This window comes from Centruroides vittatus, unplaced genomic scaffold (genome assembly GCF_030686945.1).
Source record: "Centruroides vittatus isolate TY-2023 unplaced genomic scaffold, ASM3068694v2 contig_19, whole genome shotgun sequence".
Taxonomy (NCBI): domain Eukaryota; kingdom Metazoa; phylum Arthropoda; class Arachnida; order Scorpiones; family Buthidae; genus Centruroides; species Centruroides vittatus.
In genome coordinates this window covers 4,403,464-4,475,552 of record NW_027121169.1, presented here as the reverse complement: position 1 = coordinate 4,475,552, position 72,089 = coordinate 4,403,464, and the positions used below count along the sequence as shown (strand labels likewise).

Below are 72,089 nucleotides of genomic sequence, written 5' to 3'. Positions count from 1 at the left end.
CTTAACTGCGATTGGCTGGAGCTGTAGAAACAAATTAATTATACTTTATTTACCACAATTAATCTTATAAATATTTTATATAATTATTATACATTTTTTATCATAAATTTTGCAGAGTACCACTTTAATTACTTTAATTACTTCTTTACTTTATTTCTGACATAAAATCCTGTGCTATTTTATAGGCCTGTGCTATTTTATTTCAATATCTAAAAGGTTTTATAAACAGCTAAAAAATGTTTAATAAATTAGTGAATCTTGTTAACCACATGCTACATTAAAGATGAATTTTAGGATTGACTTAACACGATTCGCTTAATGAATTTAAATCCTCAGTGGCATCATCTCTTGGATTTAAGAGGATTAAATAAATATTTAAATTAATTATTATAATTTTTTGGGTATAAATAGTAATATTATTTTATTGTTTTTTAAAGAGAAAATTAATTTATAAATAATTTTATAACGGTGCATTTGCCTAGTTGCGCTTTAGTCGTTAAAACTTTTGAATTCAATTCAAATAAAGCGCCTTCTTAAAATGAAAAACTTAAGAAAACATGATGTCATTATGTATTTTAAATAAATTTTGTCAAATATAAATGTTTAATTTTTATTGAATTTATTATTTAATCTAATTTGGGTAAAATTTTTTTCTAGATTAATTTATGGTATAAGATCAAGCATAAATTAATTAACACGTGTTAAATGTAATTAGAAATGGTATAATTCACGTATTCTGAAGTTCTTAGGTGGTATATATGGCTCTCTAGTCGTAAAACTCCTCTTAAGAACTAATTGATTCGATATTATTTGAATATGAAATTCAAAATTAAGTATTGCAACGTGGTTGAAGTGACTTTATGCTCTTGTTTACAATTTTCTGGTGTACTTAATGGAAGAATTAATCTGGAAACACTCAACTGTAATCTTGTTGACGTTAACAAAATTAGATGAGTAATTAAAATGGATTGTCACGAATGTGTGAAACTTTAAAAGTAAATTTTAAAAAGGCGCAAATTTACTAACGAGAAAGTCCTTAAACGTTTAAAAATTTAAATAAATAAGTAAGCCATTCTCATTAAATGGATTATTCTAACATTGAGAAATCCAATAAATTTTCTTTTCTGGTGGAGATTGAACAATTATTTAAAATATTAATTTAATTTGAGAAAACTCAACATTTTTTAAATATTTTTTGTTAAAATAATTATTATTAAAAAGTTAAATTTTGTATTTGAAAATAATTCTTGAACCATTTCGCTTTTGCAATTTCGCAGTGTTCTTTATAATTCGATCCATTTTGCCCGAACACTTCGTGGATTCGTGCCACTCCTACGGACTGACTACGTGTTTTCTGAGTTTTTTCACTTTTAAATGTCTAAACAGGAGCCAGTTTCCCATAAAAGTCCTCCCGGAATGCATCAGCTTCTTGGCAGATCGCCTGTATGTTACACTGCGATATATTCTATTAAACCAAATCTGCAATAGGCATGAAAAAAGACCTATTGTGCCCACGGAAATAAAGTTAAAAATGAAATTTTAAAGTACCAAATAATCCTCATTAAATTTAATTTTTAAATATTCAATACAATATATTATTGTTTAAAGAATTTCGATATAGTTTAATTAATACTGCATTAGTTAAGATATACGTTGTAAACTAAATAGTTAACTAATTTATGAATTAAGATATTTTCATAAAATATTAAGAAGATAATGAACAAAAATGTTACTTTTTTGTTTCAAATGATATTAATTTACAAAAATGTTTCTACTCTTTTAGTTTTAATTCTCAATTTGGCATTATTTTAACAAAATCAGCAGCATTTTGCTTTATTATTATTCCACTTAAGCTTTACTTTTGCCTTCTGTAAGACTAACGTTAGCTAAGAAGGGTTTGTGAATCTCCTGGGGATCGCGATCGACCTCTTGAGTACTTCTATTCTAATCAAATTTAATCAATAGTTTACGAAATCAAATGAAAACGTTTTAATTGAGCTAATCATTGAAGTTGTGTTTCTCTATGTTTTCAAGAACAAAATTCAATTAATGCTTTATTAATGGAAGTTAACATTTGATTAAAAACAAACACGAATTTTTCAAATTTAAATAAGAATTCTCAAGCTAAGTGAATTATGTTTCATTATACTTTGTATAGAAAGAATGTGACAAAAATAAAAATAGTATATACACATTTAAAGATAAATATTCTAAATATCATTATTTTTCAGATATTTTTTATTGTATAATAAGAAAAAAAATACATATTACGTTTCGAACACATGGAGTAATATATATCTTTATTCATGACACAAAAATATATACTTCTACAAGGCCTTAGAAAGGTAAAATGGCGCAAGATTCAATCACAGATATGAGGATACACTCCTTTTCAAAATGCATAAAAGGTGTTAGCCTACCGCTCTGGGTGAACAATCTCTAGAATTCTTCATGGAGATCCGTTCTGGATATGTCGGATCCTATCCCTTATTAGTTGGCTTCGTTATACATCTGGCCAAATCCACGATGGGCGTAGAGAAAACGCCCTCTTAGTGCTCACAGAATTTCCTCAGAACTAAAATATTAATAAATTAGCAGATAGGCCCGACATTGCTCGGGCAAAAAGTAACAATAGCGAAGACTATAGTCAATCCGTTTTCACAGAATGCAAGAATTAAATCCCCCTGTTTCCAGACTAATTAGAGAATTTTTAGATGGTCTAAAAATATGTTCGATTTTCCGGAAAAAACGAAAAAAATTGCATCTGCGTCTGTAAATCTTGCACCTCGCTTTCTCTTAACACTTCCATTGTTGAAGTCTTAACCCTGTCCCTTTCCCCCGGGGGAAATTTCGAAAAATCCCTTCTTAGTGTAAGTTCTCACAACGTACCCTGTGTACCAAATTTCAACCTTCAACTACTAACCGTTTGGGCTCTGCGCTTATCATCATCAACCCGTCTCGATTATATATATATAAAGGGACGTGTTTGCGCCTATACAGTAGAGCATCGTTTATCCGAATTAATTGGGTTGTTCGAATAACTGATTTTCTCGGATAACCGATTATGTACGAAAAAATATATTAACCTATCCGATGTTGAAATTTTTCTCCGTTGCGTGTCGCTTCGTGTTGAATTTTCGTAGATTTTAAGCCTGACGAAAATTTTTATAATAATAATCTAGGCTATTGTATCGTTAAAAATTATTTCTTTATTTTGTACAAACAAAATAAATATATCGAAAAATATAAAAACAAAAGAATTATATTTTAGAAGTTAATCTAGTATCAAAAATGTTCGATTCGGCACGACACAGTCCGACTGGAAAGCTTTCGGTTAACGGACGTTTCGGTTGACTGGCTTTCGGATAAACGACGCTCTACTGTATTTCACTCTGCAGCCAAAACTACACATCGCACATGAATGGTGTTTGTGTGTGGTAGTAGCCCCAAGTCTCCCATCGTGTGGTTGCGTCCACCATACTATGGTGGTTGCGTCTCGATAGCTATAAGGGTGTGAGAGATATGGGGGTTGAAAGTGGTTGACTTCGAAAATGTGTGACGCTTCAATGAGAATATTCCAGTTTTTTCTAGAAAGTTCCAGAATCTAGAGGTAAAATTTGGTACACAGTTAGGGTACGTCATAAAAACGCACACTAAGAAGGGATTTTTCAAAATTCCCCCGCGGGGGGAAAGGGACAGCATTAAGTCTTAACCTGAAGAACGGCTTCTACTGTACTATTTTAGATGCGATTTTTTTGTTTGTAATTACGTTTAGTCTTCATTGAGTACTTAGAGGTATTAAATTGATAACATTTCAGACATTGTTATGAATATTTTTTATATATTTCGATTTTTTAACCAAATGTTTGAACCTTTTAAATCCGAATTTCTTTTTGCATATTGGTTCGATTATAGAACGAAGCAGGTACTTGCAGCCAGAAGTCAAATTAAAAACAGTTCGTTTGATTCTCAGCAATTCTCATCATTCTCAACGGTAGGTGTTAAATAACAATTACTGTGCTTGTTGAAATATTGAATGTAAATAGTGTTTGCTTGCAAAATCCGCGCGAGCAAAGCTGCCAGTAACAGATGAATAAAATTTATCAGTGTGCAAGTGTTACGGGTTAGGATCTCACTGCATATGTTATCTATGAGGGTTAGGGCCTCACATAGTATTTTCGTTTTAGTTATGCACTATATATGACACACGTATTTAAATATTTCATATTTTTATGAGGAATATTATGAAATTATTATTTCTTTTTGTTAAGGTGTTAGTATTCAACCCAATGCAATGTATTGCCTGCATTTAGCTAGATACGCCACTGATAAAGCAAATAAAACAAATAAAAGCAGTTTTTTTTACTACCTTTAAAACAAATTTTAATTTTTATATTATTTTAATACCACTTGTTTTTAAAACTTAATCTTACAGATTAAATTTTGAGAGTCTGCTGTGTACGGCCTGGAAAAATGGCTCTGGTAGCATCGTTTATTTACTTCGTTTGGAATAAACAAACATTTTCTCCAAATGAAACATCTGTAAATTTAAAAGTTTTGTAATAAATTTCCAACAACAAATTTAATTTTCTTACAAGAATTCATTAAATAACATTAAAATAAAATTCTTTTTTATTCTAATATTCAAAATTTCAATGTTTTTGAATTTATCCAATCAGACTCAACTATGCGTGACGTAATAACTCGCTATTGGAGAACGTTTTTTTTTTTTTAAATAGAAATAACGTTCAAACATTGTTTACGTTTTCCTGATTTCATATTTAAATTAATTTTTAAAGAATAATTTAAGTTACATTTATCTGAAAGCGAATTTGAATATTTTCAATGTTTTATTCAACAAAATTGATATTTTTTCTTGCATAAAACAATTCATAAGATAGGCGCCATTTTGTCAAGAGAAATACAGTAATTTGTTATTCGTTCATTCATATAACACATTTGCATAGAAAATAAATTACTTTAGAAAGTTATGGAGATTAAATTCTTTAGAATTTTTTTTATTTTTATCTACTGTACACAAGAATATAAATTATTTAAAAACATGTTTGAAGTATAGCTGTCAAGTATACAAAAGCAGAAAAAGCAGAGTAGAGAGTTAGATTGAAAGCAAATATTTATTAACATAATTTATGTAAATTTATTTTGTTTTACAATATATATTGCAATAAAAATATAGTTTAATATACATTAAACATATATTTATAATGTTTTCTATGCTATCTGCCGAGCAATTTGGAAATTAATTCATGTGCAGCTTGCAGCTAACTAAACTGAGGACAAAAAAAAAATTGTTTAGTTTTATTAAAACATATTTTTACAGTAAAAATCAATAATGTACATATATTTTTAAACGAGTTTTTCCATTAATGAAAGCCAAAATGATTTTAAAAACATTAGAATGAATATCTTTTACAAATGGAGTTAAAGAAAAGGAGGAGAGAGAAACATGAATAGATTTAATCACTCCATTTAAGTAATCTACGTTCTGATTTTTTAGAAAAAGATGCCAGTTTTTAAGAGGTAAAAAACAAGCAACTAAATTTTAGTTTAATTGTAACGAATATAATCCTATAAACTGAATATTAATATGAAGTGAAGTTGGATTTTTAAGACCTAAAAATCGATTTCTCATCTAGAGGTGTCAAAATTTATGAGCGAAACATTGTAAAGTCATTACTACAATTTATCTACTTGGAGGCAATTATTTTAAAATTCTAAAAATAAATGAAGAAGTGAAAATTTAACTAAAATATTGAATTTGTTTTTTTGAATTATGCAACAAAAGTTTATGAAATGTTCTAACACATTTCAAGTAGCCTAGCCAAACAGCAATCGAATGATAAAACTGCTGAACACTAGTCACGGGTTCGCGCCTCACTAACAAACTGGCCGCGTGGTGTTCTCTGTGTTTTCTTCGCTTGTCCAATATCTAATCACGAAAGTCTTTCGTGGAAGCACCCACGTCATTCTTGATAGTCACCTTTGAGTTGTATTACATTATCCACTCTATTTCAAGAGTTACGTGAAATTTTCTTGTAATTTTGTATATTTTTAGATTCAAAAAAAGGATAAACTTTTTCTAATATTTAATTTATTTAATTATACTCTATTTACAAAGCTCTAAGAGTAAAAAGATGAAGCGAACTCGACTCTTTCAAACAGGTACTTCACTATTACTTACAATGGGTTTCTTTTCCCCTCAATATACTAAAGTTTGGATATCGATCTCGAATGAATACCAACTTTTGAATTAACAATAAATAAATATTTAATTTTGTATCAAAAGATGAAAGATACGCGTACAGGTAGACAAATAAAATAGACAATTTTGTTGTCAAGCACAGATTTGTTGTACGTCAATTCCAGGTGGAAATGACGTTCCAGTTCTGTTAACTCTATCAAATATAGCAAAACTGCTGTCGAGTTAAGATATAAGTTGAGAAAATAGAAAGAAAAAATAAGAAAAAACACATCTCTCTGTCGCTTTCTGTTAGTAGATTCTTTTGGTTTGGTCGTGAGCGATAAAAATTGCCAGGGTTGAAAAACTCTTTCGAATGGTTACACAACGTTTCGATACGTATGACTTTTGAGAATTAATTACTCGATATTTGATGCCTTGGGTTTCTATTTTCATTACGTTAAATTAAATAAAAATGTGAAAAAGGTATTTCTAACTTGAGGTAAACATCTTTGTTTCTTAAATCAAAAGTCTAATAAATTTGTTGATATTTTAAGAAAAATTAGTAAAAGTCTCTCTGATTTCGGTAATGTTCTTTACTTCTTTACTTTTTCTATATTAAAAATGTCTCGGATATAACGATTTTATGCTAAATCAACTTTCTCAATATTACCGTTATACGTTATTCACATCGATCATTTATCTATTAGTTTGTTCTCTGTGAGAAAAATATTAAAAATTTTATATTTTATAAATTAAAAAATAAAAAAACTTCATAATTTTTAAATTCTACATTTAGAATGATCCTTTAATTTAAATGTTATTTTTTGAATTTTTTGTAACCAATCTGATTCCAGCTTGACGTAATACAGAAGAAAGTGACAATCTGCCTTTCGTGTAAGAAGTGTTCCCAATTTTAATTTTATTTAAAAAAAATAGCGTTATTGAGCTGAAAAATTACAAAACTTTATATTATTTTTATTTAAATTTAAAACCTTTAATTTGTTTTTTGAATTTTTAATCATATTCGTAGACCTTCGACATTATTTTGTACGAAATAAAAATAATAAATAACCTACAAAAAAGACACTTTCTAAAGCTCTTCGTAATATTTTAAAGAATTTTATTGAGTAAATCGCAGTTAAATATAAGAAAAAACTGAAATCATTCTCATGTAATTCAGATTTGTGTCGCATTGAGATGGAGAGGGATTTTTCTCAGTTCATAAATTCATACTAATGGCATAGAAGCATAAGATTTGAACTTATAATGTGTGTTTAGAATGGTTGCAGCATATTTCAACACATCACATTTTAATGCATTTTTTATTTTTTATCTGAATAAAATCCGGTGGACATTCAGTACATCAATATCTTGCAACCACAAAGGAATTCCTACTTTATGAGTCCTTTAAAACAGCGGAAATGAGTTTCCAGATTTAAAACAAACATGTTTTCTTTTAAATATAATATCTGAATTTATTTTATTGTATTTTAAATTATTTCGTTTGGGATGCATCCTCTTTATCCTCATTTACTATGCAATTAGAGATTTTAAACTGGTAAAAACGTTTTTATTTTTTATTTTTAAATTCACATAAGTATTTATTTACAATGTAATTCTTATGCTAATAGTTATATGAATATAAAAATGCAGCTTTATCTACACATTAAAAAAAAGTAATTTGGCCTATTTTTCAGTTCTTCGCCATATTCAAAACGATGAGCCTATCGCGTCGCGTCGCGTCGCTTCGCCCGTCCTAAAAACATCCTCATTTTGTTAAATTTGCAAACTAAGAATAAAACATTTTTAAAAACTGTAAAAAATAAAAAAATTAAACTATTTAAATTAATTAATACATTATTTATATAGTATTTTTAAAATATATAATGATATGACACGCCGTCGCGCGCCTCTTTAAATGGCTGTTGTTTCATTTTACATGGTGTAGATCATTTACTTTTTTACTTATTTAAAAACAAAATACTTTTAATCAAAAGCCTAACCGTCAGATATTTTATTAATAAAATAAAGTGTTAAATTTTTTCATAAATGGGCAAATAAATGAAAAAGTAAATAAATTGAGGCATCAAGCAATTGCAACTGAAAAAATTTCTTATACGTGTTATCCTATATAATAAAGAAAAACAAATGATATTTTCTATTTTCTTCCTGATTCTATTTTTGTTTACAGATAAAAAAAGAGAGAGAGAGAGATCAAAAGTAATCTTATATTTTCCTACTTACATCCCTTAGCATTAGCAATTGTTCTTTATTTTTCCGTTCAAAGGAAACTAATAAAATAGTAATTTCTAGAGAAAGTCTAGAACATTTTATATACTTTTTTATATATATAAGAAGTAAAATTACCATAAAATTATGTTATAGTAATTGAAATATATTTTCTTTTAACATGTTATAAATAATTGACAATGATGTTTCAATAGATGATAGTGATTAAAATTAAGCAACAGTAAATAAATAATACAGAAGAGATTAAGTACTGTAACTGGGATCGAAGTAGAATACGTTACTTAGCTACTACTCTACATTTACAACAGGAAGTATTTGTACTTTTATGAAATCCTTTAGGGATATACAATCCAATCAATTGTAGACGTCAAGGGACTCTTAACCCATTACCCTTCCAGTTTGGTTTCATGAAGTATTCACATGGAATCTTTTCTTTTACTCTCTTCGACACATCCACACCTTTCTATATCACTCTAGAACTGAATGTGTTCACAGTAACGTTCTCTCCTCACGGGGTTTACTTTGTAACGTTCTTCGAGTTAATGGCTGTCGAACAATTCAATACGTATTTATATAAAACATTTATTTTTTAACCTGTAATGCTATACTGAAAAACGAAAGTTCAATTTTTATACATTATAGATAAGTTTTCTATTAAAAAAAAGGTACAAAAGTAAAAATAAATCTAGAATGTCTGTAGCAGTGCTTCGTTCATATTTGTAATGGACACGTAGTAGCGCGTTTCATTTATTTAGTATTATTTCTTTGTATTTATAATACGACACGAAATATTACTGAATATTAGGCAACCAAAATTTAGTGAAGTTCAGCTTATGAAAATTAATTTCTAAATTAAGCCATTTTTAAACAGGAACTGACGTATATTAAGCTCAACACGTTAAAATGAGGTCACGAAAAGCGCCATTAATAGTCAGTGTTGATTGCGTAAATTAAACAAAAGATACAGGGAAAATATCGAAGAAATGTTTTTGTTGCGTTACATTTCAATGTTGACAACAGATTTATTGTGTTAACAATGTTTTAATTATTATACTAATAGTATTAATACCAGTTTTTTATGAAAGATATTTACATAGCAATCGATGCAGTGTCATCTATTGTGTTCTGCTAGCGCATAGAACTTTGGCTATATATAAACATAACAAACACATAATTTAAAATATACTAATCAGATGTCTATATTTAATTCTAGTCTAATACGTGTATTCGTCTCATGTTTGTGTGCGGTATATGCAAAATTTTCGTACTTGTGTCATACAATAGTCTACATCTCGTGCTTGTGTTCTAGCCTACTACAGTATTTATCTTTGTCTTGTTACTTATGTGTAGTGTATAATTCTGCGTTTGTTAACAAACCATTTAGTTAGTAACTCAGAACACCCTAAAACTCACGAAAATAATACTTTCTAGTGTATTAGAGAAAACGAATTTACAACAATTAACGAGGTAAGACGGACAGAAAGATTCCGATAACTCGTTGTAACGGACGTACCGTTTGAATTAGAACACAACAAAGGGGTGTCGATAAGACAGGGAACAAGGCGACAATAGTCTTTACGATAAGTTAACGTAATTAAGGCAGACAAATGCATTAAGATAATCAGTAAAACGGATATTACTGTAGATATCCGGTAATCATTTTTCCAATTTGAAAACACGCTTATCTAGGTAGATTTGTAGTGTTCGAGATAAAAGTTGAAACACATTTTAACATTCGGATAGTACTTAGTAATGAATAAAAAAAAAAGAAACGTGTGATGCACATGGCTTATTTTTCCGTTCAATTCTTAAATTTACAGGTTTAATAAATAGAAGAAGTCGATTTTCTTCATAAATTCTTTTTAAGTATCTTTTTAAATAATTAGAAGAAATAATAAAAAATACTTTAGCGTGTCTGTATTGGGATTTCTTCCCACAATTATAATTGATGCGACGCGACGCGACGCGCCACGCGCTTATTATTTATTGATTATTATTCAGCAGTATTTTAGTCATCACGACACAAAATAACGTTTACTGACAAACTTGCTTATTTACACATCTGATTTAGAGAAAACATACACAATAATGTATGTCATACAGGATTTATATGGATATGAGGAACAAATACAAATACATGCAAGTAGACAGAAGCTATACAAGCATACATGAACACAATATTCATACATAAGTAAACAAAAACTATACAATATGCATATATAAGTAAACAAAAACTACACAATATGCATACATAAGTAAACAAAAACTACACAAATATAGAAAAATAAACACAAAATGCATAAATATAGGTTATGTAGCATAAACTCATTCAACATACGTAAAACATACAAACAAATAAAACACATAAACACAAGCACAATATGAATCATCAAATACACGTAAGCGTAACACAAACACGGAGCAAAACGAACATATAAACACATACAGTACAAAATATATGAAGATATAAATTACAACACATAAATGAAGGATACAAATTACAAAACCCGAAAGTAACGCCATATTTTTTGTCGTTATCCTTTATTCTATATTCAAAGTAATATAATACGTAACAAAAATAAACACAGGATTTACCTTTAACATTAATACAAAAATATATTTAAAATATCGATTTACGTAACAAAGCAGAAAGAGTTTAGGAATGGTGTGACCTATTTTCTTAAAGCTTTACAAAGGACATTAATTAAAAGTCTACACCATAATTATAATTAAAACTCGATTTATTACAGACACAGCATAAGCAAATCTAAGTAAAACACAAATATATAATACATAAATACATATACGATTCATAAACATAAATCAACCCAAAACACATGACAGCACATAGCACAGGCAGCTTAGACAAAGAACACATAAACAGGTGCATCGTCACACGCAGTAGACTACAGACAATATAATGTACAGTATAAACACACAACAAACATATATAATACACACGTATTCACACAAACATACAAAAACTACATTTCGTAGTCAGGGCCGGATTTACCAATCCAGGGGCCCTGGGCACAAATTCGGTGGGACCCCCCTTTAAGAGTAGGCAAATTTGATGATTTAGAAAATTTACACAAAATACTGTACTTTCAACTAGATTTCAACTAGGAAGTTGTAAATTTCATTTAAAAAAGATTATTGTAAACATACATATATTTTACTGTGTAAAACTAATTATTTTAATTTAATTGAAAAATACCTATGTAAAATTTTTTCCCGAAATTTTTCGATGTTTCATAGGTTTTTTCTCGGGTTTGGTTTTCTTTACATGTGGCCCTCATGATTAGGCCACACTAGGCTGTCGCAGCAGTAGGAAAAAAAAAAATTATGTTTAAACATAGTTTTGTGGGGAGCCCTGGGCACTGGCCCCAAATGTCCTTATGTAAATCCGGCCCTGTTTGTAGTATTGTAATGGTGTCGAATTGGTCTTCCGGGTTTTTGGAAAATCTGCAGTTTTGAGATCCCAGAACCAAAAAAAAAGGCAGAGGGGGAAATACTGTGGATATGTATATATGTACTGTGTATGTGTTTCCTTATCTATTTCGTTTAATATCTCAAGATGGTGTAAAGATTAAGAAACGAAATTTGTCATGGTAACTTGCATATAAGGAACATTGATGCTATTAAATTTCGGTATTTAAAGGACGAGAGAGTAGGGAGATAGGGTGGTTACTTGCCATATCTCGAGAGAGTCGCATTTAATGATTTTATTCGTTATTAGCATTTACAATATATATATATATATATATATAACTAATTTCTACCCTCAAAATTAAGCTTTTTGGCAATTTACAATAATTAATAATATAAAATTTTTTAAATATCACAACAGATGGCGCCACACGCAAGTTTAAGTGTTTTTGCCGGGAAAGTTACACAACTATTTACTAGATTTATAGATTTTATTTTCGATTGTTTTTTTTTTATTGAGGTAAATTTAGTCTTAAAAATCAAATTTTATTTATGAAATTTTCCGAAATTTTGTGTATTTGAAGTTGAGAAAATTCGAGGAATTTATTCTAAAAAATGACATAAAACAAAGCTTAATATAACTTAAAGCGATATAACTTAGCGAGATTTATAACTAGTCAATTGAAGTTATTATCTAAAAAAGGCGATTAGTTAAGGCTATAAAATAGTCGAAGGCTGTTATTAGATATAAGTTTTATAACTTGTAAGAGGAGATTTTTTCGATGGAGGAGAATGTAAATTAAGGAAAATGACCTCGTTGCAAACCATAAATTTGATCGAAAATGAAAAGTTTAACCCTCAAAAAACCTAAAATTACATGTTACCTTATTAAACTTTCACATAAATCTTTGATTAAGTTACTTTTCTCTTGCAACAGTTTAACAGTAGCGTCACTACATACTTTAATTACTATACTCCATACACTAAACCATGTTACGTTATCATGCGATATTGACTTTATAAGACCCAATAACTGCATCCATATATTATTTACTAACTACTTAGTAACTCATGTTACGATAGATATTCGTACTGGGGATAATATATATATTTATATATAGATAGCGAAGGGATAATCAGAGATGTCAACTCTACTATATCCCCTAAGTGATGAGTAGAATATCCATAACTTATGGGTTACTCTACATATTTGTTACCAAAGTAATAAGTTACGATATCTTGGCATGTAAATATCTTAATGTTACGCTGCTATTTTCTTCTTTCCGGTATTATAATCAATCGTTACGTTACTTTACCATTTATTACAGTGAATTTTATTATGTTAGAGTGTTCCTTATAATAATATCCTTTCAATATGTATTACGTTACATTATAATAGTTATTACAATACACTTTGTATATGTTAGAGTCGGTAATTATACCTTTATCCATTCAAATAATAGGTAAGATCTTGAAGATAAATTCGTAATGCTTTTATTTCTTACCTGTAAATGGTAAGTTAAGTACAGTATCAAGATCCTAAACCCCATCTTTTTGGGCGTATTTTAGAGCGTTTTGGGCTCTAGATCATTGAAAATCGATCACTAAAGGAGTTTTTTTTAGCATAAATATAGCCAAAAATCAGAAGCTAAATGGAATAAATGACTTTCTACACCATAAAATTTCGCTCACACTTTCTTCTAGTAACGTTACAACAATCACCTTTAGTTACGAGACGTAACAAAGATTAGCAACGTTACATCCTATAGAAGATAATTTCACTTTTCCTATATTTATATAAATGAAATTTATGTCCTTAGGACCGATCCAATTCTATAAGAGGTACGGATAGGATCGAGTGTATCCGTCAAAAAATGGTCTCGTCCGCGTTACGTCAAGCCGTGACGTAAACGAAACGGTGGCACGTATCTATGACAAAAATGAACTATTCTTCTTGGCGTCACGGTTTAACCCAACAACCCTCCACCCCTGCGTGTTTCGGACGTATACACCCACCTCGTCACCTTGGATCAGCGGTCGAAGTCCTTGACAGATATTCTACGTCCCAATTCTGTCTCCATTCGACCCGATTAGCGACAAAGCGTGTCTGTCGGTCGACCCCAAATTCGGACCGTTGCCAGGACACCGAATGACGTCGAGATTCTTTGTAAGAGTCAACAAACCTCGAGTTGCAATTGGGTTTATCTGCACCCAACCGGATTTAATATATGTGAATCGATAAATGTGATAAATCTGCCAGAAATATAGAGGTTTACGGAGGTTTCCCCCTCTGTTAAAATAAGATATAATCCTATTTTTTAAATGATTATATTGCGTTAAGGAGTTTTTAATCTCATTAAAAGACGGAGAGAATCTTTGATGAGAGATTAGGATCCGGTTTTAAGGGTTGAAGGTCAGTCAGAGATCGCATTTAATTAAGGGGTGAAGGTGTGTCAAAGGCTCTAATTTGTTGAGTCGAACATTATCACCTGTTGCAAAAATAAAATCATTTTGTTGGAGGATTATTAGAAGTTAATTCCTACTTGAAGCAATGATTAAGTGAAAGATTATCCTCCGTTATAGGGAGAAAATCCTCTAATCAGGGATGTATCCCATTAAGATACACTGATATTCTACTATGAAAACACGTTTTCTTTCGAAATAATTGAGACCTTCTATTATTAGGAGGCCTTACTAAATCTGACTGTTAAGGGAAAGTTCACAAAGCAGCTCAGTATTAACAGAGGGATGCTTCAAGATGAATCTCTTTACTTTAGAGTAAGGGACTAAGATTCTATCGTTTTGAATAAAAGATGAATCCAGAAAAAGGTGTAAGTTGGATCCTTCCATTAGGGGAAAGCTTGTCTTATGCTAGAAGAAGACTTTAATTGTTTAGACACCTTTTTTCCCCGTAATTAGAAGGTAGAGGATTGGATCAGGGGATTATTCTCTGTTACGGAGGCAACTATCTAACCTACTAAACAAGGGGGTGGAAGGTATAACGTCGACAGAGAAACAACACAACGCAGTTATCGGCGTAAACAAGGTCGGATAGTACGTGTTGGGAACGGCGATAATGCAGGGGTACTGGCAGCTGCCATTGTCCTTGGCCAGCAACCGAACCATAATCGAGTCCGGTACACCGACACACTCGTCTTTACAATTGTCCTTGACCGTCCTCGGTCGTCCCACTGCTCTACATTCGCCTCCGTTTGACCCGGTTTTGCTCCCAAACTTCGAAGACGGACGACCGTTTGGCCTGAAAGTAACCTTGACGCATTTAACACCGATGTGACCTACTTAAGGTGCGCTTTTCCGACGGACAGACGGGCTGATGTCAATTTTGTCAACATTTTACGTCAACGGACAGCGTTACGAACGTATCGTCGATAACAGAAACTCCCCTACGTACATACATCGCCATTATTACTAATTTACTTTGCGAGTCTTTGAGGGGGGAAGCGTTTTGCGTATGCTTTCTGCTGGTTTTTATAGGTTTACAAGTGACTATATTTAGGTATTTTATGCGCGAATTTTCTAGTTTTACAGGCAGATTTATAGAATATATTTAGGAATTTTAAAGGCGAATGCATAAGACGTATTTAGATATTTTAGAAGTGAATGCAGAGGATATTTTACTTGAAAATTTTACAGTTTTAGAGATAAATATATAAGAAATATTTAGGAAATTTAGGAGTGAGCCAAACAGGTATTTTACATATAAATTTTGTAACTTTAGAGACAAAAAGAGAGACTATCTAGAGTATGTTCATGTAAAGTTTCTTTAGAGTTAAATATACTAAACATAAGCTTTAGAGATTTAGAATTTTAAAAAATTTTAATAGTACAAAAAAATAAATAATAAAAGATTTTATAATTCTAAAATTAATATAAATATTGAATTTTAAATATCCAACATTTAGAAGTATTAGAGATGGAGTTAAAATTTAAGTTTATATTTTAGAAGTGTCCTCTGTAAGTTGGAGAAATTTTAAGATATTAGGTAGTGTATCTTATAGCAAATCCTATTATTAGGAATGAAGGGTAAATAGAAAGACTGCTAGTAAAGTAGAATTTACTATTGTAAATCCTATTTAAGACATCACTTATCCTTTATTAAATATCTTAAGATACTTTTTATCTTAATGGATAATCTGATTCCAACTGTTAGATTAGAGAAAGAGGCTTAAAAAATAGAAGAAAAGGGAGGAAGCTGAGACATGTTGTTTGAATATGAGGTATTCTAAGGAAAAATAGTTGTAAGATTTTAGAAAACACTCACGAAAAAATTAACCATTATTTTTAAAATATCTTAAATTTACTATAAAGTTATTAAAATATAAAATACATCTCTGTATATAAAATTTCTTGAACTATAAATTGCATTTTGAATGATCTTTTTTACTCTTTGCAGTTAATTCCATGTAATATCTGTGAAAATATTAACCTCTTCATAAACTTGGATAATAAGTTCATTGTTAGCAAAAGATAAATATCCTGCAAGTCAAATGACTTGCAGGATATTTATTATTATATTCTACAATTTTCAAATTAGTGTGGATTGTAGTCTGAACGAAGCCTAAATTTATGTAAAAAAAAACTAAAAAGAGGAAAGTCCAGAATCTTTACTGTTTGCTAATATTAAAAATGAAAAATAATCTGATGTTTCTAGGATCGAAATGATAACAGCAATGAGTTTTATAGTCTGAAAACTCCCTCCCCTTAACTGATTTTTAATGATAATTATCCATTATAAAAGTTATGGGCTTGAGTCTTAACTGCTTTAGACAGTGTCAAAGATTCAGTACAAAATATAAATGGAAGATTTACATTTCTTATTCAAATATCAAACTGTATGCAAGTACTGGTACCTAAGAAACTAACATCCAATATATTTGTGTGTGAACTTTGAACATGCCAAATCTTCCAATTGCTATTACTGAATCTTCAATATCATCAATAGTAGTTAAGACATAGATCAGTGTGCAGTATTCAAGTCAGTTAATGTTTATGGATGACATTTGACTTAAACACATCAGACACAGTTAATATTTCTCATTATGCCATTCCTACCAGGGCTGTAGAGAGCAATCATGGGCTATGAAACCCCCTTTATACATTATACTCTCAGTTTATCATATTTCTTTTCTCTCTCTTTATTCACTTGAAATTATATAAATTTATTTTCTAGATCTCATAATTAAAATTTTATTACAGTGTCCAGTTCAGTCCTATAAAACCCTGGGTTCATGAGGTATCATCCAGTTTCCCTTTCCTCTTGCTCCTACTCTCTGAACCATTCCCATCCTTCTGTTTCTACTGTAAGCCTAGCAAAGAAGGCTCTTAGTGTCAGCCCAGCAGAAAAGTGTATTAAAAAGATGTAAACTAAAAAAAATGTTTTGTTTTTTAAATCAATTTTTATAAAAGGAATATTTAAAGATATGATTTTTTTTAAAAATAAAGCAAAATTACATTAAATTTTAATATCTGATTAATTTTAAAATAATAATAATAAATTAAACAGGATCAAAAATAAATTTTAAAATTAAAAAATTGTAAATGTATCTTGCATAATAAACGTAATTAAAAATATTCTTTCAGCAAATTCATTATTTTTAAAGTGTAACTTAATTACATTTACTACACTTCTTGATTAATTTTGATACAGTTTGCATTAAATATATGGGAATTAATTTAAAAATGAAGAAAATTCTTTTTTCTATCTCTTAAAATTATAATTATTATATTAAAAGTAATTACCTAATGTAATAATTGAGCATGAAAACACCGGATTTATCAACTGCAGAGATAATGAAATCGGTAAAGGTTTTTCTTGTAATTTTACAATAAACGGAGTTTAAAAGATGAAGATTTTTTAAAGTAATAATGCAGAAAAATTTTAAAATAATATTCTTAGGATATTTTAAAAATGAAAGTTTGTTTGTCTATACTTTTCAACAAAACTAAACTTATTTACACTATCAGTAAGCATTTAAACAATTTTTTCTTATTGTTAATTTCTCTCTGGTTCTTTCTGCAGATTACTTTGAATAGGGATAATTTAAATTGAACCATATACACAGTATTGATTCTTATAGTTTGCTCCATCATGTAAAAATGACAGTATATCCCAGTGAATGTACACAGAAAATAATTAACAGCACAATAAGAACAACTAAAAACCAAATAGACTGAACAGAATAATTTTTTAATTATGTATAAAATTCATGATTTATCAATATATCTAACTATTAAAATGAACAGATTAATTGATAAATTTTCTCTTAAGTGTTCTTAAAAATCTTAATCAAGCATTAAAAAATTTTTTATTTGAACATGAAAACAATATTTATATTTTTTTAAATTACAATAATAATTACATGTCTTTTTTCTTCTTGAAAATTTGAACCAGTTTTATACATAAAACTGGTTCAAATTTCATGTAAAATAAATAATAAACTAGTTTTCAAGCATTTCTGCTGTTAGTCAAAACTACAAAGATTTATTATTTATTTACTTTGCTATATAAAACTTTAATGATAGAAAATGGAGCTAAACACTCTAGCTTGTACCATCAAGCCATTTAGTAGACTGGCAGAACAATGTATTTAAAAAAATAGCTGCGAAAAATGAAATGTTTCCTCTCTTTTTTATAGTCTGCAGTCACAATTTTATATCAGTTGTAATAAAATAAAGTCCAGAGAAGGTAGAAAAATGCCATAAACTGCAGATTATGCAGTTTATGGCATTTTTATGCAGATGATATAATTATCTGCATAAAAGTTTATGGCATTTTTCTACCTTCTCTGAATAAATTATTCAATAAATAAAATACTGAAAAAATTTGATTTGATTTAATTTAGTGAATGATGAATACTTTTTATCACATATGCAGTTGTTGGCATATAAGCTACACCAGTACTTCCCAATCTGTGCACTGCAACAAACTTGTGTGTCATGAAATTGCCTCAGGTATGTTGTGAAAATGAAATGTTAGACATTTCTTAGAATTTCATTTATCTTTCTTCTTTTTACCGTCAGTCAACTGAAGGGAAAAGGTGGCGGCATTCACTAAAATAGCAACTGTTGTAAAATTTACAGCATCAGCATACCTCATAACAAAAGTTGCATGTGTCTATGCTTATGCTGGTGTACCAACTCTTATAAACATTGCAGCTTACCAGCTTAAAGACCAATACTAGCTCTTTACATATTGATTCCAATAGTCTTTTTACTTTTATAGTATATTTGTAAAATTGTGAGTTGTTGTCTTGGTAAGTTTAACTTCCTTATTATTAACATTTTTTTAAATCAACCATAATTTATTTGAAATTTTAGACATTTTATAAAATCAACTGTAAAAATTATGGTGTGTCACAGGAACCTTATTAAATTCAAAGTATGTCACTAATTCACATTGGGAAACACTGAGCTACACAGTTATTACTTCATTAAAACAAGGTACCACCTAGTAACTAGCCAAAATTTTTAACCTATTCTGATGAGAAACACTTAGCTAGAGTATTATATTCACACATTAGTTTATGATCTAAAAGTTGGTTGCTTGATTTGTTGACATGAAGCACTAATGCACTAAAGGTGCCAGCATCAATTTTTCTTGGTTACAAATAGGACTGACCTACACTGGTGTCTTCCAGTTAGTCAAATCTCAATACAGTAGAGAGTCGTTAATCCGAACCCCGATAATCCGAATGATTTTCAGTCGAACTGTGTCGTGCTGAATCGAATGCTTTTGATACTAGATTTACTTCTAAAGTATAATTTTCATGTTTTTATATTCTTCAATATATTTATTTTGTTTGTACAAAATAAAGAAATAATTTTTAATGATACAATAGCCTCGATTATTATTATAAAAATTTTCGTTAGGCTTAAAATCGACAAAAATTCAACACAAAGCGACACGCAACAGAGAAAAATTTGAACATTGGACAGGTTAATATATTTTTTCGTACATAATCGGTTATCCGAACAAATCACTAATCCGAACAACCCGTCCCCAATTGATTCGGATTAACGACTCTCTACTGTATATCATCACTTATAAAGTGACAATACAAACTCCATAATTCCCAATATACATAAAATATACTTTTCAGTACCTGTGAATTACTAAATGTATGATTTTGCATTGCAAATGGCATTGTTAATCTAAGCATACAATTACATGATATTGTAATGTATCAAACTCAAACTTGTGTGTAGACTTCATTCCTATATACATATATATAATTCTAATAGTTTGAGATATTTTAATTTAGTACCATAATGTGCTGATTTAGCATAAATTCAGAGCAGGTGAAACATTAGATTACCTGCCTACAAAGGCAGGTAATCTAGTGCTTTCCTATCAGTGCCCTCTTGTCTTCTAAGCAACTTACACTCTTCAACTTGATATGATTATTGCATTTATTCTTATGTTACATAGCTGTTATAATGTTGAATATGCCTTTTCCAAATGGACTTAGCATCATCCAAAAGTATTCTTTAACTAATGCCTAATTTTGCTGTCACTCAGTCTAGAAAAAACAGAGAAAATAGATGTTTTGTGAAGACCAAAATTGAATGCATGTTTTCCAGCAGATTCTTCAGAAACAAATGATTCAATTGTATTTTCTTGAAGGAAGAGTTCAGCTCAAGTATCTTGTGGGGATCTTCAAAGAGTAACATCAATGCCCTTCTATTTACAATAAAAGTATGTGCTGCAAACCATGTACCACAGTCCCTCATGAAAACATTTATTATTATTTTACACAATATTTTGTTACTTTATAAAATAGACAATTTGTCTTTTAGATATACATTTTTTCCATTTTTATTAATTATTTTTTAAAAAAATATCAGGAATAATATTTAATTTTATTGCTTCTAAGTATCCAGCTTTATTTTTGTATGATTCAGTTTACAAAATATACAAAAATATAGAGCAAATTTTTAAAAACATTACAGAAATTATGTAATAAAAATATTTCTAAATTTAAACATTATAATTTTTTACATTAAATTAATAAGTTTATTCATTCATTTGAAATAATACAAACACCATTTTTCTAACATTAAAATATCAATTATTTTTTTATAACAAAATAAAATTCTGTAATGTACATGATGATATTAATTTAATTTATTGCTACTTCAAAAAATTTCTAAAAATTCTATATAATATTATATAGAACATTTTATATAATATATAAATTGTAGTTAGTTTTACAAATAAATAAACTTACAATAAAAGTTATATTTTTCTAAAATTTTATAATTTTACACATTTACAATCAATTAAAATCAAACTGAATCAGTGAAATTTGTCTGTCCTTGTGCTTTTCACTAAAGCCTTTGCTGATCTTCTTAATTTCTTGCGTTCTTCTAGATGCTCTTTATTTCTTTCCTCTCTTTTTACTTGTTTATCACTCTGAAATGAAAGTAAGACATTTTAAATAATCAATGACAAATTAAATTAATTAAAGTATTAATTAAGGAGTGAATTAGTGTTTGGTTGATTGATTAATCAACATACAATACCAGCATTTTTTGGTAACTTCAACCTACAGAAACAGAGTGAATTCAAATTAGAATGGAATGGTATCAGCAAAATGCTGCGAGAGATGAAGTTAATATAACAACCTGGCTATAAAAATTTATGAGCAATTCGGACTTGAATGTGGATCCTCCAGAACAAGAGGTTAGCTAGTACTTTTACTATTTGGCTATCAATACCAGCAAATTAAGGCTAAATTGCTAGCCACAATTCCACTTATTATGAATAACCTGATATGATATTGTATGGTATTGTATCAATGATATGATTGACTATCTTAGATGAGGGATGAGAAATATATTTTCATCTTTATTACACATGATGTTATGTGTTGTTTGTGGATCATAGGCAGTGGTTTCTACTAGAAGTGAAGAAAACATGCTCACATAAAATAGTTTAATTTATTTCTACTATCATCTACAGTTTGTACTCTCTTCACACACATATACACAACTGATGGGAAAGGAAAAAGGGACATAATCTGATGATGCACTTGATGCTGCTTGTCCCCAGGTAAAATATCAAAGGGAAAAACACAACAGACTTCATATTGGGTTACATAAGTAAAGTTATCACAGTACATGATAAATTATAGGGCTGAATCAGATTTGAATGTCAGTGTTTATGGTGTTGTCAGACATCTTACTGTGCAACCACATAACCCACCAAGAGAATTAATGATGGATTTTATTTAAGATTTTTTCTAGATACTCCCATTAGATGTATTTCTGAACTGCATTGCACTTTATCTTTATTTAGCTTGTACTGCTATGGTGCCTTACACTCAAACACCACTGAAAAATGGTTATAAGCAATACACATACTCGTGCAATACTGGAAAGATCCCTTCTGCATCTGAATAAATATTAATCTCAATATACATGGTGTTTGCTTTAACATTAATTGTTATATTGAATTCTAGAACTCTTTCTTGTTATTTCTGCATCATAGATATAAATACCTACTGTGCTCTAGGATGCATCTAGTTTAATACTTAACTTATACATTAGAATTTCAACAAACTGACATAATAATTTAAAAGTTTTGATTATGAAATAAAATAACAACCCTAAAGACCAATGCAAATGAGATGTAAAGTTAAGAAGACAATCAAAATCAATGCCTAGTTTCACCAAGTCTGTTTTGACCTTGATAATGAACAGAGATGATTGTGCTTGCTGGCATTCATTGTTATCTTGAAATTTGTTGCCCATGAGCATTAGCCTTAACTTAATGCCACAATATCATTATTGCAAATTAATGATATTAACAATGTTATTGATTAATTAATCATACCATAATGAATAATCAGGTACCAATGATGTACAATGTCTTCCGTTATATGGCATGAATTTATTCACCAATGATAGATAAATAGAAGAATAAAATCACCAAGATACAAAATTGTGTTATCTCATACATAATTTTTCAACAGGTGACTGCTTTGCAGAGTAAAAACATCTAGCTGAAAGTAATAACTCACAGAGTTATTACTTTAAAAACCCATACATCACATCTCTCCTTTACCACAGTTTACTCATGTCCATTGCTCTATGAGAGTGTATCATGCATTTTCTCAAATTTGATAAAAGTATTTAACATGAGTTAGTGTTCTGATTATAATAATCCAACTAATAAACAAAAAAGGAAAGCTTTAATTATTGAGAAGTTTGAAATAACAACATTTTATAAGACTGTGGGCAAATTGTAGAGATAAAGTGTTTGCTAGACCTAGTTTAGAATAACAATAGCATCTAGCCAAGAGCTCATTTATGGGTATGCTACAGTTTAAATTTCATTGCAAACATGCAAACCTGGTCTAAATGAACTCTGGAAAAACTTTGCCTATTGCATTTACTGCTGTTACATACAGCTTTTAGATGTAGGTAAACAAATTTGGTGAATTGTTTTATTACATTACAAAAATGAAGAAGAAAGTAAATATAGAAAAGTATTAAAACTTCACCAAAGAAGGAAAAATGTTTTTTCTGAATTAATTTAGAAATATCCAACCATCAAAGAAACAACAATGTTCATTAGGCTATAGTTTTTCTCACATTTTACATGTAAATTTAATAGATTTGACTCATAAATCTCTGATTAATTCACTAATACTGGCTGATCTGTGGCTGGTTGGTAAGTAGCTTACAAGGGGACCTTACGGTCTCGGAAATTCAGTTCGGGACGAGACTTCGCAGGTTAGTAGTATACCTCAAGGGTGTCCACCCAGAAAAATTTTAAAGCGCACTAGCCAGAAGATTCCGAAAAAAAAGGCTCTAAAGTTTTAAGTGCAGCTCATATACTGATCAATTTTACAGCATGGCAACATAGCAAAATGGCTGAGTCTGTAGAGAGCTTTCTTACCACGCTGGTGAGCTGGGTTCAATCCTACTGCTGCCTATTTTTTTTTTTTTTTTTTTTTAAATTGTTTTAAAAATTATACCTTTTAAAATAAAGTTAATAACCTAAAAATATTATTAATTAAATCATAAATAATTCTACTTTATTTATGAAATGACTGTTACAGCTAATTAAAATGTGAATTAAAGATAATATTTTATTTTTAAAAAGTTACATAATTTCAAACGCATTTTTAATGGAGGTAAATTAAAACTTTAATTACCACTATAACAAATTTTCGGGTAGGGTTTTATTTATATAAAAATTTGTCAATTTTTTATTTTACATACAATCACCAGAATGATAATTAGTCTTGTTTTCGATGTTTTTATGATAATTATCATTCTGGTGATTGTATGTAAAATAAAAAATTGACAAATTTTTATATAAATAAAACCCTACCCGAAAATTTGTTATAGTGGTAATTAAAGTTTTAATTTACCTCCATTAAAAATGCGTTTGAAATTATGTAACTTTTTAAAAATAAAATATTATCTTTAATTCACATTTTAATTAGCTGTAACAGTCATTTCATAAATAAAGTAGAATTATTTATGATTTAATTAATAATATTTTTAGGTTATTAACTTTATTTTAAAAGGTATAATTTTTAAAACAATTTAAAAAAAAAAAAAAAAAAAATAGGCAGCAGTAGGATTGAACCCAGCTCACCAGCGTGGTAAGAAAGCTCTCTACAGACTCAGCCATTTTGCTATGTTGCCATGCTGTAAAATTGATCAGTATATGAGCTGCACTTAAAACTTTAGAGCCTTTTTTTTCGGAATCTTCTGGCTAGTGCGCTTTAAAATTTTTCTGGGTGGACACCCTTGAGGTATACTACTAACCTGCGAAGTCTCGTCCCGAACTGAATTTCCGAGACCGTAAGGTCCCCTTGTTAGAATAAGACCAATAAAATTTAATTTAATTTTATATTTTTATTATTATTAAGGGCTATTTTAATTGGAACTTACCTTTTTCTTGGTGAAAGTAACAGTCTTATTTCCAACAGAATTATTCGATACTATCATTTCTTCATTCTCCATTTGTTTTAACCGTTCATCTAAACTTGTCCTGAAATTAAAATAAATACACTTTAAGTATACTTTATATAATTAACATTATACTGTTTGAAATTGTACTAGTGATGAAAATACTTTGATTTATCATCTTCGTATGCATAATTGAACCCTTTAAATTCATTGCTTTTAAATTCGTGAAAGTGAGAAGGTTTGGTAGATCCTTCATGACTCTTTTCTTCATGAGTTTTCTGCCTTAATCGTCGGTGTTGTTCTTTTATTTCTTGAATCCAATCTCGGTCGTCATCAGAACTATCATCATCTTCGGAACTAGGTCGGCCTTCTTCCTCCTACAAATTTTATAATTAACAACAACGACATAGATTTTTCAAATACAAATCATCTTTTTAAATTTAAATAGCATGAATAATAGTAAAAAGATCAATTCGTTTTAAATGTTACATTTCTTTCTATTACATATCATTACTTTTATAAAGAATTTGCATGATATTGGATGTGCAATGCAGAGACTGTACTTTGAGTTTGATTCTGGGTGGACCCTCAGAAATTTTTTTGACAGTTTGATCTGGATGTATTAGTCCTTACTCCTAATTACATGGTCACCTACTGTGGGAAGTGGGTAGGAAGCCAATTATTTCCATCCACCAATAATTGGCTTGATCAACAGGATGGCCAGGTGATGAGGGATGGGTTCTGACATATCCAAGACAGACCACCTCCAAAAAATTGGGATTTTTTCTTTGTCTGGATTCGTTCCCGAGTCCCTCAGAGTGGTAGGCTGACACCTTAACCACTCAGCCAGCCTTACTTATTACCACCTGTAGTGGATGGAATTGCTCGTCTGGGCGATTCATCCACTACAGGTGGTAATAAGTAAGGCTGGCTGAGTGGTTAAGGTGTCAGCCTACCACTCTGAGGGACTCGGGAACGAATCCAGACAAAGAAAAAATCCCAATTTTTTGGAGGTGGTCTGTCTTGGATATGTCAGAACCCATCCCTCATCCCTCATCGCCCAGGCAAGCGATTCCCGCTGTTTGTAAGATAGCGGAAACTTTCATAATTCAAAATCATAGCCGTTACGGAAGAACCGTTAGAGAAGATCCGTTGGGAAAGCCATTGTAGTTGGAATCAACGATTGGCTGTCAGAGAATGGCCTCTGGCCGGACTTTATGAAGACATCGAAGCTGATTGGTGGAGAATTTGAATGTCGGCTACAATATAAGTAGTAGTTTTTGGCAGAAAAAAAGGATCTCTCTTTGGGACCTTGCTGAAACCTGGTGTAAGTGGACTCCTGTTGGACTATCATGAACTTTTCCTGACTCAGAGGTGTTGCGAGTACTAAGTCTGTTAGCGGAGATCGTAAAGTGTCCTTCCGACAAACTTGTATGGAACATAGTCAGTCGTACCTTAAATTAATGTATTGTGGATACCTAGTTGTAAAAGTTATTTTGTATTTATTTTGTATGTTTGTCTCGTCAATATAAACGTTGTGTTTTGTCAATCTGACTGGTTATTTTGAACATTGCTTCACCTTTTTATACATCAGGAGAAACGGTTAAATCTTAAATACTTATTTACTACAGACACAAAAGATATTTGAACTCCTCACCAGATCACTAATTCTATTCCTCACAAGTAAACTTTTCAAATAATTACTCTATAATTAAATGATCTTTGCAAAGATTATCAATTAAATGTTAAAAAAGTGCCTTGCTGCTAAATTTGTTTTATTAATATATCGCTCATTTTGATATTAATGAATATTATAATTAATATTAATTATTTAACACTAGATAAATTAATTACATTAAATTTAGGGATTTAGTTTAGATTTTAATATCTTGTCTTTATGTTCTGTACTTATTAGTTCTCTTTTGTATAATTTTGTTATATTATCTTTTAATTAACTTCTTTTTGATCTCTAAATGAGGATTTACTTCTAATTCCTTAAACCTGTTATTATTAACTATAAATACCTGTCTAGTTTTATCTGCTTTTATATAAACATTTTTTAGCCGTTTTGAATTTCTTATAAAATCTATTATTTTTATCTACAACTTTAGCTATAAGGTAATTAATACAGCTAAACTAATAGATAAAAATAATAGATTTTATAAGTAAGTCAAAATGGCTAAAAATTTTTTTTATAAAGAATAATTTGTCAATATTAAAAGCCGTTTTCAGCTTTGAAGGTGATACTTTCTTACAAAACAGCAGTTCTGATGAAAACCACCTTTTGCACTTAAGCAAAATTAGTCATCTGCAAGCAGGAAACCTCCATCCTCTCAATGTATCATGATCGCATCGCTATATACTCTAGATATGTTTATGATATTTTCATTTTATGGCACCATAAGTCTGATTTACAACAATTATTGGATGACATCAATAATAAACAAACAACAAAAAATATGTAATATAATAAACATTTTCATTTCTTATATTAAATATTTTTGTTGTTTGTTTAACTTGTTTGATTTGCTGGTATGTTTTTAGATGTATTTATAATCTGAAATTTTCAAGGCAAAGAGCAGGAAATTGTATTAACAACAAAGAACAAACAATCTCAAAAGCATGACAGGCAATACTTGTGAGCTGCATATCCATACATTATTAGGTATGCACATGACAGGCAATTTAAACTGTATTTGATATGAAATTAAATTTTCCTGTTTGGAGATTCAATGAACTTCTATGTTCATTGAATCTCCAAATGTACATAGATCCTAGTGGAATGAATTCCACTATGCTCAAATTTCCTGAAGAAGAACTTCAGAGTAGGTCAGAAATGTTGGAAAGGTGATAATTTTAGCAATTTTGTGGAAATCAAATGTTGAAAGTAAAACAGTACACTTGCATGTTATAAAGAGGGTATTCCATTCCCAGAAAGCTAAAAAAAAAACTATAAAATCTCTTATTAAGATAAAAAAAATTTTAACTTTTACAGTGAATATGTAACAAAGCATAAAACATTATATAAAATGTTAACAACTATAAATTAAACAGAAAACAGACAATAAAAACGATTTTTACAGGCAATTAAATGTTACAAAACCAAAAATGGCCAGAAAGTGCACCAAATATTAGCTTAAAATTTTCCTTTGTTGGCTGAAAAATGTATAAAAATATGAATTTGTCATATGGAAAGGAAGTTAAAGGTATCAAAGTATTATGCATGAGAGAGCAAATTGTGCAAAAGTGTGCCTGCATGATGCACATGCACACACTAAACAGAATATTTTAAAATTCACTTGATAACTTACCTCTTCAACTTGCACTTGAAGTTTTTTCTTCCTTAATTTATCTTTCTTTGATACTATAGGATTTAACAATTTATATTCATCACATTCTTTGTTTATTTCATAGTCAACATTTTCAAATAAGGCTTTGAATCTATCATCTTCTAAGATATTTCCTGTTTTCTGGAATAAAAAATAATTATATAATGTAAAAATTGGTCATTTTTATGCATACAATAATTTATTAATTGGATAAATATAGAATACAGACTCTAGAAGAAGCATATGAAATTTAAATATTAAAACTTACTTAAAATAACTAATAAATGATCTTGTAAATCAATGTTTTTTTTTTTCAATTATTTTCCAACATAATCTCTCTTAATTTCTAAAGAAATTCTATTTTACATGTAAGATATACTAGAAACATTAAATGCTTCATATAGTGAAATCAAATAAAATATAAAATAATATATTTTCTATTCCACTAGATGATAACAACTTAAACATGAATAAAAATAAATTGCAGATTTTTAAATTTTATCTATACTGTTCAGTTATCATGTTTTTGCTTGACATACAATCACACAATACATGTGCACACTACAGCTATAAGCTAATGCCTAATTTTTGTTCATTTTAAGTGAGCAAGGTCTGCAACCAGATTAACCAGCAATTAGTAAGTGATAGGGAATGATACGTAATCTGATCTATTGATGATATATGTAACAGTCCAGTCTGGATTAAAACTTGAATCTTTACAGTACTATCATTAAGTATTTTGCCACAGTGGTTGTATAATATATGGAACGTTATATTGATCTTGAAGTTATCTTGTCTTTATACTACTTAGCATATTAAGAAATTGCAAAAAACAGTAGAAGCATAAAATAATTGAAGAATACGAAAGACATCTTTACATTTTGTCCCCATCACACCTTGAAAACATAACAGTGTTATGGTGGATTATGTTCATGAGGTGCAATTAAGTAAAATGTGAAGACTATTTTCGTAATCTTCTATTACTCTATGTATTTTTTAAAATATATTTATCATCCTGGCTATTTTATTATTTATCAATAGAAATTTAACTAAAAAGTTATTAATATGCTTATTTTACCACAATATTTTAATAATAATTCCTTAAATATTTAAAATTGTTTGACAACTGAAACTTTCCTTTATTTGTAAAACTACAGACTAATAACTGAATAGCATTAGAATTTAATGTAAATAGTTTAAATATCTGTCCACAATATACCAATACAGTGGTGCCTTGTATAACGTACGCTGCGAACAACGGACTTTCTGTTTGACCATTACGTGACTCGAGCAATGAACCGGCTGCGAACAACGGACTTTCTGTTTGGCCGTTACATGACTCGAGCAACGGACTGGCTGAGAACAACGAACTTTCTGGCATAATTGGTGACTGCTCCATGGGTGCGTTCTTTAATAGCGGTCGCTCTGCGTCTCCACTACTACAGGAGTGCGGGAGTGCTCTGCTGTTTGTAGGCATTTAGGAACGACGGTGAAGAAAAAAAGATGGCAGCGCCCGCACTATCGATAGTATCGTGATGGAAGAATCTATAATTCTAAAATATGAGCTTTTAAAGGCAAAAGAAGGGTCCCAACTAGGCATTTAGGAACGACGGTGAAAGAAAAAAAGATGGCAGCGCCCGCACTATCGATAGTATCGTGATGGAGGAATCTATAATTCTAAAATATGAGCTTTTAAAGGCAAAAGAAGGGTCCCAACTGTAAACGTAATTGCCTCCTAGTTATCAACGACCCTCTCTCCCCGCCAACCTTTGTCTCCAGCCAGGGACGCAGTTGGATCGATGTAACCACTTGCTCCCTTGGCTGTCACTCTCACATTCGCCAGTGGAGAATCCTGGAGGAATCACTTGACGATCATGCATTTATCTCCTTCTATATTGACATCACTTCTCCAGTCGACCTCCGGCACCCATGCCGCAAATACAATCTAAAACGTGCTAAGTGGAGCGATCTTCAGTATTATCTCACCACCAACCTGATCGACTGCGATGCTGAAAACCCTGAGGAGGCCCAAAATCACATCAACTACAACATCGACATCATCAACACTGCCTGTAAGATGTTCATCCCTCAGTTCACTAAGTCACGTAAATCGGTCCCTTGGTGGACTGCTGAACTCACGAACCTCAGGAAAGAAAACATTACTCTTAGAAAGCAGTTTCAAAATTGCCACACCGAGCCCCATCGCTTGACCTACAAGCTACAGTATTACAACCACCTTCATATATATAAAAATAAAATTAAAACAGCCAAGAAGGATTCGTGGAGGAAATTTTGTGCAGCTGCCTCTAAAAACCCGTGGGGATTTATTACTAAATTCTGCACCAACAAACTCAAAAAGAAGCAAATTATGTGTTCCAACATTGAAGGTGAAGACTTTCTTCAGGCTGCAAATAATAAAATGGACAAATTCTGTTATGACGACCCTCACGAACAAGCCACCACAGCACACACTGAGTTTCGTTTGTTAATAGAGGATGACATCAATACTCCCAACGCTCCTAGCTTCCACCTACAAGAATTAAAGAAAGTTTTTGCAAACCTCAACAACAAAAAATCCCCCGGGCACGATGACATTACCCCAGAGCTCGCCAAGCACCTCTGGAACCTCATCCCTCACCATCTCCTGCAGCTTTATAACACCTGCCTAAAACATGGCATCTTTCCGCATTCCTGGAAACTCGCCAAGATTGTCCCAGTGCCAAAACCTGGCAACCCTAATGACTGCAGGCCTATCTCTTTGCTACCAGTTCTGGGTAAGGTTTTGGAGCGACTCATCAACAACAGGCTTCTCTGGCACCTGGAGGTTAACCACCTTATCCAAGATACTCAATTTGGCTTCCGTCCCCAAAAATCCTCAGCTGATGCTATTTGTCATGCAGTTAACTGTATCAACCACCTACTGGAAAGTAATAAGTACGTTCTGGCCATCAGCCTTGACATCGCCAAGGCATTTGATAGTGCCTGGTGGCCCCTGATCCTTAAAAACCTCAGGAACATGGACTGTCCTGCCAATATCTTTCACATTCTTAAAGACTATCTTAACGACAGATCAGCTACTTTGCGCTGTGGGGGACACACTGTTCTTCGCAGGGTTGTTCGTGGCTGCCCGCAGGGCTCAGTGTGTGGCCCCATTCTTTGGAATGTCCTCTTCAACGACTTCCTCTCCCAGGACTTTGGCCATCACAATCTGATAGCATATGCTGACGATGTTTTGGTCCTTTTTGGCGGCCGGTCCCGTGCGGCCCTTGAGCAACATGGAAATCGCATTCTCGAAAACATTTTAAGTTGGGGTACACATCACAAGCTTACCTTCAATCCCAACAAAACTAGATGCGTTGTTTTTAACAAGCCCAGACGACAACATCTTTACCTTAGAGTCCCCAGCATCAAAATGGGCGTGCAAACTGTTAAGGTCAAAAAAACTATTAATTACCTAGGTGTGATCCTTGACCATCGACTACTCTGGAACTCTCACATTGACTACATCACCAATCACACTGGCAGAATCTTTAATGCCTTTGCGCGCATTGCGAGAGGTCAATGGGGACTGGCCTCTGAGGCTATGGATGTAATCTATAACCAGATCTTCATTCCCATCATCACATATGCCTGCGGCAGCTGGGGAGGCGCAGTCCATAAGTCTTATATCAAGCGTAGGCTGATTGCAGCACAGCGTAGAGCTCTCATACAGATCACCAAGGCCTACTCTACTTCTCCTAACATTCCCCTTCAAGTCTTGGTGAAGAAAGCTCCTATCAATCTCATTATTACCTCTCATCTCAATCTCTGGCAAATTAAAAAAGGGTCAAGATGTTCACACTGGTAGACAACTTATTCATCACGAGGACTTCGAAAAGGGCATAAGTTTCGCAAATTTCCAGCACCCTGCGACCCCTTCTAGCATCATTTTCGACCAACCATCCCACGTTGACTTTGAGATCTTCACAGATGGCTCGAAGACAGATGCAAAGGTCGGTTGCAGCTATGTTGTATTTCAGCACTGTCAGGAAACCACATCGGGCCAGTTTAGGCTGGGTAATCATTGCAATGTCTTCCAGGCTGAACTCTATGCCATCAAAATGGCCATCGTCTGGACTAACAACCTAAACAATAAAAATAGTGCCATCATTACTGACAGTGCATCATCCATCGCTCTTTTAGGTAAACAATCTTCCCATCCAATCTCTACTGATATCCAAAACTTGGTCTTCAACTCCAACATCCGCATATTTATGTATTGGACACGCGCCCACCAGGGCGCTCATGGAAATGAGAGGGCTGATGCCCTGGCCAAGGCTGCTTCTGTTGACATTAATCTCCCCATCTCCTACAACAAATTCAAGATCAAGACTCTCAAAACCATCCTCTGGCAGGATCTGCTTCTTACTTGGCAGCATGATTGGGACAACTGCAACCATCCTGTCACCCACAAATTCATTCTCTGCATCAGTAACTTTATGTCCTTCAATTGGTACAAACCAAGTCATTACATCACGCAGTTTCTCACCGGCCATGGCCGTTTTCAGTCCTATCTCGCCAGATTTGCTGGTGCGAACAACTCTACCTGCTCTCTTTGTGGTGTCAATGACAGTAGTGTACATTACATCTATGACTGCCCCTTGCTCGAACTAGAACGCCATTTTCTAAGGACAACAATCGACTCCCATGGACACAACTGGACCAACCATGACTCCTGCCTACGCAACAAAGACTCTTATGAAGCCTTCCTTAACCTCATCTCTATGTATTTCTCCCGCACCACTGTGAGTGGCTACTAGTTCTGTAGTGTAATCTACTTGTTTACTTTGTTTAGTCTGTCCTATTCATGTCCCTTCTTCCTGTAACCACAGGCTAGTCTAGTACTGTACATATTGTATATTTTCATTGTTCTTTTGTATTTTATGTCTTTTATGTTTATGTTCTACTAATTAGTTTTAGTCTTAGTTTAATTCTGCATTTATTCTCTTTGTTTTTTTTTTTAACTCTTTTATTGTAACTTTTATTCATGGTACACCAACTGTTCAAACCCTGTATACCTGTACTGTGCCAACACTTGGTTATGCGAAAGCGGCACCAAGTATATACTGTTTGTAGTATGTTTTATTTAATAAAAAATCTGAATCTGAAATCTGAATCTGTAAAATTTAACCATAAAATGGATTATTTGTTGTCCACGAAAAATAGCCACGAAAAAAATTTGAATGCCGGCTACCATTCGAAAAAAATTCGTAAAGACACATCACCGCGTGCACTAACTCGCGCTTTCACAATTTCTAAATTTTCATTCATAAAACCACATAATGGACCCAGAAACGAAACTATCGGAGCCATGGAGGATGCCATGTTGCTTTCCACCGTAAACTACTGCTACAAGCGGCCGTTTTTGCCGTTCAACAGTGCCCACACCCACCAGAATTTAGGAACACGTTCCACAGGAATTTTTAAACGGATGTCGCTCGCGCAGAGTTACGCGGAGGAATAAAAGAACGCACCCCATGTTCATTTTTTTTCTGATACAGTACGGTTATTTTATGCTGCGGAACGAATTAGATGTTTTAACGTGTATTTCTATGAGAAAATGCGTTTCATATAACAGACGTTTCACTTAACGGACGTGCACCTGGAACGGATTAAGTATGTTATATGAGGCACCACTGTATTCTGAGTATTACGTCAAGGATTAGATTCAACGATTATTATATAACTGAATAAATAATTATCAATTTAATTATTATATTTTCTAACTTCAATGTTAAAAAGTAGTTTAAAAATCTCTTACCCTTTTCTTTGATCCTCCACCTTCTTTTTCTTCTTGTAATTTTAATGCTAATTCGCGATTTATCTGAGGGAGTTTCTGTAATATGAAATATAACATTATTAATTTTGATTAAAAAAATAATAAATTTGATAAAATTTCAATAATATTTTATAATTCTTACTTTTATCTTTACTCTATTAGTTCTTTCTGCTTCAATTTTCTCTCTTATTTTCTTCTGTCGATATTCTTCGTATGCAAAAGGTTCTGATATCGATTTAGCCTGAAATTAATAGAAATATTTGTTGCATTCAATAATCATTTAATTTTTAATTGATGCAAAATAATTCATGCAAAAACAGAATATATATTATCATTACCTTATGATATAATCTTATATCTATAAAATATCCATGCATATAAGCTCTTAGTAGATTCGTGCCTATTAAATGAGAGAGTCCCAAGTTGCCAAGTTCCTTCTTTGACACAAATTTATAATCGTCGTACACTAATATAAAAATATAAATTAAAATTTATATCATATCTGAAAAAATTAATATTTTATTGTAATAGTAGGCTAATCCTATACAATACCAAGCTCAAACCATACTACTAATCAAATAATCAAGTTAGATTTATTACTGAGCTACATTTTGGCTAATTAAATATATAAATGCTATGTAATTAGAACTAAAGATAAATGATTGAGTCACCATCTTCTATTAAATTTAATAATTCAGAATATTCTAAAGAAAAGATCAACCCAAAGTGGGACTTGAACCTGCAACTTCTGCTTACTCTGCAGATGTGTTGCCTGCCAATTATGCTACCTGGACGGTATAAATGCAATACTAATGATAGCATCAATATTTTAAACTAGCTGCATATGCATGGCATTACTTGGGTTTTTAAAGGATTTGTGAGATTGGGTTATGAAAGGATGATTAAAAATAATGGTCTTAGTAACTAAAATGCATATTTATTGGCCTGAGTATTGACAATAATTAAACTGCAAAACACAAAAATTGCTTGGGATCAAGTTAAGAGAGGAGTAGGCTTTACAGATGTTGGGGATGAGATCTCCCACAGTATATTTTCTAGAGTGTTGAAGAATATTCATGTCAAATTCGGTGTTGAATAGTATAGAACCCTTTATCTAAAATATATACATACATACTTTGACTTTTATATATATGTAAAATTATGCTGAATCAATCTTCTATATAAATAAAACTTATACTAACATAGTTAGGCCTAAGTAATCATGAACACAACATGAAAGATTCACCATGCTTGTATGTAGTGACATCACTTTTTCCAACCTCTTGCTAATTTCTTACTAATTATTTGTAATATTAGTTCTCCAAACATAGTACTATACTTCAATAGTGCATCTTTCTTATAGATATTTGCTTGACAGGCAGCTGTTAATTGATATTTGGTGTGTCACAATCTAGCAACAGCAAGACAGAGAGACCGACAGAAATCTGTTACAGTTTAATTTATATAATATAGATTTTGAGATCATATGTATGTTTAAACCTTCTCCTAAATCAACAGATTCAAAATATGAAGTTTGGTTGACATATGCTAAGGCTTTTTCACATGATGTGGCAACAAACATCCAAATATCCAAAATGACAAACAGATGATCATTATAGTTTTATTTATATAGATTATCCACAATAGTAAAATGAGTAATAAAATAGAATTAGTTTGCTCTTGAACGACTAATACAAGATACCAGCATATTGTATGCTACATGACCAACTATAATTATGCCTGTTACAGGTGTATTTGAGCCAAAACAGGACTGGCCAGCATGAGATACAGATCAAGTGCTCTTGACTTGTAGTATCCATGATAAATTATAGAGGTTTGAAAAGCATTACAGTAATAGGTTAACTTCTAACCTCATATCATCTGTCCAACAAACTTTTGTAAATAAACAATTATTTCTAATACATATTTAAAGACAAAATGAAGATATTCTTGGATGAAAAACAGAAAAAAAAAGTTTGAAATTTTTCTCCAATAAAATTTACTGTATCAAAATCAAAACATATAGACATCAATTAAAAAATTATATATAACCATTAATTGTTGTTAAGAGATGTAAAAATACATCTATCTATAGTATTTCCCAGAATATAAATGAAGCCAATGTGCTGGATATTAACTGTGTATCACTCTGTTAATATAGCTGAACAACGAAATTACAATAAATACAAGCAATAAAATACAGTAGAAAAACTGAATATTCAAGCATCATTCATTACAATGAGTCAAAAATTCTTTAATTTTTGACTCATTGTTATCACACTTTTGATAGAAAAACACAAAAAAACAATTTAAGTAATGCAGTTATTGCCATAGATCAAACTGGAAATAAAACTTTAGAAGAAATGAATGCAAACTTCTAATTATGATCAGAGCTGTGGAGAGTAAACATACAACTATTATTATGAAGAAACATTAAGTAACATAACCTTTAACAATAAATTATTTTAATATAGCATTTACATTGAATACTGTTAAAGTTTTGTTTTAATCTACAATTCCTTAAAAGTACAGAAGGGATAAAGTTACAAAGCAATTTTTAATTACCTATATCTTGGCCAGATTCTTCTAATTCTTCTGTTAAACTGTCTAAAAAGGAACACCATTTAGGAGCTGGTCCCAAAGCCTATAAAAATAAAATAATTAAAATTTACATCGAAATTTATGTTCTTTCTGCTCAGAGTTTAAAATACCATACAAATCCATAAAAGCACGAAAAATGCCTATCAAAGGTTTGGCCAGGGCTATAAGACAGACAAAGTGATGAAAAAGACTTGACATATCTAATTAAAATTATCAAAAAAATTTCTGGTATTCTAATATGAAAGATGACCATGCAACCAAGGCAGTGAAAGCAGTCTGCCAATGTAGGAATCTTAATTGAATCTGGACAAAAATCTTCAGAAAATTTCCAGATATGTTGAGCCTGTTCCTCACCCACTTGGTCACCTTGTCGGCCTAGCCAAACTTTTAACGAAAAAGAAAAGACCCTCTAAATACCTAAATAATAGAAAAAGTAAAGAAGAAAAAAGATCACTTGAAACCAAAGTATCTAAAGAGGTAGACACCTTTACTGCCTTGGTCAACCAGCAATCATTAAACCATTGATTACTACTTAGCTCTATAACAAGTTTTCAAAATTTTATAAATAAAAACTGAATTGTTTCATAGAAGTGTACACAAAACTTTTTCTCAGCATTACAAAATTTCTCAAGATTTCAGTTGGTAATATTGTAACTTTTTACTATTTGGTGATAATGTCATTAAAGCATATTTCTAATTCTACAGATCATGGGTCTAAGTTTAATGAATGTTTGTGTTAATTTTCATTTTGATGAATCTTATTATTTAGAAAAAGTATGCTATAGTTGTGGAGGTCTATGGCATTAATCCTATATTTAATCAAAGTTAAATAACAAGAAAATAAGATTACAAAACATTCAAAAGTTCAATAAAACTTTGTAGAATTTTCATGTTTTATATTTTATTTTATTTCTATTTATAAAATCTTTAGGAATAAGCAATAGAATATTGAAATAAAATATATTTCATAAATATAATAAATTATACTGGAATTAGACTAAATTATAAAAAAGTACCACCTTTCTAACAATCCAGCAAATTATTTAATACTGTAAAAACGTTTTCGACCATCTTTAACGACCTTCATCAGTTAAATGTATAATAAAAAAAACATTAAAGAAATAGAACATAAGGAAATCAAAATTATGAAAAATAATAAGTGCGCTTACGTAAAAAATACAATGATAAGCACTTGGGGATTATCATTGTATTTTTTATGCAAGCACACTTATTATGTTCTATTTCTTTGATGTTCTTTTTATTATATGTTTAACTGACGAAGGCTGTTAAAGATAGTCAAAAACGTTTTTACAGTATTAAATAATTTGCTGGAGTGTTAGAAAGGTGGTACTTTTTATAATCTTGTAATTAAAAAAAATATTTAATATAAAAATTAAATAAATTTCAATAATAAACTTAATAAATATAAATTAATTATTTTTTGTATTTTTTCATGGATATAAGATGAATAAGTTAATATGACCTTTAACTGTAATAATAAAGTGTAATCATCATACTTGTTTATCATCACTCCACAATTCTTGATTGGAATGAAAATAACATCAGATCAGAGTCTTAGAGTCTGATGAGGTCCCAATTTGTAGAGGATCTGATGAACTGGGCCTAATTTATTTTTTCACATGAAGTACAAAAATTTAAAGAATTCAGATACGATGATAACAATGAATGTAATAATTACATCAGAATGCATTTCTTGTTAACAGATCTGGTGTCATTTAGCAAAATTGGGAGATGGTTAGATAATTGTTCTCTCTAAATTTTGTAAAATGAAGTTATTAAAGTATCAAAGAGTGTCAAGAATAATGCACAATCTATCCTTTAAAGTCTATCAATAATACAGAACTGACACTAGCAAATAAATCTAATCTCATTATAATAACAATGATATCATTAATGAGATTTTTTGTGACTACACTGTATCATCTTTGATAAATTTTCAGATATTGTTCTTTGTATTGGATTCCAAAACTTTTTATAAATTGCTACATTTTTACATGTTTTGCTGGAAGCTGAAGAGGTTTAGTGGTCTGAAGATATTACATGTTTCCAGTATTAGTGAAGTACATTTTATTTTTAAAAAATCAATAAGTTAAAATTACTGAATTTGAAACTTTCTCTAATGTATTTTAGTATTATAGAATCAAACTTAATTTTAGTTGATATGCAAAAAGTGTATTTTATCTTATAATAACAAATGAGAACTTAATATTAAAAACATTCACCAAACTATAAAATCCAGTAGTAAAACATTAGTTTAAGAAATACTTAATAAAGCTGTAATTGGTTCAAATTAAAGCACCTGGAAAGATTGGAAATCTTCAAGGCCTCTTTAAAGAGACACAATGATTAATTATAGGGAGGTAGAAATGTTCTCCCATGCCTGGAGATGTTTATTTTATATTTCCTGTTGATGTTTCAATCATCCTGAAAATCTAACTGACAATATTATTGGTTGCATGTTAGATACAACTGATAAAATGTCATGTTAACTTTTTCAAACTCCTTGTTTTATCTTATGACAACTTTTGTCAAAAATGTTCATTTTTATTAAGTATTTCTTAAGTTAATGTTTTTCTCAACCAAACAATCATTTTAAACAACTGGGATATAAATCCACTATTATTAATTATACCAAATTACTTAGTATCTAATCATTAATAACAGAAGATTTATAGTCCGATTGTTTGGTTGTGTATCTATGTATAGGGCTTCAGAATGTTAAATATACTTAACCAGAAAATGCAGCAGTAAAACATTTTCTGGTGAGTGTTTTTAATATATTTTATCTTTTAATTATCTCAGAGTGGAGAGAAGTTAAGAAATAAAATGAAAGAAAAAATAAAAAGTTTGCAATACAAGAATTAATTTAATTCCTTACAAAGTATTATTAACAATTTTTACAATATATAACATTAAATAAATATACTCACAGGAATGTAATAAGTTAAAACTTTTCTCTCTTCATGTGCCAAGAAGATTAAGCCTTAAAAATATGAATTATGTGTATATAAGTTTCTTAATTACTTATGTGTTTAATCAATCGATCAAATTCAAATTAATTCATAAATCTTACCTGAATCAGGCACAACACATAAATCATTCAAATCGGTTGTAGCTTGTATTGATGTAAAAATTTTGCCCTTTAAAATATTTCACATATTAATAATCAATTCAAATTGTTATAAAAGTATTTATATTCTTTAAAAACTTAAATCATTTATAGAAAATAAACTATTACTTAAATATTACTTTATCAAACAAAAATGTTTATTATAGTTTCAAAAATATGACAACCTTTTTTCTAATGCTCATTATAGGTCCAGTGAGGCCCACAATGCCCGTCTCTCAACTGGTTGTTGAGAGATGGGCTCAACATATCTGGGGCAAACCACTCTGAGAATGAAAACTAAATTGAAATCAAAATTCTTCAAATCAGCAAGTTGGCATTTTTACCTTCTCAGATGTGTATCTGTCCCCAAATCTGCATATAGAAATCATTATTTACATATCCAGCACTCTTTTTTAAAAAAAGTTTACTGCCAGTATGAATGAATAGTGTCTGAATTGCCATGTATCCTACTACCTGCATGAAAGTAAGACAATCCTACAATTACAATAGATGTCCTATTTTACACAGAACTTTCATTTACTCACATTTCTGTGTGTCAAATTTAATATTTCCACAACTTTTTGTAACATTTTCATTTGCAAGTCAGTTTGTGACTTGCTAAAATTTGACATTGTGACTAGTACAGTAATACCTCGACTTACATGAACCTGGAGTTATGCAATTTTCAAATCTCGTCAATTTGTCTTTTGTTTGAGCACCACGCAACTCTTGATTACTCACTCCCCCCACACTATTGTTCAGCTTACATGTTCGGACGTGTCGCGCGGAATCAACGCATAGCTACAATTTATTTTGTCTTATTTATTTCTGTGTTTGTTATATCTACGGAGACTTGACAGACTCTACTATGTCATCCAAATGAAGTAGAACTGATTCTTCTGCATCAAACAAGAAAAGAAAAACTTTATCTTTGGAATGTAAAGTTAACATTATTAAAGACTTCGATACAAAAATGAAAATTTGTGAATTGGCAAAGAAGTTTGATCTACTGGAATCAACGGTCAGAACAATTATAAAAGGTAAAGAAAAAATTCTCAAAGCTGTGAAAACTTGACAAAAGGCTTGACTTCAATTGAAAAGTAGTTACAAATTTTAGAAAAAATAGACTCCAACGAAGAGTGCATTTCTTCTACAAAACAAGAAATAAAAAAATTATTAGCATGCTACGAGGAAATTTTGCAGGAGAAAAAAAAAATCTTTGAGCTGTCAGACGAATTTGTTAATTTCATGAAGCCTTCTACATTAAAATAATTTCGGTTTATGATTTTAATAATATAAATAGGCATTTTGACGTTTTCCATTTTTCTGTTTATATGTTCATGTTAATCCTAAATGGTTTTTGCTGTTTATATAATTTGTTATACATATGTATTATCTAAGATTTTATGAAACATGTTTTTCTAAATTATTGCTTTCTTTAGTCTCCGGTCCCAATTCAAAATAGTTTGTATGTATTTATATGCAAAATTATACCCCGACTTACACAAATTTCAACTTACGCAGTTATCGCTCGGTCTCACCTATCGCGTAAGGGATAGGTGTATTGGTACTGTATATTGATGCTATGTATTGGGTTTGTTGTGGATGTTTATATTTATAGTATATTGACAACTTAGTTTCTAACTTGGAGGACAGATTTCCAGATAATGACCTTTCTGTTTATCTAGCTTTGACAAAATTTTCAATCCAACAAGATATCCAAGTACTGTGACTGATGTGTAGGATTATGGTTCTGAACAATTTCAAAACCTATTGTAAAAATACAGCAATGTTATTAATAAAAAAGAGCACAGTCAGATTTGCTTGTTTAAGCATACTGTATCAAATATTAACTATGCGACTTTTAAGGACAACTGCTTTAATTTACTCAAACCTGGTTCAGAGCTCCAAAAACTGTTCCTAGATTTTTGTACTTGAGCTGTTTGTGGTCTTGCAATATCAATGAACAGTGCAGCTTGTGAAAGAGCCTTTAGTATTCAGAATAGGATAAAACATAAACAAAGAAGTTCTTTGCAGAAGCAGTCTTTTGTTTGAGCGCTCTACTATGAGTGTATTGACTCATGACCATTGCTATTAACAGTCAGGATCGTGTGGTAGATTTTCTCAATATGATGCAAGTCTTCGAAATGCTGCCCCTTATATAAATTATTAGGCTTATGTAGGCTATAATTCTTATTATTTGATGTATCTTACAGGGCTGTGCAGTAGATTTTTTCAGTATGATGCAAGTCTTTGAAATTCTGCTCCTTAAATGTTTTTTATGCCACCCCCTTACAGTGCTGCCTGATGCAGCTGCCTCTCTGCATCACGGCACGGCACAGCACGGCCCTGTTAACAGTCCTGCAATATAAGATTTCCCATATAAAACAGCTATAACAAATTTTGAGATCATGAAAGAAAGACAAAAGCATTGAGTGATGATAAGTTTAAGTATGTACCGGTGCTGTATTTCTTAGCAATTGTAATATCTGTAATATATTTTATCTTGTAATGTACAAAGTATGCAATAAATGCATTTTTTGAAACAGACTGATGTGATTGTTACCTAAGTTAACTCAAAATTTTTGGGTTAGCATATACTTTGTTTACATATATAAACAAAAAACTTTACATTCAAAACTTAAGTCATTTTAAAAAATTAAAAAACAGACACAAAGAACATTAAATTAATTGAGATGTCAATTAAACACAAATTTAACCTTTTCTAAAAAATAAAACTTAAATATAATAAATTATTATACAGTATTACATTATATACTTACATTATTAGCATCCCATAATTTGACAATTTTGCTGTCCATTGAGATAACCAAATTCTGTGATTTATGAAATTCAATATCTTTAATAGGTAATCCATACATATGATCTTTTACATAAAATGGTTTATCCGAACGAATATCATATACTAAAATCTAAAATAAAAATAATAAGAATTCTATCATTCAATTTTATACATTTATTATAAATTATCAACAACTAGTTAATCTAATTATCAATAACCTCTTCAGTTTCAGAACTGGACAGTAGAACAAAAATATAATATATTCACAAACTTCATAGTCAGTCCAGCAGTATAGTATATGACAATGTTGTTCCTATGCTTCAACAAGCCACTCTATTAGGAATGATCCTATGATTGGAATATATTAGAGACAACTGTATTAACTACAAACAAGCAAAGTCAACATACAAACAAATAAAGATATTTGATGGAAAACTTCCCAAGTGTCTTTGGAACACAACACAACACTAGTGTTTACTAAGCCTAAATTATAGAACGAGACACGGTTTCATCAAACAAATCAACAAATAGACAAATAGGTTAAGTGACAAGTAATATGGTGATAGAACATTTACAAATACAACTTTACATCGTGTGATTTTTTTCACTGTGTATCATTATAATTTAAGTGTGCTGCAGAAATTTAATTATAAAATCAAGTGTGCCAAGAGATAAAAAAGGTTGAAAAACATTGCCTTAGAGTGACTTTTTTCAGATGTGTACACTAGCCAGAAGGCTGAGCCCACAGATTTTTCTGAAATAACAAGTCAAAATTTAAACATCAAAAAAATTTTTGATTAATTATTTAAATTGATCAACAACTTAATATAAAAATTGGTTTTATGACTAATTTTTAACCGAGAAATACTTTTTCTACATTACAATGACTAATAAAAAATTAATTTCCAATTAATAAAGCTTTTAAAAAAATATAATAATTTAATTCATCTACACACCTGACCTGTAGCAGTACCAACTGCCATAGTTAAACCATCCCGAAATGTCAATGAAGTGACCGAAGGTAATCCATCCACACTAAATTAAAAAAATAAGCTTGCTTAACTAAATATTTTTATTTACATAAGTTAATATAAAGTTTCAAATAAATAAATAAAAATATTTTAAAATTTACTCTGTTTCATTTGTTACACTGTTCAGAGCACAGTCTAAAATGCCAACTCTATGCCTTGATCTTGGATCCCAAGCTTCTACACGTCCCTAAAATTAATATATAATAATTTTCTATAGATTCATAATAAGAGATAGATTTTTGATATCATTATTGAAATCTTTAAATCGTTATGATGTAAGATAGATATTAACATGAAAAGATAGAGCATGTATTTGTGTTGCTGTAGATTTGATTGATACCATTTAGAAAAGAGACTATATTTTGTAGAAATAATTAGATAATTCAAAAAGATCTGCATCTCTTTAATCAAATTAATTAAACAGTCTAATTGCTATTATAATAATTGTGAGTCTATTAAATGTATAGTAAATCTAGCTAGTTTGTTGCTCATCTGTATAATTACAATTATTAAGCTAGCTACTGACTAAGATGAAGTGTAAACTTAGTCAATATTGCAGCAAACTGTTTGATACAACATTGAACTAAATTTGTAATCATCATAGGTTCGACCATTGACTTTATAATCATCAATTCAATGCACACTACATCATACCCTTCAGTGAAAAGTAGGCAGTTCCTTCAATGACTCTTGGATCCAATATGTTGGATTTTTTCATGTGATAATCAATAGACACTCATGCACAGAAATAATTATGCCACTAGTTTCAGCTATCAGCCGAAATCTTGAGTCAAAAACTTTTATGACTGATACATAAAAGGATCATAATTATTTCATTAAATTATTTAAACTATAAAATATATATATATATATTTTATAGTGATATGTATATATATATACAGTAGAGTGTAATTTAAACAAATCAATTGGGGACTGGGGTTGTTTGGCTGGGAACTGACTTTTCAGATAACTGATTATGTATGAAAAAATATATTAACCTATCCCACGTTGAAATTTTTCTCCATTGCATGTCACTTTGTGTTGAATTTTCATCAATTTTAAGCCTAACAAAATTTTTATAATAATAATCAAGGTTATTGTATCGTTAAAAATTATTTCTTTATTTTTTACAAACAAAATAAATATATTGAAAAATATAAAAACAAAAAAATTATACTTTAAAAGTTAATTTAGTATCAAAAACGTTTGACTCAGCACGACACAGTCCGACTGGAAAGCTTTCGGTTAACCACCTTTCAGATAAACGATGCTCTACTGTATATATATATATACATATATCACTAACTATATTTTATATATTACTTATTAATTAATTCCTTGCCAATAAAAAAAAAAATACACAAGACATTGTAGCACAAAGCTATAAGCAACACAGTGCGATTGCTGATTTTCGTCATTGTGTAAACAAACTCTTCCAAGTTCATAGGGGACAAAGTAGATGTTTACTAGTTCTTTAGAGTGATATCACACATGACATTGCAAGGGCACAAAGGAAAACAGTCATGTGACTACAAATATCTCATCTGACATCACACAAAAGCAACTGCATTTACTAATTTGTGCCAGACTTAACAGTTCATAAGACATAAAAACATGATTTAAATTACAGATTCTGGTTATTTGAGTCCCTCAAATTCTTTGATAGAAAAGTAAATACAGATAATTTAAAGTTTTAAAATATTAAGTGTATACTGAGATCATTTACAAAAATTAAAATCTGTTTCTTAAAACACCTTGCAGTTAGTTTTTTTGTAAATTCAATCATCATCAAATCAGTGTTATAATCTATTATGTAACAATTAAACCAACCAGATGAAATAAAATATATTCTAATGAACTATAAAGTTTTTAATTTTAATAATTAAAATTCTCACCTCTTTTGTGCCACACACAACTAAATGATGTACTGGATTCACCTCACAAACATTTAAGGAACTAATGTAAAATAAAGAAATATTAATTAATACAAATGTAGACTAATTGAAAACAATATGTATACCTGTATGTCATACATTGAGACAAATATATTCAACTCTGTTCATCTCACTGTAAAGCAAAAAAAAATAAAAGCACTAGAAAACTTTCAAGAGTGTAATTTAATTGTACTTCTGAAAGTTTTCAAGTGCTTTTATTTTATTATATTTTTTTTGCTTCATACAATCTATATGTTATATCGAACTTCTTTGTAAACTCCTTCTATCCTATGAGCACTAAAAAGGCTTTTTTGTCAGACCCATAATGGTTTTCATCAGGCTATGTGGTGTGGAACTGAATTCAATGTATCCAAGAAAGACCACTTATAAAAAATTCCTAAAGATCTGATTCTGGGTCCCTCAGAGCAATAGATTGATGACGCATTTGACCATCAACATACTTGTCTTAAGTTCAAAATAAAGCATTTTATTTTGTTTTTATAAAATTTTATGATTTAAAAGAATAATTTTTCTCAAAATTGTTTTGTGCTCATTATCAGTTAACAGTATTATTTCCAACCTACAGAAAATTATTACAATAACTAAAGATTTAAAGCTGGGTATAACTGTGCTATTAATAATCAAATTTCATAAATTGGCCTGAAGATAAGTGATTGAGCTGCAACTTTTTTACAGAGATTTAGGCATAATTTCATAACTGGTTTATTAATAACCTTTGACTATTGGTGAATATTGACTAAGGTTAATGTTTGTACATTATGTTGTCATAATATCCTAATGTTATCTGTAAAAATGATGAAATAAACATACTGTATTTCCTAGTTTTTATAAGGCAAAATCATTATGGTAGCAAATGTTCAAACTTATATTCTTCCTATTACATATATAGGATAATAATATGCTGCAAATTTCATTGCAGATGTTTGAAAATATCATTCACAAGGTGTACTTATTGAAGTTTTGAAAAATTATTTCCTGACATGTTGAAAAAATGACAAAAGAAAGCATTACTGATTTAGATTTGTGATGATCTTAAAAGTGTTTGGAACAAATCTGTATGGGTGGAAAAACATGTATCATCGACTGGAAAGTGGGAAACATGAACATATTAATTACGGTACTTAACCTGAAGCAAAGAATTACATTTTAGGAAGGTTTATTTTGACATAAAATTTACTAACAGTGTGTAAAGATTTTGAAAAAAAAATTTTCTAATAATATACCTCCAAGTAAACCTGCATTGTATGAACTTGTTTGAACATTTCATAATACATTGATAGGATTTTTTTTATTGTTGTATCATTTATAAGGACTTATGACCAATAAGACAAAAAAGAACACATTACGCCGGATGACACATAAATCACACTGCAAACCTACTTTGCTGTTTTGTTGTGTTTAATCAATGAAACAGCGAGATTCACCTGCAGTAGAACTCTGGAAAAACCCAAACATTTTTGGGCAATGTATGTTACCAACACTGGTCAATATGTTTATAGCAAGATTTATACTTATGGCCAACTCAATCCTGAGTAATATTAATAAGTGCAAGTAGGAATATGTGTTGATTAGATCTCTGCCTCAAGATGGACAGTTTCACAGATACTTCCTGTACATATAGTCAAACCTTGATTTTCTAATACAATTCATTCCTAAAAGCTGTTCTAAAACCAAAAGAATTTTCTCATAAGAAACAATATAAAATGGATTAATCTATTCCTGACCCCAAAATAAAACTTATTTTTACATTTATAGATGTATTTCGTGCTTTCATGCATAAAAATACCTACAAATGCAATGTAATATTATATATAATAAATTTTTGTTATGTAATTTTTTGTTTTTATATTGTCTACTTAGACATTGTTTATTAATAGGACTTATTATACTGGTGTAGTTTCTGATTAGCAAAAAGAGGAAGTCTTAGTCAGAAAGATATAACAAAATATCAGTTATTTTCACCTGTATGTTCTGAATTCAATCCTAATGTTAAACATCAAGAGTGTAGAGATAAAAAGAATTTTGTTATTTAATTTGATTTAAGCACCTTTAAACAATTCTTGGATGCCATTTATATTACGTAAATGTCAACTAACACAGTTTTTATTATGTAATTTCATTTAAATTCAACTGCAGCGTGTACTGAAAAATGGAAGTAGTATCTTTCCTGCATGTGCAATGAAATCTAATTTAAATAGCAACATCATAGATAATTCACGTTTCGACCTCTAATGATGTGAGGTGATCTCAGAGCCACTAATTTCTGAATAAATAGTCCTATCATTGATTGGTTGGACTGTTGACTTTCTTTAATATAGGAAGTATAGGAAGTTGACCATCTGTCTCTCTCTAATCTATGGCCGACTCTTGTAGAGTAATTGTTCAATAATCAATGCAATTACAGATTTGAAATTCTGTTCAAGAACCAATTTGTTCAAAAAGCAAGCCATTTAAAAACTGAGGTTTGCTAGTACTCTTAAAATTTCTGAGTACAGCTGATGGTTTGTATGTATTTTAATCATTTACACATTGTGCACAGTTCATGTTTTAATAATAAAAAAATTGAAAGATTGGGTAAGAAAACTTTTAGTGCACCTGGTACCTGGTAGTGCAATATTGATAAGCAGTATAGATTGTTCTTTAAGATAATCAATGATACATGGGTATAAGTTGTGAACAATAGATTTCAAACAATTCCAGAAAAAATTTAAAAACCTGAAGTTTGGGTACATAAGTGGCCATTCAATTAATCTCTTGTGCTCAGTCTTGCTTAGGAAGCACTGTAATTTTTTATAAATTTTATAAAATTTAATATATTTCAAATCAAAATAATCTTAAAATTGATGTCAAAAACTTTTCAGTTGTCAAGAGAAATTGTAAAACATGGATTGATGCAGAATTTAGTATATTCTCATATCTATTTATCTTGTTCTCATTTGAGTTTTACTGTATATGTTAAATTTTAGTTAAACTCTATGCTTGTAGTGTTATGTTTAATTAAAATTTGAACTTTATTTGTCACTTAAAATACTTTCAAAAACAATTTCTGTATACAGAAAAATACAGAAATGGAACTGTGAAGTAAAAACACATTTTCTTTAAGTTCATTTATTTTAATGTTTTAATCAAAATAAAGCTCTCAATATTAAATTAATAATACATTTTACAGTTAAAATTATATAGTAAAATATTTTTAAAATTTATATTAATTCAAATTACCTGGAATCTGACTGCAATGAATTCAAAAACTGTCCCTGTTCAAGATTCAACCTATATATTTCTGAACTGAAAATTTATTAAACAATAATTTATTTTAGAGATTTAAACTGTAAATCAATTTTTCGCAAAAGCAAAAATATATCAATCTTACCCTGATCCCACACAATATAAGTCACAAGATGGTGAATGATAAGCAATATCTCTTCCAAATTTAGGAATTCTGATTCTATAATAACGTCCATAAGCAACATGAAATTCAATGTAACGATCGTCTTGAAGAAAAACAATCTAGAATAGTTCAAAATGTAATTAAAGCTACATTTTTCCTAAACAAATAATCATTTCTATCATTTTTCTTCATCCTATTGTTGAAACTAAATTTAAATCTGTAAAGTATATTATCTGTCAATAAGTTTTCTACTTAATATGCCTTAAAAATAGATATAGAGCAATGGTTCTTGAACTTTCTCAAGCCATCTTCAGAGAGCCATCTTAAAGACAATAGTTATAACTTGCAGCCCTGTGAACAGTATACCCCATGACCCATTCCATTAAGTAAAATTTGTTTAATTTTTCCTCTGCATAATATTTTTCATTTTCATATCGTTAATTTTTTTTCACATAATGAAATAATATTTTCACATTACACCTAATTTTATTTAATTAAAATGTGTTTTTGTTTCATGCCCCGAGGCCATCCCACATCCCTGGAGAATTGTGATCACTACTTTAATTATTTTTATTTATTTTTTTTTTTTTTTTTTATTTTTGCAGATTTCTTTTTTGTTTATTTTTTATTTTTGATTGTTTTAAATTTTTGTTGTTTTTTTTTTTTTTTTTTTTTTCCTTTTTTGTGTTTTATTTATTTTTTTTTTTTTTTTTTTTTTTTTGTTTTTTTTTTTTTTTTTTTTTTTTTTTTTTTTTTTTTTTTTTTTTTTTTTTTTTTTTTTTTTCTTCTGTTTTTTTTATTATATTTTTTTTTTTTTTTTCTTCCCCTTTTTTTTTTTTTTTTTTTTGTTATTTTTTTTTTATTTTTTTTTTTTTTTTTTTTTTTTTTTTATTTTTTTTTTTTTTTTATTTTTTTTTTTTTTTTTTTTTTTTTTTTATTTTTTTTTTTTTTTTTTTTTTTTTTTTTTTATTTTCCTCTTCTTTTCTTTTTTTTTATTGTTTCTATTGTATTTGTCTTTGTGTGGATTTGTTTTTTATTTTTGTTTTTTTTTTCTTTTTTCCCGTTTTTTTTGGGTTTTTCTTTTTTTCTTTTTTTTTTTTAGTTCGGTGTATCTTTTTGTGTTTGTTTTTTTTTTTTATCTTGGTTTTGTTGTTTTTTTTTTTTTTTTTTTTTTTTTTTTTATTCCTTTTTTTTTTTTTTTTTTTCTTTTTGTTTTTTCTTTTTTTTTTTTTTTTTTTTTTTTTTTTTTTTTTTTTTTTTTATTATTTTTTTTTTTTTTTTTTGTTTTTTATTTTTTATTTTTTTATTTTTTTTTTTTTTATTTTGATTTTTTTTCTTTTTTATTTTTTTTTTTTCCTTTTCTTTTTTTTTTTCTTTTTTTCCCTTTTTTTTTTGTCTTTTTTTTTTATTTTCTAATTTTTCCTCTGCATAATATTTTTCATTTTCATATCATCAATTTTTTTCACATCATGAAATAATATTTTCACATTACATCTAATTTTATTTAATTAAAATGTGATTTTTGTTTCATGTCCTGAAGCTATTCCACATCCCTGGAGAATTGTGATCACTACTTTAAAAAGTTCTGATATAAAGTATAATTTTTATTTGTAAAAAATAAAATCTTAAAATAAAAATTACATTCTTACTTTTGAATAATCGTCTGATAAAATTTCAAATTTTACAACTTCCGAATCCATACATCGTTCAAATTTCATGGATAACTGATTTACGTCATAACAACGAATCCTCGGCTTGTAAATTCCTAATATAAATTAATAATATTAATAATTTCTGAAATGTAAATTGTATTTAAAATGCAACTTAAAACTTTAAATGACTATAAGCAGAAGGATTATATTCAAACTGAAAAAGTTGATCATATAAAAGATAAAATTTTGGAATGAATGACAGTCATTCATTCCAAAATTTGAAATTTTTATATTCTCCATCAAATTCCAAAATAGAACAAAAAGTTTGAGACCTGAAGAAGACCTATAATTAGGTTAAAAATGTTTGTCCAAATCCAATTGAAAGATTAAACTCCTTCTAGTGTGAAAATAAGGTTTTTAGTGAGTAGCTCAAAATTAATTAATTATTCTGAGTCTGAGTCTGACCATGGCATCATGCTTTCATTTCCCTATCATTTAAAAAATAACAGCATTTTATATTAACTTTTATATTTTAGATCATATATACACAATAATTTTGTCTTTTATATACAGTAGAGTCCTGCTAGTCCAAACTAATTGGGACCAAGCCCAGTTCAGATTAGCTGAATAATTGAAATAATGAAGAAGCAAGCAATTTTTTTTTAAACTCTCTGCCCTGCGAGCACTAAGAGAGCCTCTTTTTGCAAGCCCATTATGAGTTCAGCCAGGCTTACAAAGGGGCAGCTAGGTGGTGAGAGACGAGGCCTAACATATCCAGACAGACCATCCCCCAAAAAATCCCCAGGACCACTCAGCCATCTGGATGTCTAGAAGCAAGCAGTAAAACAGGTCTGGTTTCTTTAGATCCAACACTATCAATGACATCAGCACCCCACCCAGGAGACGGGTGAAAGTGAAACAAAACTGGCAGAGAAGTTTGGAGTGGGCAAGACCAAGGCCACAATAGCCAACTGGAAAAAATCACACAAAGATCAAGCAGTTTTGTGCTTCTACTTCAGAAAAATCAGTTGAAAATTGATAAATAGCAAGGCCCTCAATGTTTGACAAGCTTGATGAAGTCTTATTCATATGGTTCACTCAGGAAAGAGAAAGGGAACACCCCAAGTAGACCTCTTGCTGGAGAAAATTTCCGCTTCACTGACCAAAACATGTTCAGATTAGCGGTATTTAGACTAGCAGGACTCTACTGTACAGTGGAATCTGGAGAATTCAAACCAGGTTAACTCAAAGTCATGTTTATTTGAAGTCACTTCCTTTCCCTTATCATCTAGTATAGACAATTACATGTTTAATCAAACTGGTTAACTCAAATAGAGTTGCAATACAGTATTTTCATAACCTCCTTGAAATTTTAATTTAAATAAAATAGTTAACATTCATCTACTGAATAAATTAATCTGAAACTGCCATACAAACCTACATTTTTTTTCACATTATTTTATTTGATTGCTGATAGATTTCATTGACTAGCTGACATTTTTGATAAATTAATTTTAAAAATGATTATAAAAATTTTTATCTTCACAGAAAAGTTTTTAAAATATAATATAATAAAGAGTGATAAAAATAAAAAACAGATCTAATACTTGGTGCAAAATATCACAATTTAAAAAAATTTTTACTAAACATTTAGAAGTGAATGGATCAACCATTCAGGAAAGCACTTCTCAATAGCAACCATTCAGTTAAGTGTTTTCAGGTTTCTGCACATCAAGAGGTTTACATTGACACAACAGTTCTACATAATAAGACCCACAGGGTCACCAATAAACCAATGAACAAAATCTGAATTTTTAGCCAAACCTCCATAACTCAGTCTGGATTTTTTTCTTCCAACCTATTTGAGTTAACCAGGTTCCATTGTACTCATTTATTGATATTGTTATTATTTTTGTATTTATCATTACTATTTATATCTGAATTGGCAATTATGTACACTCTCCTCCTATTAGTCTATTGACTTTAGGAATAACTATCTTACAAGAACTTCTGTTGCTGTTTGAGTCTTGAAAATTGCAAATTAAACTACTTTGAGAAAAATGAATGTAGAAATTAAATTAAAAAAAAAAATTTCTTGTAGACTGTATAAGCTCATTTACAGTATTGTACCTCATTTCTTTGTTATTCATTAGTTCTACAACATTCTTTTAATATTTTAAAAGTTTATTAATATTTCACGTACCAGTAACCAAAACATATTGACCATCTTTTGACACGTTCACACAATTACTAATTCCAGGCATTTCAAAATCTTGAATAAGTTCAATACGTCTACGGATATCTGTAATTGATCAAACTATTAGATATCATCAAAATAACTTGTATATATCCAGTATGTAATGTAAAATAATTTAAAAAGCATTTTTAATAAAGTTTAAATACAAATTCTAGTGCTAAAAATTTTAAAAATATACATTTGGTGCATTTCCTAGTAAAGCCACTTTGTTAAAAGACAGTTAAGATGGCTGCCACCATAAATTATTTGCATATTATATACTATACCTCAAATGAAAAGATTTGGCTACTTTGCTCCAAAATGAGCTACCCTGTTTTTAGTTTGGCATACAATACATCTTTTGCTGCATTGGCTACTTTTTGGGCTACAAAAATTTAACTTGAATTCATTTTTGGCTACATAAATTATTTTTTTGTTTCGGCCTAGAACTGCAAATCTACTCATGTTCACATGTAGTTTTATAGTCTATGTGCAGCCTAAGACAATTTTTTTCTTTAAGCCCTGGTCACACTATGCGATTTCCAGCCGCGCGGGCGACTGCAACCGCGACGGCTGTTCCCGTTAACTGGTAATTCCCCCTCGAAAACCGGCGCGACTGCAACCACAACTAGAAACAAAAAGTTTGTTCTACTGGCGACGGTTGCAAACGCGCATCCAATCAGAAAACGTTTTTGTGCCACGTCATACTTTGTGTTGTATATTTGTCAACATATCTTGATTATAACATTTGTATTAACTCAGTTTCAGTACATTTAAATGCTATATTTGATATAAATCAAATCTGAATTTATAAAAATTATTGTTAGATTTATTTTAAAAAGTTTGATTACTTTTAATAATATACAATTGAATAAAATAAATGCTTATATAAAAGAAAAAAATATATCGATTATAAATGAATTAAATCATTGGAGCTTTCCTCTAAACAACACTTACCGTCAAATATTCACTTTTATAAGATTGATAAATAGCATCCAAAACTTCTGGGACTGATATAGAATGACTGATATCGAATTATGGGCCACTCTAAATTGATATGCCAAACTACGAAACGTTTCTCCTAAATTATATATAAGTATTGGTATTCATACGGATATATCCCCTATAACCTACGGCATCCGAAAGCCTTAATTCATTCATCAGCTGGTGAAAGAAAGCACGATTGTTTAGCCCGTTGATTTTCATTTCGTCAAGTTTTAACCCAGCATGAACGTTTTTTCTTATTTTTCTCTTCGTATATTCTCGCCAGCTCTAACAAAAGTATCGCCTTTTTTCTTTTATTCATTCCAGAAAAGGAACTGCTTGCTATTTTAATAATAATAAAAAAGTAGCTAAAATTCCGTAAATACTCTGAAATAGAACGTAAAACGTTGGTAAACTCAGGAAAGTAGACAAAAACAAGCTACTGTAGTTTTATTGGTTTATTATAGGGTCACGTGTTTCCGAGTTGCAACGTCAACGAACAATGTGTGACCACGAGAAGACACGCGCGACTCGCGCTTGTTGCAGTTGCGGTCGCCTGCGCGGCTGGAAATCGCATAGTGTGACCAGGGCTTTAAATGTGGCTCAAGGAAGCCAAAAGGTTGGACACACAAGCTATAGACTGATGTTGGCCAACTGTAGCTCACAACATGCATGCAGCTCTTCTAGATCTTTACTGCAATTCCCATAAATTACACTAATTTCTTTTTATAAACTTGGTACATACTAATTACATATATATAATATTTTTGGAAGTTTTCTGACTATTATTTATTTATACAACTGGCCTTGCAACCCACACCAACTCATTTACAAGTATACAATGTTCCATCATCTACTTGCATTCATATCCCTTAGTGGGGCTCTTGAGAGCACTTACTCTGGGGGCATAGATAGCAATTAGCTTTCCCTTGCTTTGTTTCAACTGTCAGTATATAGCTGTCTTTCAACTTTGTATTTTAATTCTTATTTTCCAGTCTAAATTCGGTTAGTCCTAGTTGTAAGTTAGATTAGGGACTCTTAGCTTGGTTTCCAGTTAGGTTAAATTAAATTAGGGTTTGTTAGCTTTAGTTGTCTGGTTAAATTCATCCTAGGTTATGGTAGGTTAGTTTAGTTAGTGAGTAAGTTAACATTAAAAAAAATAATAAAAATAAATAAAAAAATTTGGGGTCTTGCTCGTTTGTCCTTGTCAGTCCGTTTGTCTAGTCTAGTTTGTCATTGTATTCATCTGCTTTTCATGCTGCTGTCTAGCTGTTAAGTAGTACAGTAGAGCATCGATTATCCGACCCCCGATTAACCGACTTATCAGTTAACTAACCGCGTTCTACTCGACAAATTCAAATGTCCGCTAGTGATGTGACACTACAATATTTGGTTATGTCTTGGCTACTTTAATATTATTTTTGTTAAATTTTTGCATGTTTTAGCTGGCAGCACTGGCTCGACCATGAAAGGGAGGATAGTATTTAAACCAGGCCTAACACACTATACTAATAATGTATTTTTTCATACTTTTCGGTTATCTGACCGACCCCAGTCCCCAATTAAGTCGGATAATTGATGCTCTACTGTATTAAGATTCACAATCACATTCAGTTTTATTAGTATTAAGTAGATATAAGTCTTCCTACTAACAGCCACTTGGCACTAATTTCTACACTTACCTATTCATAGTGGCACTCAATTATTGGTGTTTGCTACACTCTGGTTCTCTTTTAGATTCTTTGGGGGATACGACCTTGCAGCCTAAAAACTGCACTCCAACATCAAACGTAGAGGGTACTGTAGCCTTATGTATGCCATTCAGAGTGATCCTAGCTTTCTCTAATGTCTATTGCCTCTCCCTTTTTCTTCCCTCCCCTTTCCCTTACCATCTTTTCTGCCGGCTAAACACTTCATGTACGGTCAATATCTTTCTTGTATGTATGTATTATTTAGTGTAATATACACAGAGACTGTAAATGTAACTCACAACTTAACCTCAAACAAGTATGACCACAATTTAACCACAAGAAAAGATGTTTTCTGATTTTCATTTTTCATAGATAATGAAAATGAATCAAGAAAATCAAAATTCCACATGGACAAACAGATCAAGATTATCCTATAACAGCTTTACAAAAATAACAATATTTTCTACATCATTAATTTCAGAAATGACAAAAATATTGAAAATATGCAAATATCAATAACAGGATATACCCTGTAAAAGTATAAAAGTTTCAGGTCCCTCTATTGAATATTTTTTTATTTATTTAAAAGTATAGACCTTAAGCCATCTTCATATAAATATAGTATAGTGCTATATAAATATTAAATATAAATATTGCTAATCTGAATCTGCATTACTCCAACCTTTGCTTAATCTAAACCAATTTTGTTTAAATTTTTGTTTTACTACTTTTGCCTAGTCAATAATTTATTTTATACAACTTAAAACTGTATTTTATTGTAACAAATTAATTGAATACATAAAATATGCAACACATCATATTAAATTAAATATAAAAATTTATTGAAAAAATTCATATTAAATTTGTATGTTTTTATAAGATTTCCAGTATTTAATGTAAACTATGAAAATAATTGTTAGTAATTGCAATATAGCACTTACAAGCAAAAACAAATTAAATTTTGACTTCAAACAAAACATATATTCTGATACAGAGACTTATTAATTAATATGTACTACATAGTCTAGCATAAGCTCTACTTTATGTATACATTTAAAATACATGTTTATATAAATTTATAATGTTTAATGCTAATAATCCAAACAATCTTATACACAGTATAGATAGATATAACTGACATTATAAATGAACCACTCTATATATCGTTATTTTTGACTGTTTACATATTATAAACATTAATCTAAATGTATTTACATTTACGTATATTAGCTGCTTAATAATATGTTCTGAGAACTACATTGTTAAAAACACATCTTATACAGTACATGCCTATATGGTACAGTCTTCTATTCATGTTGACTACATGTAACACACTGATAATTATTTGTGTACCTAAACATATCTAAACTAGAAAGTTACAGGCAGCTACAAATTCTTCAACTCCTTTATAATCTTATGAGACATCTGTCATATATGCATTTTGTTGTTACACGATCCATACTTGTTATGTAATTTTATATTCTTTTATACTTTAAATACTATGTATTAATATCAATCTGTTATTCAGTGTACTTATATTAAAAAAAAATCCATATATTTACATTATCAATCAATTAATTCTTTATTATACTAAGGAAAAAAATCCTTGTTACAGGAGGGTTATTTAAACATGAAAGAAACTCGTAATATCTAATTGTACATCATATGGTAGTTTTGTTATTACACATAAATTGAATAAAAAAGATAAATATAATTATACATATAAGAAATTATTGTTGATTGTCGTTCTCTGAGACATGATTATTAACATCGTTGTTAAGTATATCGGTAATTTGGGTAAAAAAATTATTTAGTTTGTACATTCATTCTTTGATAGATCTCCAATTCTTGTTTTATAATTTATGTTTTGATTCATGCCAAGTATTTCTATTATTTGATATTTTTGACGATAATTGTTAATAGCTGTACAGTCTTTCAGTAGACGAGTAATAGAAAAATTGTTTGTTTTGCACCAATAGCAGTTTTGATTGGAAAAGTTTATATATGTATTATTAACCAGTAAGAAATATTTATTAAGCTGGAGTTGTAAGCATAATTGTTTAATATTCATATTTATATCAGATGTAATAAATCTGGAATCAGAAGAAATTTTTAAAATCTCAGAATACCAGTGATGATAGGTTGATTTCAGTATTGATTCTTGATCCTGAATTATTGAATGCGATATGGCCAAATCCATCAGTAGTATGTAACTGTTTTTCCAATTTATGTCATATTCGTCTAGTAAGGCACTTGAAATTCCAAATAGATTAAGTGTGTTGTTAAATTTATATTGCCAAGTATCTTTGCTAGGGTTTAAGACATTTGTTTGATACATTTGTTGATGTAAAAATTTTATATTTTCGTCATCTGTATTTATAAGTCGGTAGTAAAATCTTATTAATCTCTTTAAAAACCAAGGAAATATTTGAATTCTATTAGTTTCTGCTCTGATTGAATAACCTGGCACCGTCCTCTCAAGTTTGAATATTTTACGTAAGTAATTAATGTGGAATTTTTCGAACTTATAAAAATGATCAAGAGCCCACACTGGGCTGAAGTAAAAAAGAGAAGGTAGAATAGTAGCCTTGAAAATTTTAATTTGAAGTTTTAAATCAGAAATTTTTAACGTTGAACATAAATATATAGTATTATCAATGAGTGTATTAATTTTTGCAGTAAGTACTTTCAAGTGCTGTTGATATAACCCATTCCAATTAAAAGTTATTTCCAAGTATTTTATACTGCTGACAATTTCGAGAGGTCTGCCGTCTAAGTAGAAACCTGTTTCTTGGTTAGATAATTTAGTATTTTTTCTGAATATGATTATTTTTATTTTGGAAGCGTTAATCGATAAATATAACGACAATAAGTATTTATTTACTTTATCGATTTCATGTTGCAATGTTATGCGAGTAGGTGCTAATAATACCAGATCATCTGCATACATGATATGGTGGAAAGTACGACCGTTGATATATATTCCTTCATTATCCTTATCAAATAGTTTATTTATGTCATTTATGTAAAAATTGAAAAAATACGGAGGTAGAGGTTCACCTTGAAGCAGTCCACGATTTGTAATTATTTCTGGATTATTTAAGTTGTCGTTTACGATATATAGTTTATAAAAAGAAAAAAGATACATGATCGAGGCTGAAAAGCAATTACCTGCACCATATTGTTTTAATTTGTTAACTAGAATCGGTACATGAACAGAGTCAAAAGCTTTAGTGATATCAATAAAGGCAGCGTAGATTTTTCTTCGTTTTTTTGTAAATATATTTGAATAATTGAAGATAAAAGAAAAATAGCAAATTCCGTTCCTCTGGATTTAGTGAAAGTGTATTGAAATTCTGAGTTAAGGTTTATTTCTTGAGTCCATCGCTGAAAACAGTTTACAAGAATAGATGTAAAACATTTCCTTAATACTGGGAGAAGGGGTATTGGTCTGTAGTTTGGTATTAGTCTGTAGTTCTCAGGTTCTAAACGGTTTCCTTTTTTGTAGATCATAATTAGTTTAGCTGTATTCCAATTTTCTGGATATTTAGACAATTTGTAAAAGAAATTGAATCAGTCTAGTAATATTTGTTTGCCCAATGGTGGTAATGCTTTAATAAATCTGGAAGTTATTAGGTCCATACCAGGAGCAGACTTTAGTTTCAGCTTTCGAATTGAATCTTCAAGTTCATCAGAGGTAAACAGCAGATCAAATAAATCATTATTCGGAATAAAGGATTTTGGAGATGGTGGTCTATTAATGTTTGGAAATCTATTAAAAAATTTATTCCAAGTTGAGGTTTCTATGTTTACTCGATGATCTAGTTTTTTTCTCCTTAGCCTCTGTATTGTTGACCAGAAAAATTCTGTATTTTTTGTAGAAATCAACTTATATTGTAAATTCTTGAAATAGTTGATCTTTTTTGACTCTAATAAATTAAAATATATTGTTTTTAATTTTTTATAATTCGTGAATGATTCATTTGAATAGTTTTGTCTAAATTGTTGTAAGGCTTTATTTTTCTTTCTTTTCACCACTTAACAGTGGAAGTCATACCAAGGTTTTTTTGAATGTAGAAATTTGTCGTCGTTTTAGAGATCAAATTTTTATAAACTGTTTGATTAAATTTACCAATTGTAAGTATTTTTTGTTTCCATTATGTAATTCACTAATCATAGTATTCTTACTATATTTGCTAATCTGTGGTAAATATGCTTGGTAATCATAATAAATTGTTTGATGGAATAAAGGTTCTTTCTTAGTTGTAGTTTTAGTTGAAATCTCAAAGGAGGTACAGGTCGGAAAATGATCAGACATATCACAGTTCAACACTTGAATAGATGTGCACAGGTCTGACATAGGTTCTGAACATATTGTTAAATCTATAAGAGAGCATCCATTATAATTTATACATGTGAATTCCAAAGGGTAGTCAAACCGTAATCTTCCATTCATAATATATAATTGTAAACGGTGAGTATAGTCAAGCAGTTGCAGACCGACTTTATATTTTTTATCCTTGGACTCTGGAGTATTATTGATTAAGGTATTGGGGCCGTAGTATATTGTATCCATTAACTGGGCTATTCTAGCATTCATATTGCCTATAATTATAGTATACGGTGAAATGTGCTTCCATTTTTCGTATTGGTCAAATATTTTTTCCATAATTTCTGGTTGTTCTGGAAGGACGTATATCAGTAAAATTATTAAATATTTTTTAAATAACAATGTTATATTTGGATTCGTGACCTGTAGTAAAACCATTATATAATTATCAGTTTTTTGTTTAAATTTAACATTTAAATTTAAATTTAAATTTAAATTTAAATGTTTTTTGTTTAAATTTAATTTCACCAATATTTTTTTTAATCAGTAAAGATAAACCTCCGTACGGACGGCCTGGTCCATCAGGTTTTCGAGCAGTAGTTAAAAAAATGTTAAACTGATCATTATTATTGTCCAATTTTATATTCGGATTAGTAATCCAAGTTTCAGTGATGCCTAGTATATGATTGTTATTTAGAAGGTAGGCAACGTTGATTTTTTTTCCTAGACCTTGGCAGTTCCAATTAATTATACGTAATAGATTGTTTTGTTGAGTTTTTACATTATTTAGTTCTTCTTTTGCATTATTTAGGATGTTCAAGTTAATAACTCTGTTGAAGGAATATACTCTAAAAAATCTTTTACGTAAACCAACTGTTGTTGTACTAAACTGTAAGTAATTTTATGCTGATTTAATAAGAAATAGTCATCTCGTAATTTAATTTGAAATCCACGTTTTTTTAGTTCGATATAATGTGGTAAAAGCATTTTTCTTCTCAGGCGTGAATCTTTGACTAAATCCGCCGCCACATTTACATTTTGCCATTCTCCTAATAATTTGTTTTGTTTTAGATTATTAAAATTCATCAATATAGTATTACGTAATTGTTCTGATTTTAGAGTTATACACTTAATGTTAATTCTAGGATTGGGAATGTCATGAATAAATTTTATATCCTCTTTTTCATTATATGGCATTTTTAAGACGAATGTAAGGAAGTCTAGAATTTCTTTATGGTTCTTATCTTTCATAATATTTGTAAAATCGTAAATTATTAACTTATTATTATTAATAAAGTTAGTCATAGCATCCATTCTAAATTGCGTTTGTTCATTATAAGTATGCAGTTTAGTCAAATCTAGTTCAATTTTATCATATTTTTTATTCACCAGTTGTAGTTGTTTTTTGAATTCCAGTAATTCACTGTGAATATTATTAATTTCTTCTCGAATAGACATAAATTGGTTATCAATCTTTTGGTTGCTAGCCGTAATGAGTTCGACAATCTTTAACCATAACTCTGTAGTTGAGATGTCTGAAAACTTTGGATTAGTTGTCTCGATTAAATTAGTGGATTTAGAATTCTCACCTGAAGTATTTTTGGAGAAACTGTTCTTCTCGTTTCTGTATATTCAGTTATGAGATTTACCTCGGATCCAGATGATTTTGCACTGTTAGGTGGTAGATTTGAACGGTTAATAGGTGGTCTTCCTCTTTTAGGAGGTGTTTTCTGCAGAGGTCCAGGGTTAGGTTTGATGCCAGAAATCAGCAATAGCAGCAATATTAGTTTGTAGCAAGTCATTATAGTACCAAAGCAAGTATATTTTACGATATTTGTCAAAAAAGAAATCTTGGGAAAAGCAGCGTAAAAAAGTCACCAACAGCCTTGACGATCAGAGCACCCCCCATATATTTACATTATATAAATTAGATATAAGATATTAATTATTGTTTTCAAAGTTTCTTAGCTTCTTCTTAAAATCATTATTTTGTTTATTTCTAAATGGAACTAATTAGAAAGAAATAAAATGAAAAATAAAGAAAATGTTTACCAATTAAAAAATATTACTTTATGCATTTCTGGCTTCATATTATCTTCATAAAATGCTTACTTTCAGATAGCCAACTGTTTAAATTTTCATGAACGTTTTCATCCTCTTTTAGAACAGCCTCAGCTTCTTAATGTACACAACTCACTGCTCCAACTAAATTTGAACATTTTAGCATTGAACAATATTTCAAAATGATATATTCAATCTTTATGTTGTTTCTGACAGATCAAATGATAATTTAAACTATACATTCATGACAATTTTAACAGTTGGCTACTTGAAAGCCAACATTTTATAAAGATAACGTTTACCAATAATTTATATTTAGCTTCTGTAATGTAAATTTATTGATATTTTTAAATTTAATATAAAATGTTGATAAAACTTATCCAACACAAATAATTAAAATATCTAATTACCATTAACCATAAAAAATTTTTTACTAATTATCAGAGTTACTTTTAATTAATTTTTATTTCTTACCAACATTTTTCTTTTGTAGGATTCTTCTTTTTCGTTCTGATATCCACTGAAAAATTCATAAAAGCATTTAAGAATTAATAGAAAAAAAATATATATATATAATAAGCTTATCAGTCAGATATCAAACAAAAGCATTCAACAAATTACTGATATTTAAAATCTTATAATAGCTAGATTTCAATGAAGCTCAAAAATCAAATTTTTCAATTACTATGATGGTATGATACCATTATGTAAAATAAAAAATTGATTTTAGAGCACATATAACAGAAATTTAACTATAAAATAGAATCAGACCACTTTCAAGAAGCAAAATCTATTAAATTTCAATAATTTAACTATATTGCTTAACATACGGTTAACAGGTTTGAAGAATTTATTTACTTATTTTACCGATGTGTAGAGATTGTATTAACATATTCAGTTTACTCTTATCTATATAATTCCTAGTTATTTTAAATTCTCTGTCACAAAGCACTGAAATTCTTTAAATTTAAAAAAAAAAAAAGCATATTTTGAAACTTGTACTGAAAATATTTGAGTAAAATTAGAAGTTTGGCCAACAGTATTTATGTTAAAATATAAAATATATAAATATATTGAAGTTATAAATGTCTTCATTTTCAGTCATTCACAATACCAACAACACTCCAAAACAATATTTATTTACAGAGATAATCTTTTACTTGAAGCTACACCTCTGTAAAAAAATGCAAAATGGATAAAAACATCCTCTGGTGATTCTGTAAATACATTTTCATCCATTTTTAATTTGTTTTACAGATGTAGCCTCAAAAAAAAAAATCATCTCTGTAAATAAAAATTGTTTTGGACTGGCTGGTGTTGTGAATGATGGAAAATGAAGACATTTCGTAGCTTTAATACATTTATATATTTTATATTTTACTGAAAACGTTGTAAAAAACTGAACAATTATTATTGTGTTTAAGATTTTTTGGTCCAAATATATCTAATATTTTCTGCACTATATATGGCACATGCAACTTGTTTAATTAGAATTACACTTAAAAAAATATTAAAAATGTAACTCTTTTCAAAAAAGTCTAGTCTAGCAGTAAGTTGCATAACTTTCCTGACTTTTATGAGATTTTGTTTTAAAAATAACATTTGTATGATTAATCAAAATAAATAACTAAAATTGTATGTTGCACCATCTCTTGAGATTTTGTTATAAAAACTTTATATATTTTTAATTATTATAAAATAACAAAACACTTCATTTTAAGGGTAAATATGAGTTTTATAAAACACTGTATATGCTAACAACAAGTAAAATCTTCATTAAGTCAGACCCCTCACAAGATATGACATGTGACCACCCTCTATCTCACCATCCCTTCAACCTTTCACTACCAAAATTTAATAACATGAATGCCCCTTATATATAAGCTACCATGATAAATTTTGTTTCTTTATCTTAACCCCATCCTGAGATATTAAGAAAAACAGTTGCCAATACACACACACACACACCAACAAAACTTTTTTGCCCCCTTTTTTTTGACTTTTTTTGGTTCCAGGTGTCTCAAAACATGGAGATTTGCAAAACACTCAGAGGGTCAAATTTGACAGAATGCCATTAATTTCTCTTGTTATGTATACATAACAGTTGGGAAAGTAAAAGTAGACTTTAAACTCAAAAATAAATTTATGTCAACTTTTTTTAATATTGATTCTATGCAGTAAATCTATTAATAATGAATTATCAACTAGCCAAATGCTGTGTTAAAGTGTCAGCTTTCCTAAAAACTATGGTTTGTTCTGTTTATTATTTGAATTGAATATTAATTAAACGCCACTGGCCTACTCAACATGACACTCAGATGGCTAATGCTTTCTCCGGCATGGTATATATATATATGTAAACAACCCAAGAACTCGATGTATTAACAATTAACCATCAGTCAAATTAATCGGGCAATGGTGCCGTGTGAAACCGTTAAATATTAATTAATTGGATAAATTAAACTACTTACAGGAAAAAGAACTTGTGATTGTATAGTCTTAATTCAAATACTAAAGTATTTGATATCTATAATGTCTTGACATATTTTGAAAAATTTTTCTAACTCAAAGTCATTTTTTTACTGGTGATATAATTGAAAATAAAGAAAACAAATTCAATTGATTCAGCACAGAAAAATTCTCCAGCAGTATTTTTATCTGACAGATGACATTCCATATCCCAGTTTTTTTGTATGTGAGTACATTCGATGTGACAGACAACAGAATGGCTATTTTTTAGCTTAGATTTCTGTTGATATTTTTTATCAACCATTTCAGCATATGTGTACTAGGCTTTAGTGCCCATAGGGCAAAGTTAAAAATAAAAAAAACAAACACCATATTGATAAAAATTTGCTTCCTGTCCTTTTAAAATCTAATGGTTGCTGGTCTGAGGACTTATCACATCTTTTGGGAAATTTTTACTTTTATTAAATATGTCTCACAGACAGTTATGTCTCGCTTCAGTTTAAAGTAGATGCATTTAGGGTTACAAGTTCTTTTACAACTACATCACATTTTTGAAAATGAAAGACCATAATTATAATTCATCCATATAAAAAATTTTTGATTTTACTACATTGTATATAAATATACACACATTTACAAAAGACTATATATTAAATATACATTTTTTTCTTTTATTATTACATTCTCCTTTTTATTGGTTTTATCTGAGACTATTTCTAAAGATATATTAGATCCTTGGTTGTTTTAATCTATGAATATATTTTATAAAGTACTACAAAATTGGCTTTTTTGTTACTTAATAAAATTTAATTTTAAAACCTACTCACTTTCTAAAGAGGAAGTTTTTAAAAAATTTTTAGAAAGTGAATAGGTTTTAAAATTATATATAAAGAAAAATGTTTTTGATATGTTAATAACAAAAATAAAAGTGATAAAAAACAAAAGATACAATATGTAAAATGTTTCTTTTAAATGGTAATTTTAAAAAATATTACAATAGTTAAACCAATTTCAGATAAAAAAAATATAAAAATAATAAAAAATGGAGTATATTATATCAGAATATATAACAAAAATGTTTGAAAAATAAAAGGAATACGGTGGAAATACACTCGCTTAACAAGCACCTTGCATAATGAGTATTTCACATAAAAAGAAAAACAAATTGTAAAAATTTCCCTTGCTTAACGAGCAATGTTTCACATAACAAGTGATGAGGAGAGGAAAGTCCCAAATTGTGCGCATGCAGCATGCTCCATCAGTCTGTGTTTAGCACTCATTCCGCTAGCATCTTAGTGTCGCTTGTGATCATATATTTTTCCAAACTTATGTTCACACATATTACTTATAAGCATCAACAACCAAAGTCCATTATATAATAAACATGCCAAATGATATGCCAAATTCTTGGATCATTAAATTTAATGACCAATTCCAAATTAAATTTTAGAAATGTCTAAATTAAATATTAACTATTTATAATTATTAAATTTAATATGAGATGGAAACATAACTGCCTACCTCTAGTCAAATTAATTAATTTCTGATAGTTAATTATAGCATTTACATAACCCAAGAATTTGGCATATTGTTTGCAGTGTTTATCTAACATATTAGCTGTGATTTTTTTTTTTTTTTTTGTTTCTGCAAATCGAATTCTCATTCCAGGATGGTTCATTCTGCATAAGAAGAAAAGATGATGATTTATGCTTCCTAACAATGTATATTGTACAATTTTTTTTGAATAAATGTTATGCATAAAACATTTGAGCATTTATTTGGCGTGGAATACATTATCGTATTTTATTCATACATTAAATTCTATGAGAAAAATTGTTTTGCTTAACAATTGTTTCGCATTACGAGTAAAACTCTGGAATGAATTATGCTCATTAAGCGAGGTTCCACTGTATTTAAAAAATATAATATAAAATAATATAAATATCAAATCAAACAGCTAAATTGCAAAAGAATATTACAGTTAATAATAATGTAAATAACATATAAAAAACAATGTATTATACAGTTTTGAGGATACTATAGATTACCACCTATGGAATTTCAGGACTTTGAGTATATATCTGAACTGAGGGGACCGAGATGAGTTCAACGATACCCTACTTTTGGACCGGAAATGAAAAATAAGAAAGTTATCATAGTTTTTAAGTTATCATACTTTCTTAATGCTTTCATGCAAACAGCGCCATAGTTGCTAGTGTTGCCATCTTGTGGTAAAGTCTGCAAACCATTAAAAAAAGCACTCTGAAAGGCAAGAAATTGCACGAACAGTCAAACGCCACTTCCTTTGTTTCTTTTGTTCAAGAACTACTGTGAATCAATAACTAGTGACATTAAACAATCAACGACCTGCTGGCGGCTCCCCTCCCAGGGGGAGTCCATCAGAAGCACGAACAGTCGAACGTCGGTTCCTTTTTTCCTTTTGTTCAAGCATCGCGACTCCTGATTGCGATAGCACAGTCGGCTTGTAGTACTAGCCGATCGCAAGCGATAGCAAGACTGAGGAGCCATAGCCCCAAGGTCGACGAGCGTGAGAGTGTGCAGAAAGGACTGAACTCAAACTGTAGACAATCAGTGTGCTCGTGGATCAACATCTGCCTTTGTTGAAGGTATATATGGCCAACTTGCCAAACTGCCTGTTAAACACGCGATAGGCTTAGTGGAGAGAGCGACGCAACTCCCAATCATCGCGCGATTGCCGGAAAAAGTATAACTTTCTTATTTTTTGCCTCCGGCCCGAAAGTAGAGTACCGTTGAACTCATCTCGGTCCTCTGAGTTCAAATATATACTCAAAGTCCTGAAATTCCATAGGTGGTAATCTATAGTACACCTCAGTTTGGAACATAATTGCAAACAAATTCACACGTATAGAGGAAACAAAAAAACATTAAAAACAAGCTTTAATAAACATATAAAAGATATAAAATATTATAATAGAAATTTAACAGTAGCAAATACTGAAACCACACTAGATGAAAAAATCAAGAAGGATTCAATAAACAAGAAATTATTTATTGTGACATCATCACAATGCCGGGCTGCAATTTCTATTCATATTTTTAGTTTATTTAATTTAAAATATATGCTCTCCACCTCACTTGCCTCTGCACCTCACACTTTTCCATTAGTTATAGTCACGATGATCATCTGTCTAACATCTTTCAGGAAAAAATTTTGAATTGAAACAACATGACTTCAGTTTGCACTGGAAGTTTGTATATAGTTAATCGGGTCTTCTGCCATAAGGTCTCCATATCTGGTCTTGTCTTTCATCTATCTAACTCTGTTCTCAAGATTAAGGAAAGTCAGATGGACAGATGACAGTGGGAATTTATAAGTGTACAGTTTTTCAAATTGCAGCCCAATAAAAAAGAAACTAATATGTATAAATGAAAATGGTTTGAACATCTAGAAATTATGAAAATAAAACTAGAAAAAAGAATAAATGATAATATAAGTTTAAAATGTATTATTTGTGGTATCCTTTTATCACCAATAGCAGAGTAATTAAGCAGAATTTCAGTAAATGAATAAAAAGAAAGAAAAATAACACAAACTTTTGTAGTAATGTTTTATTATACATTATACATTAAAGTACATTATGCAAAAAATAAAGTAAGATTCAAGCTCCGAATGAGGGGAAGAAACCCCCGTGTGAGGGAATAAACAAAATTTTGGTATATGACATATGGATAGTCATGTGGCTAGATACTTAAATGCGAGTCTTAGCAATTTGAATACATGGATAATATCAACAGAATTAAAAAGTGAGGAAGACATCAGAAAACACATTGTAGTAGCTCAAGTGATGGGAGTAGTTTTTTACAAGATAATTTTTAAGGTCAACAATGCAAATTTTTTCTAAATCAACGGTCAACTTCGACGGGATATTTAAATTTTGTAGAACAGAATTCCGTTACGCCTGAGGAAGAACCAACGAGGTTCGGAAACGTTTGCGTTTTACAGAGAAAGAGGAGAGAAGCACACCGGTCAAAGGCACTACAGTTGTTGGTTTTAATTTATTTTCACTCCGGTGTTGTTCCTTTATATAGTTTTTAAGGTCTTTATGTTTTTAGAATATATATGTAAAGAAGGGATCTGTACTGTATCAATAAAAAGTAATAGAATCACTAGATCATTTTGAGGGAAAAATGTGAGTAGCCTTAAAATATAAATTAATAACAAATAAATGATTTTAATCACTTCTAGACTAATTAACAAAATAATTTCATATTTTACTTTGAGGTATAAGAACATTTTAATGATTAGTAAAATACTTACGTCGGGAAGCGACTTCCCACAACTTAGATTATAAATTTTAATATTATTTGGATTAGAAACTTGCATTATGCACGTGTTCAATTCATAACACTGTCAGCAGCCATTACAAAACGTGACGTAACTTTTCGTATACGCTCCCTATCGAAAAAAATTGTTAAACTAAATATTTTAATTATATTAAAAATTTTTAAATTAAATTTATGTTGAAATTTAATTAAATATTGCTAATGTAATTGTATGAAATAAATTTTATGATTTAGTTCAAAAAAAACAATTTATAAGATTTTAATTTTTTCTGTAGAATATGGGGTGCATATACGTTTCGTTTCAGATGGATCGATCTGTAAGATCAGATCATCTTTGTCACGTGATACAGATAGCTTCTGTCGTGTTTTAGTTGGCAAGTATATAAGTATGTTCGAATCATAATTACTCTGTAAACGAAATTGCTCACAAAACAGCAAAATGAGAGAGTGCACGCCATGCATTATTGCGGTACAATCGCGCAAAATTTTTTCATCTCAATTAATTGAATATTTTAATAATGATGTTTTTACTTACCATTTATAAGTTTTAAATATTTTTTATTTTGATAGTTAAACATATTTTTTTGCTCTCAACTGTAAGCTTGACTTTAACCATGGAGGCCGCCATCTTTAATCGTTTTTTATCGGATCCAAACCATCCTACCCTCCACTCGGATTACTTTGATCGCGATCCAGTTGATCCTAAATGCCGTTTGTATATTAGATAAAGATTGATCAGATCTCTACAGTTCGTTTATACACACGATTTGAACGATCAGTGTAATGTTGGATCAGTTTGATTACAAAAGTATATACACCCATAGTCTACGAAATAGATAAATGGATTCAAAGACAGAAAATAGAAGTGAATTCTGCCGATAAAAATACTTATCCTGTTATTATTGTCTGTTTTACTCTTTCCACCCTGAAAATACTAAGAGAGTCTTTTAAACGGTTCGACTGAGTTTTTTAAAATGTTTTTAACTCTTTCTGCCCTGTGGGCACTAAGAGAACCTCTTTCAGCAAGCCCATTATGGATTCGGCCGGGTCCACAATGGGGCGGCTGCGTGGTGAGGGACAGACATATCTGGTTGAATCACCCCCCTAAAAATTCCTGGGGATTTTTTCGAGCCGTTTGGATTTGATCCCTGGTCCCCAGAGCGGTAGGCTGCCACCTTGACCACTCGGTCATCCGCCGTCCGATTCGGCTGGGTGGTGAGGGATGAGGACCAACATATCGAGATTGATCATCAATGAAAAAAATCCTGGGTGTACTTTCCCGATTCAGAACGCCTTATATAAATATAGAAAGCCTAGTTCCCAGTTATATGACAAAAGTCGCTTCTGACGCCATATCGCTCACCAGTGGCCAAGTGGATAAAACCGAGGATGGAGAATTGGCGGAAAAATACACGACTCCTGACTCCCAACTCTCGAATCGTATTTTTTTAAATCGACTTTGACTCCCGATTCCCATAAAAAGATTTGACTCCTCGACTCTCGACTCCCGACTTAAGACTCCGACTCTCTATCCCGAGATAAAATCACTGAACACTGGTAGTGTTTAGTGGTTTTATCAGTCGGTGATAGAGAGCGGGATAGAGAGAGTGGTTTTATCTCGGTCATGAGTTCGCGCCTCGCCAACGGGCTGGCCATCAGTGGCGTAGCGTAGTGGGGGCGGCAGGGGCGGCCCGCCCCGGCGGCACTTATAGGGGCGGCAAAATTTCACAATAAATAATAATATCTTGTAAAAATACCTAAATAAGGGGGCGGCGAAATTTTCCTCCGCCCCGGGCGGCTGACACCCACGCTACGCCGCTGCTGGCCATGTGTCATTTTCCGGATTTTGTTCACATCAATAACGCCTAAATAAGGGCCAATTTCCCATAAAAGATTTTCCCCTCGGCAGATCGTGTCCCGTTACCTTAATCGAATAAGTAGTGCCACACTTAAGATTTAATCTTGGGGAAACCAAGTTAAACGGATGAAAACTTTTTAATGCGAATTCAATAAAATTCCCATATTATGTGATTGCTAATTCATAAGTAGTATAGAAATAGAAGACACACGACAATATATTATACATAAAAAAGAATCATTAATTAGAAAAAGGTTTTTGGAAACTTTTTAGTATTTTTTCCTTTTTCTTTGGAAGGTGCCAGGACCCCACGGCCTCCCTGGGTGCATCACTGTATACAAGACACTCGTGCCGTATACTCGAGAATCTAGCGGTGCAGTGCAGAAGATACTACTCAATGTAGTCTCCATTCTGAAAATGTAAAACCTGAAAGCGGTTAACAATGTGTTCAATGTAATCGATCCTCTTTGATCACATTTAGTTTCATTCTTTCAGGATGCCAACTTAGTAATATGCCTTTTATTAACTAAAGTGAAGATGCATTGTACCTCGTCTCTACAGTATCTACATGATCATGTCATATTTACTTTGTTTCTGGCAAGAAAGGTCATCTCAAAGGTGATGGGCATTTCCCTGTTGGCGGCAAGCAATTGCTGGTGGTGACTGGTCTTATATATTTGGCTTATCTTATATGACTGGTCTTATATGTACTTGGGAACAATGTACTGTATCAACTTTCTCAATACCTTTCACACTGTGCCATAGGATAAACCTGCGCTATCGGATCCTGTAACAATATTCATTGATTGTTCATTCATATCTGTGGTAATGTTTTCAATGATTTGTAAATGATAGAAATGAATGATAGATTTGCACCTTCGGTCGGGTTGTACTCCCACAAGAACAGTTTTCTCGAATTGAGTAATCAGTCTCATAAAGGCTTGTGGAATCTTTGGTCCTCGGCATTTTTACAGGCAGCCACAACATTTTCATTATTTTCATATAAGTCTTACGTTCCGGGCAAGATGATGGCAATCGTAGCTGAAAATCACATTTAACCGTTGTGATTGTGGCTACTTATATATCTATAACTTAGCTTAGCTGCAACGCGTGTTCACATACAAAAGAAACTTATTTTTCCATTGCTAAATGTATTTTTATAGTTGTGAGTTTTGTTACTAATTGTTATTATTTTTTACAGAAAAGCATTTTTCGTCCTGAAAAACCGTTATATTAGATTTGGTTGCATTTGGACCGCAATGTCTATATATTTCAGACAGCGTTGAATAGGAATACTTCAATTACCATTACTTAGTATACAGTATTTAAACTACTTTTTTATTGATTTATTTGATGAAACCGTGTCTCGTTCTATAATTTAGGCTTAGTAAACACTAGTGCTGTGTTGTGTTCCAAACTGAACTGAATAAAGATATTTGATGGAAAACTTGCCAAGGGTCTTTGGAACACAACACAACACTAGTGTTTACTAAGCCTAATTTTTTATTGCTTTTGATCATTGATGCAGATGGTTACAGTTGTGGGCCGATTGCATGCCAGGTAACTGCTATATTCATTTGCACGCAAACTGGCACAAA

General features: G+C 30.2%; 1 protein-coding gene and 1 long non-coding RNA gene across 3 annotated transcripts; one reads left to right on the top strand and one right to left on the bottom strand.

Moving 5' to 3' along the window:
- The first annotated feature begins 14,387 nt into the window (after window positions 1–14,387).
- LOC136970268 (uncharacterized) lies at window positions 14,388–17,359 on the top strand. 2 transcript variants are annotated; one of them, XR_010879966.1, is made up of 2 exons: window positions 14,388–15,289; window positions 17,099–17,359. It is a non-coding gene; the product is annotated as an uncharacterized lncRNA (long non-coding RNA). The 2 variants fall into 2 exon arrangements; XR_010879965.1 differs by having other exon boundaries at window positions 14,388–15,398.
- A 3,410-nt stretch (window positions 17,360–20,769) lies between these two features.
- Window positions 20,770–68,717, bottom strand: LOC136970161 (nucleolar protein 10-like). The gene is made up of 20 exons (XM_067264569.1): window positions 68,608–68,717; window positions 62,313–62,358; window positions 52,740–52,838; window positions 50,534–50,649; window positions 48,867–49,003; window positions 48,716–48,781; window positions 45,437–45,497; window positions 43,643–43,728; window positions 43,467–43,545; window positions 42,491–42,640; window positions 39,672–39,738; window positions 39,529–39,581; window positions 36,542–36,620; window positions 34,315–34,442; window positions 34,119–34,217; window positions 33,959–34,033; window positions 28,141–28,299; window positions 24,995–25,206; window positions 24,812–24,911; window positions 20,770–21,314 (listed from the first exon to the last, which is right to left on the bottom strand). The coding sequence occupies exons 1-20, from the start codon at window positions 68,671–68,673 to the stop codon at window positions 21,198–21,200; spliced, it is 1,995 nt and encodes a 664-aa protein (XP_067120670.1). The 5' UTR covers window positions 68,674–68,717; the 3' UTR covers window positions 20,770–21,197.
- Between the last annotated feature and the right edge of the window lie 3,372 nt (window positions 68,718–72,089).

Coding starts and splice junctions, on each gene's coding strand:
- LOC136970161 (XM_067264569.1), bottom strand. CDS start 68,673: ATGCAAGTTTCTAATCCAAATAATATTAAAATTTATAATCTAAGTTGT. Junction 34,034..34,118: donor CTAATAGAGTAAAGATAAAA/GTAAGAATTATA, acceptor TTCATATTACAG/AAACTCCCTCAGATAAATCG. Junction 28,300..33,958: donor GTGGAGGATCAAAGAAAAGG/GTAAGAGATTTT, acceptor TTTTTATTCCAG/AAAACAGGAAATATCTTAGA.